This window comes from Eutrema salsugineum, unplaced genomic scaffold (genome assembly GCF_000478725.1).
Source record: "Eutrema salsugineum unplaced genomic scaffold, Eutsalg1_0 scaffold_9, whole genome shotgun sequence".
Lineage (NCBI taxonomy): Eukaryota > Viridiplantae > Streptophyta > Magnoliopsida > Brassicales > Brassicaceae > Eutrema > Eutrema salsugineum.
In genome coordinates this window covers 9,418,456-9,490,544 of record NW_006256342.1, presented here as the reverse complement: position 1 = coordinate 9,490,544, position 72,089 = coordinate 9,418,456, and the positions used below count along the sequence as shown (strand labels likewise).

General features: G+C 38.6%; 3 protein-coding genes and 2 non-coding genes across 5 annotated transcripts; 2 read left to right on the top strand and 3 right to left on the bottom strand.

Moving 5' to 3' along the window:
- The first annotated feature begins 4,906 nt into the window (after nt 1-4,906).
- On the top strand, nt 4,907-5,272 carry LOC18008892 (major pollen allergen Ole e 10). Its single transcript, XM_006391382.1, has one exon. The coding sequence runs from the start codon at nt 4,907-4,909 to the stop codon at nt 5,270-5,272; it is 366 nt and encodes a 121-aa protein (XP_006391444.1).
- A 1,136-nt stretch (nt 5,273-6,408) lies between these two features.
- LOC18008975 (F-box protein At3g57590) lies at nt 6,409-8,011 on the top strand. Its single transcript, XM_024148507.1, is given in 1 exon segment — nt 6,409-8,011. A coding segment is annotated over 1 exon segment (1,272 nt). The 5' UTR covers nt 6,409-6,446; the 3' UTR covers nt 7,719-8,011.
- A 931-nt stretch (nt 8,012-8,942) lies between these two features.
- Nucleotides 8,943-9,455, bottom strand: LOC18008880 (non-specific lipid-transfer protein 2). Its single transcript, XM_006391379.2, has one exon. It carries the CDS (start codon nt 9,376-9,378, stop codon nt 9,082-9,084), a length of 297 nt encoding a protein of 98 aa, XP_006391441.1. The 5' UTR covers nt 9,379-9,455; the 3' UTR covers nt 8,943-9,081.
- Nucleotides 9,456-43,485: 34,030 nt separating this feature from the next.
- LOC112087294 lies at nt 43,486-43,591 on the bottom strand. The gene has a single exon (XR_002900011.1). It is a non-coding gene; the product is annotated as a small nucleolar RNA R71 (small nucleolar RNA).
- Nucleotides 43,592-53,391: 9,800 nt separating this feature from the next.
- LOC112087159 lies at nt 53,392-53,502 on the bottom strand. The gene has a single exon (XR_002899926.1). It is a non-coding gene; the product is annotated as a small nucleolar RNA R71 (small nucleolar RNA).
- Between the last annotated feature and the right edge of the window lie 18,587 nt (nt 53,503-72,089).

The window sequence follows — 72,089 nt, the reverse complement described above, 5'->3', positions numbered from 1 at the left end:
TTGTCATTTAGGTCGTTTTTAGAGAGAACCAATTCATACTTTACAGAAACCCTTTTCCTTTAGCCGTTTTTATGCAATTTTTGTAGAAGATTATTCAAGTCCGAGTTCTTCAATAGAGAAGCTTTCTTCATCTCTTTTTTTTACTGTTTTTCACTACTTTTATTAAAACCAATGATGATGTCGACCTCAGCCATGTCTGAGTAGATCTCGAGTTGGGCTTAGGGTTCCCAAAAGGGGCTCTCATAATCGATTAAGACATTTAGGTTTATAGATCTGGGATTTCGACCTGTTCTCTGTTTATTCTTGTTCTTATTGCATGTATGCTTGATTGATCACCTAGTATCTGATCTAGATAGTAAGTGTTGCGAAAGTTTTCATTAAGTATCAGCCCTAGAATGAAATACGCAATTTTTCCGTAGGAGTGGAAACCTACCTGCGGCGAGATCATGAGTATTGACGAGTCTTGTGCAGCTCTTGCGTTCTCTCCCTTCCAGGGCCAGAGTGGAAACCTACTGGTCAGGGTTGCGAGAAACAGTTGGTTATGATCACGACAGTGACGTAGTCATACCGCCGTACTCTAGCTCTAGAACCACCTATATATTGATATCCGTCAATCCCAATCTATCTACCCTAGTGTCAAAACCGATAATGATCCCTTAGAGTTCCCAAAAGCTCAGCGTTTTTAGCCATAGTTTACAAACCAATCGATTTTTATTTGCTTATTTAGATCTGCATTTCAATTGCCTTAGTTCGATATTTTACTTGCTTTACTTGCTTTCTATTCAATTTTTTCTACTTGCTTTTAGGATAGATTTATTTGCTTTCTTCTGTTTTAGTTTAATTCGTGACAAACAACCAACCTTTAAAACCAATTTAGTCTAGACATAAAGTTAAAAACCGTAGAAGAATACCAGGCACACAAATCTCTGTGGATTCGATCCCTAAATACTACAATTGATTAGCTGTGCACTTGCGGCTTTCATTTGTTTTGTTAAGGGTAAAACTTATTCCCTCACACAGTTGACACGACATCAACTTCCCCACAACACAGTTATCCCAGAGCGGAGCTTCTGAAAGGATTGACTCCGGGACCTGAAAAACCTGCACACCGTCGACCTCTTTTGCTTCTAGGTCAAACTTTTGTAAACCTCTTTTCTCCTTCGCCACTTCAGACCACTTTGGTGTAACCTGTTCCGTAATCGGATCAGATACACCCTTTCCCGTACCCACTGGTTCCTCCCCTGTAGATTGTTCCAGCGAGATTTGAGTCGCAGAGACATCCTCCAAAACATGCACCTCTTCCACACCATTCGAAACTGACCCCTCCACTTGTTGTAGTTTTGCCGGTGATCCCTCTGGCATCGCAGGAGCCGTCGGATCCGACGTCTCCATGTCTCCGCCGCCCTTACTTGGGCAGGAAGTTACTTGGGCAGGAAGAAGAAGAAACCCTAGTCGCCTCTGTGATCGCCAAAATCGCTCTTGCTGACGTGTACTTCGATATACATCTCTTTTCTACGCAATAACGTTTTTCATACACCTATTTTTTGTTTCCTCTGTATTTTTTGATTTTTTATTTTCATTTTAGTTGCTATTTTCTATACAAAATTTAGTTTAATTTGATGTTTTGTGACTAGTTGTATTCTTCTTTTGTAACAATTTCTACTCTACATTAGTTCCTCTAATTGGTTGATTTATTTTTAGTTTGGTACTCGAACATTTTAATGTTTTAAAAAAAAACTAGAGGAACTGAGGAAGTAACCTTCTGCTGATTTACGAATTTTGATAGTTGCTTTAGTTTTTTACATTTTCGATTTTTGTATTTTCTCATAAAATCTGACGTAACATACATACTTCTGTCAAAACATAGGTCACAGAACCAACTTTCACTTTAAACCATTTTAAACCCCAAAGTCTAAGGCATCCTAGTGCTGAGCAAACTGTGGTTAGAGGAGCGAACAAATGTGCAATATTTCCTCATTGGTTACTCGGTTTTTCAGTTTAGATAAGATTACCAATTCTTTTGTATATGATTGGCTATATGTGTAGTCAATTGTTGATACTTACAAACTAAACAGTATTTCCACGGATTGATTAATAAATAATTTTTTAGTATACAGAAACAAAAACATATACATTCAATCAAGCTCTTGGTACGTAGGACCGTAGGAGAATATTTGTGTGAACTATTTTTGAATCGGTCAAGCATCATCAATGAATTTTAAAATACATCTTGCTTCCTGCGCTGAGTCAATTTAATGTTAGAATATATATCTTCCCATTGTGACAAAAAAACAAGAATATGTCTTCCCACATGGTGAATACATGTAAAAATTATAATAACATGATTTCTTGTGATCCGCCTATATAATATAATCTTGTGATCCGAATGCGAAGTATAAATATGACCTTGCTTTCGGAAAGGTGGATAAAAAATTGGAAATTCGTTAAACAATAGATAAGTGCTTCATTTAGGAAATTTTGATTGATTTTATTAAGTTATTATGTACCCAGTCTAACTCAAACCGGTGGTTTCTTTTTTCATGTCATTGTGGAAAGTTCAAATTGATAATGCAAGTAAAATGGTGAAGTTGTTTCACTCAATTATGTAAGTTTTGAACCTTCACCCATTAATCCATCCTGATTTCTGAAATGGACAAGCTATAAAATATTCATAAGAAAATAGTTTCAAAAGCAAATTGTTCTTTACATAAAATTAGATCTTTTCTGTCTAATAATTCATTCCCTAATTTAGAAACTATTTGGGATCGATAAATAATTAATATTAAGAATACGCAACCGAGTAATTGCATAAGCATATGACGAATCAAGCCAGCTTACGTATAAATAGATGGTAACAAGATGCAACGAGCAAACTTCCCGAAGGAGTACAAGAAGATCATTGCACCAACCTACTCAAACGGATGTTTCAGTGGCGTCCTAAGGAACCTTAACACAACAAAAAATCTCTTACACACTCTCTCTCTCTCTCTCTCTCTCTCTCTCTCTCTCTCTCTCTCTCTCTCTCTCTCTCTCTCAGACTACCACATTTTAGTGAGAGAAATACTCACAAACTCGTAGAAACACTCACATGCATATACGTGATATCACTAGCATAATACATTTTGCATTCAATATGTTTTCTAATTCCTCCTTGGGCTGTATGCCTGCATTTAACTTAGATGTTAAAAATCTTCATGAAATATTCGATCCTCTGGTGTTTTCTGAGGCTATGTGTGACATCCCAAACCTTTAAAATCCAAGAGAAAAAAAAATCATAAGTATGAATAAAGGTAAATTTGTTCTTCTCCACCATAGACCTAATGAGCTCGACCCATTCTCTATATAAAGGCCAGCAACTTTCTTTTGAAAGTCACAAAGAGTTAACGCTGTAAAACTCAGTAAAAACCCTGTAGCATCAGTTTAAAATTAATCCGAGTAAGGATTTTGCTAAGTCGTTTGCGAACAACTCAGATCGAGCTAGGTGCCGATTTTTATACCTCTAGAAAGATCTCGATGCAGGGAATCCATAGCAGTTTGCAGATCATAAATCCGAGGTAAGCTCCGTCTGATATGCAAGCTGAAAGTTGAAAAAAATTATTTTTTCTGCAAACCTAGAAAATTTTGTAGATCTGATTTTTTTTTTCCAGTTTCGCAGAGCCAACTTGAAAAAGGTTTTGCTGTCGATCCAGAAAGATTCAGATAGTGATCCACATACCGATCTGTAGATCTCAGATCCTTCTTTCCTGATCAACTTTCAGATCCAGTTGCTGAGGTAAATCGCGAAAGTTGATCTGAAAATAATCTCATCAAATTTCGTGATTTACCTCGGAAACTGGATCTGAAAGTTGATCTGGAAAGAAGGATCTGAGATCTACAGATTGGTATGTGGATCGCTATCTGGATCTTTCTGGATCGACAACAAAACATCTCTTAAGTTGGTTCTGCGAAACTGTGAAAAAAATCAGATCTACTGAACTTTCAAGGTATGCAGAAAAAATAATTTTTCGCTAACTTTCATCAGCTCGCGTATCAGACGGAACTTACTTCGAATTTATGATCTGCAAACTGCTACGAATTTCTTGCAGCGAGATCTTTCCAAAGGTATAAAGATCATCACATAGCTCGATCTGAGTTGTTCGCAAACGACTCAGCAAAACCTTGTTCAGATTAATTTTAAACTGATACCAAGTTTCACTGTTTTAATTCTTTATAGTTCTCAGAAAAAAGTGACTAACCTTTATATAGAGAGGAGATCGAGCTTATTAGATCTAAGGTAGAGAATAAATGACAAATTTATCCTTATTCATACTTTAGAATTATTTTTTATCTCTTGAACTTTAAAGATTTGGGCTTATGATGTCACAATTTGACGGTTTCTTTCTTGGTGCATGCCCACTTTTCCCTATCCATCGAATTATCGATTACCATCAACTCCAAAGATCACATACAAAGTGCAAATACCAAAATTTCATTCTTTGTTATTGGTTTATATATTTTATAGAATCAAGTACATGTGACTAAATTACTCTTTTCTTTTTATTTTATATTTCTTATTCGATCATAATAAGAAATAATCAATTATAGTTATTATTTGATATGAATAGTTGACTACTCTTCTAATTTGACTATTACTATTTTCATAATTATTTACTTAATTTAAATTATCATATATTATATGACAAACATCCATTCTTGACTAAAAATCTATATTAAGGAGTATTTAATTAGAAGATTGAAAGAATAAAATTTTCAATCATGGCTTGCCAATTAAAAGTCATTAATTTACGTACTTTCCATTTTAATGTTTTTCTAGACTTTCTTCTTTGACTTTTTCTATACATAAAAGATACACACAAATGCTTAATTATATCTAGCAATTTAACACTTCGAATATTATTAGGGTATTATGTGTCCGTCGAAAACGCTCGTCTTCCTCATTTTATCTATCGTTGTGATAGACCACCTTCCTGTCTCAAGCTCGACGATAAGAAACCTTAAGGAGACTCAATGGTGTGTGATATCTTTGTCCGCGACGGATGAACAAATGCAAGCTAATATTGATTGGGGGTGTAGCCAAGGAAAAGTTGACTGTAGACCGATCCGACCGGGTGGAGCCTGCTTTGAACCAAACAATCTTAGAAACCATGCATCGTTTGTGATGAATGAGTATTACCAAAGTCACCACCGCACAGAAGAAGCGTGCGACTTCAACGGTACTGGTATATATATTATTACCGATCCAAGTTATGGTGATTGTGTGTATGTTTCTTAAGGAGAAAAAAAAATTAAAACTTGATTTATTATTCGTTGAATGCATGGTAGTATGAATGGTTTCGTGGATTTTGAAGTTGTTCACTTGTTCTTACAAATTATGCCGACTCGCAAGTTATTTTAAAACATTATGTAAGGTTAATGGAAAAAAACGTAATTCGTCATTAAGTTTGTAGTCAAGTAGTTTCATATCAATTAATTATTATAATTGATTATATCTGATTAAGAAATATAGTTAAAATGAATACAAAATTAATAAAAAATTAAGAAAAAAAACTCACATCTCTTTATAACCTTGATGCTCGATCACCATTGAAGAGTTTTCCTAATATAATCAACCAACATCTCATATCTCATTCTTGGATTATTATCATGAATTGTGGTGATGTTATGTAACATGATCTTCACCATATGGTGGTTGTTTCATGCTTAGCTTGTAGGCAAAAGTGTTTCCTTTCTTTCCTTTAAGGTATTTGATTATGTTGAGGTAAGGGGCATCGATCCTCATTATCTTCTTTGCTTCACCAGTTAGTGCAATCCCCTTAACTTTCAAGATTGGAGTTATCAGCCTACCAATGCTCAACTGAGAAATCTTATCTTGAGTTTTCCATGTCCATTGCTTATAGTGGAGCAATTGTTTGACCAGAATGGAGACCAAGGCTGTGTGGTCACAGTCTCCTTCCACGCGCTTCTTCTTCTTCATAGTAATGAGGTGTGGTTTTAAGCGAGGTCCAACAACTCCATTTCTTCCTCAGTTACACACCCAATCTCTCTAAATTGTGTACCACAGATCTCTAAGCTCATCAGCATTGAAGACAAAACGTTTTGCTCTTCTTGTTCTTTCCTCCTTGGATCCCAAAACCTCACTCAACTCATGGAATGTCATTTTGTATGCACTGCATCCAATCTTCAACTCATGGAATGTCATTTTGTATTGACCATAACATGTATCTACATACTGACTTCATTGACACATGATAACAATGGCTTTACGATATGGTTTAATAAATTGCCAATGATTAAGTGGGCTTAACTCATTCATAAAGCCCAAAGGCCCATTTGTTTTTCGTTTCAAATATTTTATTTTTATTCACTAAACGAATGTAAAAAAAACGAACAAATCTCAACCTTGTCAAATCTCCCTAAAACCTATATCCTTCGCCGGCCGGCGGACAATGGTTCAGTCCGGCGGCGATAATTATACTTCAAAGTCAACGAAATGGGGAGAAAACTCAGAGCCCATCCTTACTGATCTCATTATCGAGATATTCTCGAGATTGCCGGCGAAATCGGTGGCTAGATTCCGTACCCTGTCGAAGCAATGGGGGTCAATACTTCGCAGTCCAGATTTCGCCGATTTGTTCCTGAGCAGGTCCTCGAGTCGTCCACGTCTCTTATTCGCGGTGGAACGAGGCGGTGAGTGGCTCTTCTTCTCGTCTCCTCAGCCTAAGAATCCATACGACGAGTCAGTAACCGTCGATTACCACACCAAGTTCTCAGGAGACGAAAGCAGCTACCCTTGTAACTATTCCTCTGGTTTGATCTATTTTCCAGCTATGTGGCTCTCGAGAGATTTTGAGGCATCGCCTGTGATATGTAACCCTATCACCGGAATGTATGAGAGATTACCTAATCCGGTGAGGTACTACAGAGAACGAGGGTTTTTAGGGTTTGATTCCATTGAAAAGAAATTCAAGGTTTTGCGTGAGGCTCGAGATGATGCCCAATTATATCATCACAAAGTTCTGACTTTCGGAACTGGGGAGTTAAGTTAGAGTGGTGTCATCTGTTGTCCTGCATACTATCGTTCTTTGTATGAAGGGATATGCATCGATGGAGCTTTGTATTACTTGGCTATGTCAGCTGAATGGTCTTTTGTGATCATTCGCTTTGATCTTAGATCTGAGGAATTCAAGCATATTGACGCGGGATGCTTTAATGGTCATAGTAATAGATTGGTTTTGATCAACTATAAGGGTAAATTAGGTGGAGTTAACTGGAAGTATGGTCAAGCTGGTTGTGGAAGGCGTACTGTTGAGTTGTCTATGTGGGTTCTCGAGAAACAGGGATGGTTGAAACATGCCTACACTTTGCCTGAGAACGAAGAACTTGGTTCCTGCGAGTTTTCTGTTGCTGGAATGACTGCTAGAGGGGAAATTGTTCTGTGTATGAAGTATACATGTAATTCGTTTTACGTTTTCTATTTCAACCCCGAAAGGAACACTCTCCAGAGCGTTGAAATCCAGGGCTTTGGAGCTAACCTTGAAGCGCCTGAGAATTGTGGTACAGTTCATGCCTTTGTAGACCATTTTGAGGATCTTAGTGTTAACGATGCAGTGCAACTCAAGTCAAGCGTCTCTTTAGTCAAGCATACATGCCGCTGCTGTGATACGGTATTGCATCCTAATTATCATTTCGAGAAAAGGAATGAGAAAGAGACGCAGTAGGGAAGATGAAGACAGAAGAAGACAATCATTGGAGTGATATAATGAGAGGAAGGGATAGGTAAAAGCAATGTTTATGTTCGTTCTTTAGTTGTTAAAAGTTTTGTTTGTAGAAGTTGGAAGGTCTGTTTGGCTTTGGTAATGTAATGAATGCATAACGAAACTTTTGCAGAGAATCGTATGTAGTTCAGATGTTAATTGATGGAGACAGTTCTGGATTTGGATTGTGTAATTCAGATATGTCTGACAGTAGTCACTTGAGAAAAAGAAGTTTCATGTCTAAAAAGTGATGCACTTTTGTCTACACGTATACGATTTGTACATATGCATGCAAAACATAAGTTTGATATATTTCTGATACGTTTTCGGATCCTTGTTCAAAATTTCGGATCCTTGTTCAAAAAATCTCAGGCAAAGTTTCAGTAGCTCAGATGAAACATGAAGAAGTTGCCAAGCATAAGACTTGGATACAAGCTTCACGGACCTCAGTTGCAGATATGACCTGCAAAGATTCAAGAACATTGACAGAGAGATACAAACAATTTTAACCAAATCAAAAGCAGTCTAAAGTACCTTGAAAAAATGAACAATAGCCGGAAGAGCTTTTCGAGCAAAAGTATTCGTGGAAGTCTCCTTGACATCTCTCGCAGATAGTGAGTTGGATGTCGACGTTTTGAGACTGTTTTCCTTGCCATTTTGGTATCTGCGAGAAACAACCTGATCATTTCCTTTACTTCCAAAAAATTGAAAAGACATGCAATATGAAGAAATGTTGCTTGATCTTCTCTAAGTAATAACTGACTCAAGTGTTTCCTCTATTTTACCATCTAGACACTCGTCATTTGTGATCTCCTTAAGCTCGTATTGATAAGAATCTATACTGCACTTGCTTGTCAATGATGTGAATTAGCTATTTGGTTTATCCAAATAATCAATAATGATAAGAACTTTCTTGTGCTTTACCCTTTCTTCCATTGCACCGATCTTCATATTCTTTTTTTTTTTCCAAATTCAGACATGAAATTTTCCATTAGTCAGCTAATCTTATAAATTCGGTTAGAAACTACATTCAACTTTTGTTCAACATCAATTTATTCACATCAATTTATCATCCACATCAATTTATTCACCATATTACACTTTTATTAGTTGAACATTTTAAAATCAAATTGATCTTGTGGAACGTTTCGGCATTTGGTTATGAGTTTACCCTAGAAAGCTATAAAATTTAACTAGAAAATAAAATTTATTGAACCGTATAACCCATTACAATTAACACAGATTAGAGGTTTTTATTATTTCTTTAAAACGTTTAGTAAAGTATTATTTGTTTACTCTTTTATTTATCTATAAATTCTCAAGAGATTTAACAACTTGGAAGAGGAACACCACAAGCAGCGAGGACTTTCTGAGAGTTCGCAGAGTTAATGTATTGAGCAAACGCAGGGTTCTTAGCAAAACCACACAAGCATGGCTGTTGCTCTTTCAGCTTTGCACAACAATCACCTGAAGGTTGTCCTCCTCCTGTAATTGCGGCAAGGCAAGGCTGAAGCTGCTTTGCGTCACATACCACTCCTACATCGGCGGCTGCTGCTTTGATGGGAGCTGGAAATGCTGTCGAAAGTATGACGAAGACGACGAGTATCGATGCCAAGATCTTCATGTCTAATTAATTAATTAGCTTCTTATTGCTCTATGATGAATTGTTTGGATTTTGATTGTGTTTTATGTTTTTTTTTCTTAAGGAACATTTGAGGTCTTTGTTTTGGTATTATATTGGGTACCGGTTCACAGAAAAAGCATGTCTTGCATCGCTATATAACGTGAACGTAACTGTAACTAGCCGTCATGCAAAAAGAACATGTGAACTGTGAAGTGAAGGTCGAAAACAAGTAATAGTGACACACGTATCAGATTAGGGCTTGATTAGTGAGATCAAAATTATTGCAACTGTTTCCCATTCCAGTATAGAAGGGGCTTTGAGATCTCCAAATGAGAGAAACACTTAAGTTTGAATGTGTCGAGGACACAGAAAAATTATTAAATCCTATTGAATATGCTTCGATTAACACCAACGACCACGTAGATTTTATAACTCATCAGTCTCATCATAAGATATTCTCACATCTCTATATGATTGTGCTGAAGCAAGAAATGAATGAGTACTAGAAGATGACTTTTAGTTTCGTGCGAGTGAAAGAATAACATGGGAAAACTCTCATTTTGATACAAGTATTTCGAACTTTGTTTATTAACACGCCGACAGTCGACGAATGTACTAATCAAAATCCAAAAGTGGATCTGGGGGTTTATGTATGGTAGCGGTTAAAGCGTTACTGATTGTATAGAACTATAGATACAAAATAATTGTGTTATTTATGCTGCTATGCTGGTCTACTATATATCTACTGATTCTCTACTAATTCATTTGCTTTTAGTTCTTTTTTTTTTCTCTTTTTGCTAATTTGTTTTTAGTTATTTCAGGTATCTAGTTCATATGTTGCGCAGTTGTGCTGCTAGTGGCATCATAAGCCTCATGTGAATGTCCAAAAACCAAATAATCATATATATACGATCTCTATTTCTAAAAGATAGGGTTTTAAAAGTTTGCACACATATTAAAAAAAAATAATGTTCACTCGTAAATGTATAAACTTATTATACACTAAACAATTTAAATCAGTAGAATGTTTTTATAAGATGTTTGATATATATTACATAATCGTTTATTTTTTTATTTTTTTTATCCATTCATAAAAATCCCAAAAACTTCAACATCTGGGGAAAGGTATACGACAAATGTCGAAGAATTTGTGACCATTTGGCGAGCTAATGTACGATTTAAACACAGGTTTGGTCATGTATCCACACAAACAATGTCTTTGCTCACTTAACCTCATACAACATTGAAACTTCGGCGGTACACCCTCATTGATAAACCACCGGCATACCTCGAGCTGCTTCTCAGCACACCTTGGTTTTGCCATATTGCCGGCACTGGCGACTATGGTCGGACCTGAAAATGGTGCCAAGAATATTAAGAAGGCGATGACCAACAATGGTATGATCTTCCTGTTTATAACAAATTGTTTGTATTACTATTTTTTCTTATGAACATTTTGATTTGTTGTTTGGGTATATATTGGGGTTTTAAAGGGCTTTTAATGCATGGTGTTGCGTAATGTTTGTATGTGTCTTGCCCCGTTAAGCATTAAACAGCGTGAAAGTAATAGGCTCTCATGCAAAAAGAACCCGAGGCTAATATCTTTACATGTATAATAGTGCTGAGAAAATAAATCAACTTCTTTTTTCTATTCTTTTTTACTTTTCCTAATTGATATTTAGAGCTCGGCTTGGCTTGTTTTAATTCTAGATTGTGGAAGTGAGCGTTAGTCGTTATTTATCCAGTTGGTGTTAAGTGTTAACTATTGGAGCAGTACATTTACCGCCACGGGAATCTTTGCAAAGTTGACAACAGATATCGTAATGTTTTGAAGTAAATTATCTAAATAAATATTATTTTATCTAATTGGAAAAATTATTTACATATGTTAAATTATGATTGATTGACTGACATATATCACAATCATGTTAATTTTTAAGTTTAAGCATTCCATTTATATAATACTAGTATTATCACCCGTAACTACGCACGATCAATTTTTTTAATTTTAACTACTTTTACATTAAATAGAACATTACTTAAGGCCAATATTTTGAGATTGTTGACCATAACAAAAAAAAAAAAAACTGAGTCTGATTTCTCCGTGGTCTTCCCCTCATGAGTTACATCTCCAAACTGGAATTCCCTTCACACTGTGAATTTTTTTATTGCCACATTTTCTATTTCTCTTTCAAATCTCTGTTTTTATCTGTTCTTAGAAATCTTTGCGCTAGTAATACTGTAAGCTCTCGATGCTGATGCCATTTGAACTCGCACAAAATCAAATTAAAATTGGATTATGTTTAATTTAGAGGTTATACCTTTCGTGTTAATAAAGCATTCAATCAGAATAAGTGAAAACAAAGATCAAAACTTCAGTATCTATATATATTATGCTTTCCAATTTGTGTTCAAGTTTGTTCCTCATTTTACTTCGCTCCATCTCACGCTAGTTAGAAACAGAGATAGAAGCTTGGCGCGAACACGTGCTTTCTTCTTTTCAGCTTCAAGCAACTCAAGCCGTTGACTCGCTCCTTGTACTTGCTTTCTCTCGCCTTCCTCCTCATCATCAACTGAGATGTTCTCTCTTTCATTGACATTTTATTGCCTTCAGCCTTTTTGGCATGAGACTCCACTTGAGTTTCAAGCTTCACGCGTTCCTTCTCTGAGCGAACTTCCACGCTCGTTCTCGCTGTTTGTCTTGAGTCATCCAATTTCGCTAGAACCATCTGTGCCTTTGAAAGAATCTCCAACCAAAACAATGAGTGAGTGAGAGAGAGAGAGAGACTTTGACATTGTTTACCTTTTTTGTTTAGCGGCATGGAGCCTTGTCTCGATTCGATGCCCAAGGCTTCATCGGACGATTGTGAGGGGCTTCTGATTTCTCACCTTTCTCAAAACGTGGTGATAAAATTGCTGCACTTTATAGATTTTCAAGGAAAAGGACAAAAGCTTTCCCAATTAAATATGAAAAATTAGAGAAATTTTTTCAATATCTTGACCAGAAGGTACTTGCTTTTTCTTCCGCTCGACCTTTCTCTATCGTTTCGATCAAATCAGTGAAGGATCTCGATCTCTGTCAAGAATCTTGTGAATTCAACAAAAAAATAAAAAATAAAAAGGGATTTTCATAGATGAATATCAAAGAAAGAAGATAAAGAGCAGGACCTCAAACAGTTTTTAAAGTAAATTTGATCGATAATATAGTTTATATTGAGTACTGGATAGAGGAAGTTGGATTTGTGAAGAGATTGTGAAGTAGTGGGAGAAAATTTAGGAATTTTTTTTTTGCGGTCATGAATTTTCTAATTTTTTGTTAAAGGATTTTTAAAATTTTAGATATAATTTTTTTAGGTTTTCTACACTAATTTTTTTTTACTTTGCCACATGTCACCATATCATTAGTGAAGTGACTTGTGCTTTAGTATATTAAGGATTATATAGATTCATTACATTATATTATTATTATGAATTAATTAGTTTGTTTGTATTTTTAATAGTTTTAAATTAAAATTGTATTAGTTTATTAGTGTAAAATAAATATGCTAGGAATGAGATTGCACATAAATTATCGTTTAATACTATATAGTAATTTACATATTTTATTAATATATTAAAAAAAAAATTTTCGTTCGATTTAATCGATTTAAATGGTTAATAATCCAATATTTTTTTTATATATATCCTTATATATTATAAAGTATAGTACTATTACAAAAACCAAACTATAGTATTATTCTATCTCGGTTTGATCAGCTTTACCAGATTGAACACCACTTATGCATTAATTTGTTGGACCAAATTTAGTCAAAGCCTAATGATTTATTAATTTGAAAAAGTGTGTAAAGAAATAAGAGATTATACACATTATGGCTCAAACTTGTTTTAAATTACTGGTTCACCAAACAATTTAATTCAATATTAATTCACTAATTGACTCAGAATCAATTTGAATTTGTAACCTCCACATATCTTAATTATTGCCTATATTTATTGGGCAAAACTATGATACTATATAAAAAAAAGGCTCTTGTCTTTCTTATTTTGTTCATGTACTTTCTTTTCTTTACACATAGAAAAACCTCACACTATACAGCAATCTCCCTCTCTCTCTTGCTTTAGTCTTCTTTCAAAATAAGTCTGAGAGTATATCGTAAAACGATCAGTTCGTCGATTTTATAATCGTGTGCTGCGTTTATAGTTTCAAGTTGTTGTATCCTGGGATTTGTTATTTCATAAACTGCCACACTGCAGGAGATATTTCGGATTAAGAAAATAGTCATACTCGCCTTCACTTCTCATATTTTTTCCTTAATCGTATTTTCACAACGTTTTTATTAGAAAATTTTCTCTATTTATTTTTGCAATATTTGTCTCCATATTTTACACCTACAGTCTTAATCCAAAATAATCCGATCTTCACAGGATCCTATACTGCAAAATATTTTCTTTCTTAAATGATTTTCAGAAAAAAAAACTTTTTTCTCCTTCAGAAATGCTTTCCGCGACCGTCAAAATTTTCAAGATTTAAGGAAAATTAAAACGACTCTCACATACAAAGAAACAATTTCCGCGAAGGCCATTGGCAAGTTACGCAAAATGTTCTTTTTCATACAGATCCGGGACAGTGTCTAACAACTTCCCTAAAATGTCTACAACTCGTCTCGGTACGCCTTCGAGCTACATCCGTGAACGATTTTCGAGTTCGAAAACTCAAAGCAATTCTATGAACGCTTTATAACAATATCCAAATGATAACACCTGGTTTTGACCACTTTTGTGGACCACTTTCCATATATTATGCAGGTGTTTTCACTGAGTTTTAATGGTTTTATAAGTGTTTTCCATGTTTTGGAGTTTTAAAAAGCTTTTCAGGAAACTTGGAGATTTATAGTGCATTTTGGAGCAAAAGTACACTTTTGGATAAATTCAGGCTATCAAAAGTTTGGCAACCAATAAAGACCTTTTCACCGTCTGATCATCCCCAAATTTGGAGACATAATAGAGGCGACAACCAGCTTTCCAACACACTTGAAATCAAAGCAATCCAACGGTTAGATCTCCAGATATCATCAATGCACTGAAGGCCGATCAACACAAGTCCAGTCAAGCACAGGAGCTTTCACCCGCGGCCAGACTTGTTCCCACTGCGGCTCAAGAGATTTCACCCCCGGTGGACCTATGTCCGAACCTCAGGAGCCCAAATAAGACCCATGACACTTCCTGCACCCATTTTACAAGCCCTAGACGCCCAAGACTTGGAGAACCACTATAAATACTCAGTTTTAGGTCTTTTGTAAGGCAGCCTCTTTCTTCTCTTTGAGAGAGAACTCATTTGTAGTTTTAGGTGTTATTTTTTATGCATCTGTAGAAGCTCTCCATCGCCACTCTGTCTTCAATAAAAGAATTCTTTCTGCAACTTTTGTTTCTTTACTTTTCTTTTTCTTTCTAGTTCTTAAACCAATGATGATGTCTATCTCAGCCATGTCTGAGTAGTCACCTAGTTGGGTGAAGGGGAAATCCTAAGGGATCCCATGTTCGAATGACATCTAGGTTTTTAGGAAAAAGGATTTCGATTTTTACATAATTCTCCCATTCATCCAAATCTCAAAGCGGTAATTCTGGATTGATCACCCAAAATCCAATCCTATGTTTAATCCGAGACACGAGAGTGTTGTATCTGGGTTGCCTGAACTAGATCTTATGGACGTCTCCGTCGTAGGAGACTAAAGCTACCTATGAAGGATATGTAAGTCGAGATGGATTCCGATCTACAAAGCATGATCTTGTTCTGGCATGAGAGCGAGAGTTAATTGCCATGAATGAGTGATTAGATGATTAGAGTGACGAGAATTGGCTAATCTTACATGTGTCTATCCTAGTTTCAGAGTCATAAATCCTTACCTAAATTCCTTGTGTTTTAGAACATGAACCCTAAAGATGAACCTTGAATCCAGCGCCGTTTTTCTTATTGTTTTTAACCGATTTTTACTTCAAGCCTTTTTAATTCTCTGCTTAATTTGATTTAGTGACAAACCAAAACCCCTTTTTATTAGATTAGGTCTACGATTGTTTTTAGCATCAGTTAGAAGTCCTCAACACACAGATCCCTGTGGATTCGATCCCTAAGTACTACTCTGTTTGCTGTGCACTTGCAACTTGTCTAGGGTAAAACTTGTGTTGCCCACTGCACTCACATCACCGAAGAACGCATTACTTAGCGACTTAATTTTTTTTTAATCACTATTTTATTGATTCTATTCTATGAATCTGATATCTTAGCTATATCTTTTGAACAGATGTTTTACAAGATTGAAAAAATCTTCAAACTTGGACTAATTGTCGAAAGTATTAAATATCCCACGTTTGATATTTGGATTTGAATTTGGGTTTAGATTTGTTAATTGGATATTATGTCTGTTAACTTATCTTTGCAACCTATATTTTTTGTTGATCTTTTGTGCTTGTTTAGAGACAAAAAAAGCAAATCCATATAGAAAGATTGATGCATGCGGGCCTAGGGTTGTGATTTTTTTACAAGCCCATTGGTCCTGAAGAAGTTTTAAATTTATAAAACTCTAGTGTCTGCAAGTGCACAGATGTACGTTGTATGACTTAGGGTGTCGATCTATAGGAAAAATGTCTAATCTGCAATAAACAACAAACTGGGAAAGTAAGCAAAGTCATAAACTCATGGGGTTTTGGGGTTTTGGTTAAGAATCCTAAACTAAACCTAGTCTAATATTTACGAGGAATAAAATGCAATGCAAATGAATTGTTAAAAGAATATCTCAAGGATGTGGACTCAAATTATAGACTTTAAACTCATAGTGGGCGATTTAAACTTCTTCGATTTACTCTAATCGATGTCAAAGCATTTCCAATTAGCCTTCGGGCGATTATCTTCATCTGTTTTTCGGATCTGAATGGAACTAGAATAGACATGTGTATGATTAACCAACTCTCGCCATCTTAATCAACTAATCACTCAAATCTGATAATTAACTCTCGCTCTCATGCCATAAATAAGATCATGCATTAACTATTGAATTTGTCTGCTTATATCTTCTCTACAGGTCACTCTCAACTCCTGTTGCGACTATGTTCTTCTAAAGCTAGGTATGGATGATCTGATACAGCACTCTCGTGGCTCTGATCGATCATAGGCTCAGAGAATAGGTCATGAATTTACACTCATGCAATATGAACAACTTAGAAGAGATGAGATCCAAAATATAGTCTAGAAACTTAGAAATCCTAATCGACATGTATGCCTATCAAAAAATTTTTAAACAACTTGACTCTCTGTGGGACAGATCTAAATGATGCAAGTAATGATAAAAGACATGAAAAAATGCAAAAGATGAAACAGAAAAGTTAATTAGATAGAAAGGAGAAAGAACAATGGATCCAGGGAAGAATCCCCTTCTCCATCGCCTAACCCTAGAAAAAACAAAGTTTGGTGGCTCAAAATCTCATTATAGGAGGACACACCCGTTTAGGGCTGCTAAGAAATGTATATATAGGTCCTAAGGTCTTCCAGATCTCATTTAGGGCTTCTGTGAAGAGTAATGGCGAAGTGGGCTTTGATGTTGGGTCTTGTGGTTCAGCATTAGGTCCACCAGGGGTGAAAGTCTTCCGGAGTAGGCAAAATGTATGTTTGCTGCGGGTGAGAGTCAACCGGGACTGGTGAATTTGGTTAACTTGTTCTCCATGTATCTTTTTATTGCACCGTTAAATATTCATGATGTAAAGTTCTATGGAAAGCTGGTTGTCTCCTCTTGAATGTCTCCAAATTAGCTGAATCAGACGGTGAGAAAGTCTTCATTTGAGGCTGAACTTATGACGGTCTAACTCTGAGCTAAAAATGTGGATTTCTTCCATTTTGCCATCATTTTCCCTAAGTTTCCTGAAAAGAGCCTTGAAACCATAAATACATAGAAATCATAATTGAAACCTTTGAAACCTTTGAAAAAACATTTGAAATCAAAGGTGAAAATGGGTAAAAATACAGTGTTATCAACTCTCCCAGACTTAAACTTTGTTTGTCCTCAAACAAAACAAGATACAATCTGGAAAAATATCATCAACTGAAATCAGAGGGAACTCAAAAATATCAGCAACCATACTTCTAGACCTTAATTATGGACAATGCATCAATCAGATCAAGTCTAGAAAATTTTCACCAAAATACAAACATAACTAGTCCGTAAATCCGTCATGCGAAAATCCACACACTTAGAACTAACTTCCAGTCAACTAGCTCTTAACATTCATTAAAGGTTTCAGTGATTCTCATCATAAGGATATTAAACATGGCATTCCAGGCTAGGTATCAAAAGGGCTTTTTAGTGGTGAGGCTTAATGTTATTAAGGTTACCTTTTTCTGGAGAGACAAGATATTATGCAAAACAACAAGAGAGGATGGAGCTGTTGATATTCATAGTTTCAGTCACATTCTCCTTGCTTCAAGATTTCTGATCTCCTTTCTTCAGGTTCTCCTTATAACTCCCCCAGTTTTAGATTTTTGTCCAGGTTGTGAATCATAACTCCTTAAGTGAATACTTATGGCCTTGGCTCAAATAATTTCGGCTTCTAAGACTCTTTAGGCTCCTGGTTTCCATTCCTTTCTTTCTTTTTCTCTTTTTTCGTTTTTTTTTTGGGAAAGGAGAAACCGCCTTTTGACTTAGAGTCTTACGGAGCACGAAAATTACCTTTAAGAATGAGCTTTTTGAGACATCATGAGGTTTCCTGAGGTTGCATGATACACTTCCTTCCCGGTTTCATTCAGTCCTTCTCTTGAGTGACAGAAAACTATGTTGTTCCTCCCTCTCTGGCGTTTTTGCACATATCTGTCAACATAAACTTAAGAGAGAATGCATGAGGTTTGAACATGAAGGTTTGGGTTAAGGGTGAGGTACCAGCTAAAGATGAACTGGCCATCTAGGACAACAAAGAATGATAACAATAAGGTAAAGATGTCCTAGATGTATATCATGATGCCTTCTTAAAACCATTGATGAGAAAATTAGATGTCAAGATTAAGTCCAAGTAAAATGAGGTAGTATATCCTGTCAGAAAAGATCTCAATGAATAGAAGTCTTCTGGTGGGATTTCGTAGTGCAAGTATTCTAACTACCGCGTAGTCTAGTACTAAATCTTGAAAGAGATTTTATGAGTTGATGGTGTAGAAGCAGACATGTTGGTTATCATCATCGATTTTGTCATTATTCCCTCAAAATGTATTCAACATTTGAAAAAACTTTTGAAAAGTTTAAAGAAAAACCAAAAAAATGAAAATTTTTAAAGAAAATTCAGAATGCAAGGGCTCATTCAAGAAAATGTGGTTAAAAATGGATGAAATCCTCCACCAGACTTAAATCACACTGCCCCCAGTGTGAAATAAATCAGGTAAGGATGAGAAAAAGAGTATGTAATGCCAAGGGTGGCCGAACTGGTGTTGGCCGCGGGCCAAGGTGTTGTGGCCACGATGGAATGCTTGCTGGCCGCAGGCCAAGTCTTCGTGGCCGCGGTAAAACCTCTTCTGGCCATGGCTGAAGGCTTCTCGGCCGCGGTCAGCTCTTTTTCTTTTTTTTTTAGATGCATACTAAGGCTTATAATAGAATAAAAACAAAAATTCAATAGAAAAAGAAAGTTAAACAAAAATAAATAAGTACCTAAATAGGTTGCCTCCCATCAAACGCTTTGATTTATAGTCTTTAACTAGACTTTGCAAAGAAAAAAGCTTAGTTCAAATAAGATCTTGTCCTAAGACAATTTTTTTTCAAAATCCTCCTGTTCTGTCTTGCAGGTTCTTCGTCACTCCAGAGTTCTTCTGGTTCAAATGCCTAGGCTTTATGCTTTCCTCCTTTGCTCTTAAGTGGTGTAGCTTCATAAAAGATGTCCTTGTCGATATTTGCAAAAGAGATTCTCCGGTTGGCCAATCCATGATGGCTCCAACAGTTGCTAAGAAAGGCCATCCAAGGATAACTGGATATGAGTCATCTTTGGTCTTCACTATGTATAGATCGTGAGGTGCTATGCAATCTCCAATCCTTAGAGGAATGTCTTTGGCTATCCCTCTTGGGGTTGCACTTGAATCATCTGCTAAGCTAATCTTTGTCCTGGTACTTGAAATGTGCTTATGCCAAGTCTCAAAGCAGTAGCTTTGGACATCATGTTAATGCAAGCTCCAGAATCACAAAGAATATTGAGGAATCTTTCACCTCTAATGTCACAAGAGATAAGAAATTAACCTTTGTCTTGAACTTTGTGCAGAATTCGAACTGGTCTACCTTCTTGGGCATGTGTGAACAAGTATTTAATCACAGAAAAAGTGGTCGATCATGTAATCTCTACATGCTTTGGCAAATGAAATTCTTTTGGGCAGAGTCTGAACTACTTGATTGAACTCTTCAAGTGATTCTTTGCTGATCATGCTTGTGTAGTCACTAGCTTTTAGGGATCTTTGGATGGATTTTGTAAACAGCTGCATCAGGTGATGATCTAGGAAAAGATAGATACGTGGCTTTTCTGAAATAAGTGTAGATGTTTTCCTTAGTCTCCTTGCTGTATTTGAAGAAAACTTGAAGACAGTCTTGCTTCCAGATGTCATCGAATCCATGATAGAGAGGAATGGACTTCACAAACTTGTTGAATTCGATTAGACTCTCTTTGGATTTGCTCTTGGTTATTGGTTCTGAGTTGTCATCAGAAGAATTATCCCTAGGGTTTAGATCTTCAACAAACAAACCATACTCTTCATCTTCTGAGAATTGCTCTTGAAGCTCATTGTCACAAGTGTAAACCATGTTGCAAGATGCATAAGTGTTAAATTCCTCCTTTTCTTTTGATGCTTGTGCAGTGATTGAGAAGACAGCTTGATCAAACAACCTAGATCTGGTCACAAGTTGTCGGTCTTCTGTTGAACAGGTTTCAGAAAGAGGTTGAAAGGACTCCCAGTCTGAAAAATCAGGCTTGGCCACGGCTGGGATGCTCTGGGCCGCGGTGGAAGTTGTCCTGGCCGCTGGTGAAGCGCTCGGAGCCGCGGTCAGCTTCTCTCAGGTCACCATGCTTGCTTCTTCAATCTCTTCTTCTCCATTGTTGTTCTCTTGCTCCCAGTGGTTGTCAGACACGTCTTGGGTATCCAAATCATTGGTTTCAGTGTTCAGATCATACTCCTTATGATCTTTAGAAAGTTTTTCAATTTTCTCTTCTACTTCATCCAAAGCATAGACCACTTTATCTAAAGTAGCATAAAACTCTTCAGTCTTGTTTTCAACCTTAGCTACGCCTTGCCACAGCTCCAATGTGTAGTCGTAGGTTTGGTTCTTGCTTTCATTCAGCTCCTTATCGAAGTCATTGATTTTGAAGGTTCGGGTTTGCAGCTCCCTTTCACTTTGTCGGATGTTGAACTTGTTCTTCCCTGGCTCTTCTTCGACAGACTCCATTCTCTGATTCAATACTTCATTGCCTTTGGTTATTCGATCCTCCAGTGTTTTCACGTGCTCAGAGAGGTCATCAAACCTCTTGTTAAGGTTGATGGTGATGGCATCTATCCTTGTTTGCAGGACAGCTTCGATGAGGGCTTGGGAGGCAAGGAACTGATTCAGCTTGGCTTCCAATCGATTAAACAGGATGTTCAATAGATTATTCTTATAGTTCTGGTGCAGAATCTGACGAGGTAGAGGGTGAGATGATCGACGGTTCACCAGGTGTGGCAAATAGGGCTCATCTCGGTGGCTTGGAGTTTGCGAGTCTCCATGGTAATGGTTCAGATGATTCGGCCGAACAAGATGATCGGAATCAAGCCTGGATGGTGATTCACATGCACAGGGAGCTTCACACAGGTTGAAAAACATTCGCTCGAGATTAGGATTTCTTCCAGGATGATCCATGCTTAAGGGATTCTGAAACTAGGGCAAGCAGAAGAAAGAATAAGCAGAAAAAGAAAAAGTTAGTGTGTTTATGGGTTTGGTTTAGTTCCAATGATGTTTTGGCAGAAACTCGACATATATATAGTCATCTGCGTCTTCAACCTCCTAGGTTTAGATCTCCAGCGACTAAAACCTTCTCCGGCAATGGCGCCAAAAACTTGATGCATGCGGGCCTAGGGTTGCGTTTTTTTTACAAGCCCATTGGTCCTGAAGAAGTTTTAAATTCATAAAACCCTAGCGTCTTGATAACACCATATTTGTACCCATTTTCACCATTGATTTCAAATGTTTTTTCAAAGGTTTTAATCAGTTTTAGGAACTTTTATTATGATTTCCATGTATTTGTAGTTTCAAGGCTCTTTTCAGGAAACTTAGGGAAAATAATGACAAAATGGAAGAAATCTACTCTTTCTGCTCAGAATCAGACCGTCCGAAGTTGAGCCTCAAATGAAGACTTTCTGACCGTTTGATCCAGCTAAAATTTGTAGAAAATCAAGAAGAGACAACCAGCTTTCCATAGCACTTTACATCATGAAGATCCAACGGTGCAATCAAAAGATACATGGAGAACAAGTTGACCCAATTCACCAGTCTAAGAAGACTCTCACCCGCGGGAAAACCATGTTTTACCTGCCCTGGAAGACTCTCACCCCCGGTGGACCTGAGGACGACCCACAAGGCCCAACATCATAGCCCACTTCGCCATTTCTCTTCAGAGAAACCCTAAATGAGACCTGGAAGACCCTAGGATCTATATATGCATTTCTTAGCAGCCCTAAACGGGTGTGTGCTCCTTTAATGAGATTTTGAGCCACCAAATTTTGTTTTCTAGGGTTAGGCGATGGAGATGGGGATTCTTCCCCATATCCATTGTTCTTTGTCCTTTTTATCTTATTAACTTTTCTGTTTCATTCTTTTGCATTCTTCTATGTCTTTTATCATTCGTTGCATCATGTAGATTAGTCCCAGAGAGTCAAGTTGTTTGAAGATTTCGATAGGCATACATATCGATTAGGATTTCTAAGTCTTTAGACCATATTTTGGATCTCATCTCTTCTAAGTTGTTCATATTGCATGAGAGTAGATTCATGACCTATTCTCTGAACCTAGGATCGATCAGAGCCACGAGAGTGTTGTATCAGATCATCCGTACCTAGCTTCAGAAGAACATAGTCGCTATAGGAGTCGAGAGCTACCTATAGAGAAGATGTGAGCAGACGAATTCATTGTCTAATGCATGATCTTATTTATGGCATGAGAGCGAGAGTTAATTGTCAGATCTGAGTGATTAGTTGATTAAGATGGCGAGAGTTGGTTAATCATACATATGTCTATTTTAGTTCCATGCAGATCCCAGAAATAGATGAAGATAAATCGCCTGGAAGCTAATTGGAACCATCATACATCAATTAGAGTAAACCGGAGAAGTCTTAATCGCCACCTATGAGTTTTAGAATCTATAGTTTGAGTTGATATGCTTGAGATATTCTTTTAGCAATTCATTCTGCATTGCATTTTATTTCTTGTGAATATTAGATTAGGTTTAGTTTAAGATTTTTAACCAAAAACCTCATGAGTTTATGACTTTGCTTACTTTCCCAGTTTGTTGTTTCTCGCAGATTAAACATCTTCCCTGTGGATCGACATCCTAAGTCTTATAACGTACATCTGTGCACTTGCAGACACTAGAATTTTATAAATTTAAAACTTTTGGAGGACCAACAGGCTTGTTAAAAACAAACCCTAGGCCCGCAAGCCCATTAAGTTTTTGGCGCCGTTGCCGGGGAGGTTTTTAGTCTCTGAAGGTCTAAACCTGGGAGGTTGAAGCCGCATAAGATTATATATATGTCGAGTGTCTGCCAAAACAACATAGGAAGTAAACCAAACTCATAAACACCCTAACGTTTTCTTTTTCTACTTATTCTTTCTTCTGCTTGCCGTAGTTTCAGAAATCTTTGAAGCATGAATAATCCAAGAAGAAACTCTCATCCCGAGCGAAGGTTTTGCAACCTGTGTGAAGCTCCCTGCGCATGTGAATTACCATGCAGGCGTGATTCTGATCATCATCTTCGGAACCCTAATCCGAACCACCACCATGGAGACTCGCGAACTCCACACCACCGAGATGAGCCTTATTCGCCACACCTGGTGAATCGTTGACCATCTCCTCCTATTCCTCATCAGATTTTGCACCAGAACTATGAGAACAATCGACTTAACATCCTGTTTAATCGATTGGAAGCCAAGCTGTTTCAGTTCCTTGCCTCCCACGCCCTCATCGATGCTGCCCTGCGAACAAGGATAGTTGACATAACCATCGACCTTAACAAAAGGTTTGATGACCTCTCTGAGCATGTGAAGACACTGGAGGATCAGAGAACCAAAGATAATGACGTGTTGGATCAGAGAATGGAGTCTGTCAGGGAAGAGCAGGACAAAAACAAGTTCAACATTCGACAAAATGAAAGGGAGCTGCAAAACATAACTTTCAAGATCGATGACTTGGATAAGGAGCTGAATGAGAGCAAAAACCAGACCTACGACTACACATTGGAGCTGTGGTAAGGCGTAGCTAAGGTTAAAAACAAGACAGAAGAGCTTGATGCTACTTTAGATAAAGTTGTCTATACTTTAGATGAAGTAGAAGAGAAAGTTGAAATTTTTTCTAAAGATCATAAGGAGTGTGATCTGAACACTGGAATCAATGATCTGGATACCCAAGACATGCCTGACAACCACTGTAAGCAAGAGAACAACAATGGAGAAGAAGTGTGTGAGCCAAAACTTGCACAACCAAAAAATTGTAAGTCTTATTGCTCTCGAATTGGTCAAAGTTACATATCGAATCGAATACATCGGCCATTTATAATAATTCTCTAAACCGCCTAACCGAGAATCTCGGGAGAGATTTTCAGAATATTTCCTTATCACTTCGTGCGGCCACCGACTTAATAGCTCGCCTAGGGTTCTTCATGGGCTTCCTAATACAGCTCGGCTCAACTCAGGTTAATAGGGGGCTCGGCTCATTCCGCTTTACGGCGTGATCCATATCGATTCAGGGCCTGCATCGTTACACGGCTCGGCCCACACCATTTGTACGGTTCAGCCCACATCGCCCCGCAGCTCGGTCCGTGCTGCTTACAGGGATCGGCCCATATCATTTTGGGGGCTCGGCCCATCTTGCTTTCATGGATGGGCTCGGCTTGTTTCCTCACAGAACTCGAGTTCGTCAATACCTTTCGACACTTAGTCGTTTCGAGATGGTTAATTCAGCTAGGGTGGAAACCGACCCCAACAAGAAGAGATTGAAGAAGCAAGCATGGAGAGCCAGAGTCACTTCCACCGCGGCTCCGAGCTCCTCACCCGCGGTGGAGCCTGATTCTTCAGACTGGGAGAACTTCCAACCTCTTTCTGAAACTTGTTCAACTGAAGACTGACCTCATGTGACCAGATCTAGGTTGTTTGATCAAGATGTCTTCTCAATCACTGCACAAGCATCAAATGAAAAGGAGGAATCCAACACGTATGCTTCTTGCAACATGGTTTACACTTGTGACAATGAGCTTCCAAAGCAATTCTCAGAAGATGAAGAGTATGGTTTGTTTGTTGAAGATCCAAACCCTGGGGACAATTCATCTGATGACAACTCAGAACAAATAACCAAGAGCATATCTAGGAGAGACTAATCGAATTCAACAAATTTGTGAAGTCTATTCCTCTTTTCCATGGATTCGATGACATCTAGAAGCAAGGCTGCCTTCAAGTTTTCTTCAGATACAGCAAAGAGACTAAGGAGAACATCTCTACCTATTTCAGAAGAGCCAGATATCTATCTTTTCCTAGATCATCACCTGACGCAGCTGTTTACAGGATCTATCTCAAAGACCCCCAAGAAGCCAGTGACTACACAAACAAGGTCAGCAAAGAAGCACTTGAAGATTTCAATCAAGTAGTTCAGACTCTGCCCAAAGATATTTCATTTGCCAAATCATGTAGAGACTACATGATCGGCCACTTCTTATGTGATAGAAAAGAATCTATCCAAGAGATGAAAGACTTGTTCACACACGCTCAAGAAGGTAGACCAGTTCGAACTCTGCACAAAGTTCAAGACAAAGGTCAATTTCTTATCTCTTGTGACATTAGAGGTGAAAGATTCCTCAATATTCTTTGTGATTCTAGAGCTTGCATTAACATGATGTCTAAAGCTACTGCTTTGAGACTTGGCATTAAGCACATTTCAAGTACCAGGAAAAAGATTAGCTTAGCAGATGATTCAAGTGAAATACCAAGAAGGATAGCCTGAGACATTCCTCTAAAGATTGGAAATTGCATTGCACCTGTCGATCTAGACATAGTAAAGACCAAAGATGACTCATATCTAGTTATCCTTGGATGGCCTTTCTTAGGAACTGCTGGAGCCATCATGGATTGGCCCAACCGGAGAGTTTCTTTTGCAAATATTGACAAGGACATCTTCTATGAAGCTACACCGCTTAAGAGCAGAAGAGGAGAGCATAAAGCCCAGGCATTTGAACAAGAAGAACTCTGGTGTGATGAAGAACCTGCAAGACAGAACAGAAGGATATCGAAAAGGACTTGTCTTAGGACAAGATCCTATTTGAACTAAGTCTTTTTCTTTGCAAAGTCTAGCTAAGGACTATAAACTCCATTTAGGTACTTATTTGTTTTTGTTTAGATTTCTTTTTCTATTAAAGTATTGTATTTCTCATTTTAGACATGCCTTAGTATGCAAAAAAAAGAAGAAAAAGAGCTGACCGCGGCCAAAGGAGGTTCAGCCGCGGCCAGCAAGCATTTTGCCGCGGCCACGAAGCTTTGAACCGCGGCCAGCACATGTCCTACCGCGGCCGAGACATCTTGATCCGCGGCCAGCACCATTCGGCCACCCTTTGTCACTTCCACCTCTACCTTGATTCAAATCAATCCCCATTAGATCAAGCACCACTCAACATCATCCACCATCCACCGTTCAACATCCTACCACCACCACAACCACCTCATAATCCATTACCAACACCATGTAAGTTTTCTTTTCCTTAATCTTTTTAAATTTTTCACATACTCTATTTCTCATCTTTGCCTGATTTATTTCACACTGGGGACAGTGTGATTTAAGTCCGGGGGAGGACTTCATCCCTTTCTAACCACCTTTTCTTGCATGAGCCTTTGCATTCTGGATTTTCTTTAAAATTTTTCATTTATTTTTTGGTTTTTCTTTAACTTTTCAAAAGTCTTTTGAGTTTCAAAAAGTGTTTTCAAAGGTCAAATAACAATTTGAGGGAATAATGACAAAATCGATGATGATAACCAACCTTTTTGCTTCTACACCAATCATTCATAAAAAGCTCTTTCAAGGTTTAATACTAGACTAGGCGGTAGCTAGAGTACTTACACTACAAAATCCCACCAGAGGACTTCTATTCATGGAGATATTTTCTGACAGGATATACTAGCTCATCTTACTTGGACTTATTCTTGACATCTAATTTTCTCATCAATGGTTTTAAGAAGGCATCATGATATACATCTAGGACATCTCACCTTATTCTTACCACTCTTTGTTGTCATAGATTGCCAATTCATCTTTAGCTGGTACCACAGCCTTAACCCAAACCATCATTTCAAACCTCATACACTCTCTTTTAAGTCTATGTTGACAGAAATGTGCAAAAACACCGGAGAGGGAGGAACAACATATTTTTCAGTCACTCAAGAGAATGACTGAATGAAACCAGGAAGGAAGTGTACCAAGCAATCTCAGCAAGCCTCATGATGTCTTAAAAAGCTCATTCTTAAAGGTAATTTTTGTACTCCCTAAGACTCTAAGTCAAAAGGCGGTTTCCCCTTTCAAAAAAAAACGAAAAAAGAGAAAAAAAAAAAGAAAGGAAAGGAAACCAAGAGCTTAAAGAGTCTTAGAAGCCGAAATCATTTGAGCCAAGGCAATAGGTATTGACTTAAGGAGTTATGGATTCACAACCTGGACAAAAATCCAAGTCTAGGGGAGTTATAAGGAGAACTTGAAGAAAGGAGATCAGAAATCTTAAAGCAAGGAGAATGTGACTGAAAACTGTCGGGGCATTTACAGTTCCATCCTCTTGCTGTTTTGCATAATGTCCTGTCTCTCTAGAAAAATGTAACCCTAAACACATCAAGCTTTACCATTAAAAGCCTTTTGATACCTAACCTTGAATGCCTTGTTTAATATACTTTTGATGAGAATCACTGAAACCTTAAATGTAAATGTTAAGAGATAGTTGACTGGAAGTTAGTTCTAAGTGTGTGGATTTTTGCATGACGGATTAACAGACTAGTTATGTTTGTATTTTGGTGAGAATTTTCTTGATTTGATCTGATTTATGCATTGTCCATAATTAAGGTCTGAAAGTATGGTTGCTGATATTTTTGAGTTCTCTCTCATTTCTGTTGAATGATATTTTTCTAGATTGGATCTTGTTTTGTTTGAGGACAAACAAAGTCTTAAGTTTGGGGGAGTTGATAACACCGTATTTGTACCCATTTTCACCATTGATTTCAAATGCTTTTTCAAAGGTTTTAATCAGTTTTAAGAACTTTAATTATGATTTCCATGTATTTGTAGTTTCAAGGCTCTTTTCAGGAAACTTAGGGAAAATGATGGCAAAATAGAAGAAATCCACTTTTTCAGCTCAGAGTCAGACCGTCAGAAGTTAGAAATCCACTTCTGATGGTCTGAATCTGAGGTAAAAATGTAGATTTCTGCGATTTTGCCATCATTTTCCTTAAGTTTCCTGAAAAGAGACTTGAAACCACATATACATGGAAATCATAATAAAAGTTTCTAAAACTATATTAAAACCTTTGAAAAAAGCATTTGAAATCAATGGTGAAAATGAGTACAAATATGGAACACTGAAGATTCATCTGCGAATAAAAAAATGTTAGCACAAGGAGTTTGAAGTTCTGTTCGTGGTAACAAGGGAATCAGGAGTGACGTGGCGTAATCGTTCAGATTAATAAGAATGTGACATGGGCCAGAAGAAAAAGAAGATCTGGAGAATATCTAATTAAAGAAAGAGATCTTTGAAGAATATGCGAGAGCTTTTTAAAAGGAGAGGGTCGTATCATTTTAGGTCAAACCTTAAGAAAAACAAGGTGAATTGGGTGAGTGAAGAGAACTGGCATAAGGTTGTAATCAGAACACTTGAGAGAGAAGTTCGGGTAGTTAAGAATCAGTCAGGGTCGAGTTAGGGTTGACTGCGTATAGTACTGATCAAACAGATCTTGTGAGATTGTTTGAGAGATTCTTAATGAAAGAGTACTTTTCAGAATTGTTCATTCTTAAACAGATTCATATTCACCGGATTTTCATTTGGTAGCAGAGCAGGTTACCTCGGAGATTCATATCTCAGTCACAGGTTGAGATCCTGAGGGTGAATATGGACATGGGAAAGGATCTGATTGCTGTTCACAAACCATTGATGCTTAATCCAACGAATTATGGACACTGGAAGCTGCGGATGATGGCGAGTATTAAGAGCATGGATGAGGATGCCTGAACAGCAGTTCAGACTGGTTGGAAAGAACCGACTATGGGGGATAAGAACAATAAAGAAGTACCAAAACCGAAATCACTTTGGACTGATGATGAGAAGCAGGCTTCGAAGTTCAACTCTAAGGCTCTGTCTGCAATCTTCTGTGGCGTGGATTTAACTCAATTTCAACTTATTTAAGGGTGCACATCGGCAAAGGAAGCTTGGGACACCCTACAGAATATGTATGAGGGAACTTTATCAGTCAAGAGAAAGAGACTGGACACTTTGGCATCTCAGTTTGAAAATTTGAAAATGACAGATGAAGACACTATTGCAGGGTTCAGTGCAAAGATTTCATCCATTGCTAACGAGGCACAAGTTCTCGGGAAAAAATACAAAAATAAAAAGCTGGTGAAGAAGCTCATTCGGTGTCTTCCACCAAAATTCGCTGCTCATAAAGCTATTATGAATGTTGCTCTAAACTCTGACGAGCTGAAGTATGAAGAACTGGTGGGAACATTGCAGGCTGAGGAAATGGATGTGATTGGTGACAATCCAAAAACATCAAGAAGTGTTGCTTTTGTGTCCGGAGATGAGACAGACCGATTCCAAGAGATTAAGGATAGCATGGCACTGATGGCAAAGAACTTTGGAAAGGCTCTAAAGTGAGTAAAAAGGGGTCAAAACAGGGCTGCAAATCGCTTTACACGAAATGAGAGTGAGAGGTCTGGAAATCAAAATTTCAGAAACGATGATGAACGACCTGAAAGGAAACATGAACTTCAATGTTATGAATGCAGTGGCTATGGTCATCTTAAAGCTGAATATCCTCTGACGAAAAGAAAAGAGCTAAAAGGTCAGGAGTGCAGAGGTGTTGGACATACCCAAACAGAATGCCCAAATTTGCAGAAAAACAAAGAGAGATCATCCATCAGTTTCAGTGAGTCTGAGTCAGATGATGATGATGAAGGAGAGGATTTTCTGAATTTTGTAGCATTCATAGGAGAAGGAGGAGATGAGTCGACAGATCCTATCTTGGATACAGAGGATGAAAACGACACTGAAGTGGATCCAAAGATGGAATTCAGAAAATTGTATGATAGCTGGGTGGAATTGAATAACGGAAAACTGCAACTGACTAAGGATAAGTTGATGTTGGAAGCAAAGGTGAACATTCTAGAGATAGAGATTGAACAGGATGCTGGTACAAAGAACTCAGATGACCCAGTGAAGCTTGAGTTGGAGGCTAAAGTGAAACTTCTGCAGGAGAATCTGAGTTAAACTTTAGACAAAAACAAGGCTCTCGAACAGGAAGTTAATGACAACTACAGGAAGGTCAGGATGCTGAGCAAAGGTATAGAGAGTCTCGATCAGATGCTTGCAAGTGGTCGAACTAGAAAGGCTAACTGGGGATTGGGATATCAAGGAACTACTTCAGGTTACAACACAAACAATGAAAATCTGATCAAGTTTGTCAAAGGGAGCACATCGACTGAGGTTATTCCTAGAAAGGAGAAGATTCAACTCTTCGATGATCAACGAGGTTCTCAGCTGAAGGGGATTGGAGCTGGTGTCCATGGTGCTTAGACCATGACAATGAGTCAAAGCAGAAGATGATCTGAATGCTATTTTCTGGCAAACATGGGCACATCAAGAGATTCTGTTACAAACTGCGTGAGAGAATCTATCAAGCTTGGGGGTTGAGAAAGTGTTACATTGAACCGGCATCTTACTCGAAGGTATGGATAGAGAAACAATTTCTGTATGGTCTGTCTGTCGGTAAAGAGCAAATAATTACTGGAGTGTCTACTGCAGTTCAAACGTCAGCATCAGAAGAACTTGAGCTCACTTGTTCGCTTGCCATATGGGGCTCAGTGAAAACTGACGAGACAAGTCTTGTTGCTTTTACGACAACTGAAGTGCTCTCTGGTTTTTCGACAGCGGGTGTTCGAGACACATGACTGGGAAGAGAGAAGTTTTGATGACCTTTGATGAGACACCGGGAGGTAAAGTGACTTTTGGTGATGGTGGCAAAGGTAGATTTCAAGGAAAATGAAGGCTTGATGACATAAACCAACCCAGTCTGATAAATGTCTACTTTGTGGAAGGCCTTAAAGCCAACCTTATCAGTGTAAGCCAGCTTTGTGTTGATGGTTTGACTGTGATGTTCACTAAAACCGAATGCAGAGCAGTAAATGAGAAGGGCAATGTGATCTTACAAGAGATAACCCAGTCTCACACGATTAGTTAGTTCTAGGGTGGTTAGAGGGATTCCCAAGTTAGAAAGTAAGACTCCAACAGTCTGCGGAGCATGTGATAAAGGCAAACAAATTCGAGTTCAACATAAAAAAGTGGTGGACGTAGGAACAAAACGAATACTTGAGCTTGTTCATATGGATCTTATGGGTCCAGTTCAAATGGAGAGTATTGAAGGAAGACGTTACATCTTTGTGTTAGTTGATGATTTTTCGAGGTTTACTTGGGTTCAGTTTTTGAGAGATAAGGCAGAAACTGCAGAGAGTTTCAAGATTCATGCGCTTCAGTTAAAAACTACCAAAGGAGACATAGTAGAGATATGGAGTGATCATGGACGAGAGTTTGAAAATGAAAATCTCGACCAGTTTTTCAGAGCACATGGCATACGGCATCAGTACTCAGCTCCTAGAACTCCTCAACAAAATGGAATTGTTGAGAGAAAAAACAGAACTCTGCAGGAAATGGCAAGAGACATGATGCAAGGCATTAATGTCTCAAATAGATTTTGGGCTGAAGTGATCAATACAGCATGCTATATTATCAACATAGTCTATGTTCGACCAGGAACAACATATGAGATTTGGAAGGTAAAGACACCGAACCTGAGCTATTTCCATGTGTTTGGATGCACATCTTATATACTTGATGAGAAGGGAAATTTCGGAAAATTTGATGCTAGGATTGATAAAGGTGTATTCTTAGGCTACTCCACTCATAGTATGGCTTATCGTGTGTTTAACAAGAGGACTCAAGTGGTTATGGAGTCTATAAATGTTGTGTTTGATGATAGAGGGAGTTCGGTGATCACACAAATTAGCAGAGAAAGTGAGAGGGAAAGTGATGGGAACCAAGTCAAGGACTGCACAAAGGTCAGTCTGGTTAAACAAGATACTACAGAAGATCTGAGACCAGACTCACGAACACTGCAGGTTCACAGAAATCATGCGGCAGAGGATGTCATCGGAGATATTGCAGATGGAATCAAAACTCGAGGAAAGCAGAAAACATTTAGAGAGATGGTAATGTTTGCCTATTTTGTATCAACCATCGAACCAAGTGCAGTTGCAGAAGCTTTAGAAGACGAGTTTTAGGTCACAGCAATGCACGAAGAGCTGGAACAATTCACAAGAAATGAAGTTTGGGATTTAGTACCAAGACCAAAGTTAGTAAATGTGGTTGGTACCAAATAGATTTTTAAGAATATTCGATGATGAAGGGAATATCGTCAGGAACAAAGCCAAACTTGTTGCTCAAGGATACTCACAAGTAGAAGGTATTGATTTTGATGAAACTTTTGCTTCTGTAGCAAGGCTAGAGTCGATCAGACTTCTTCTTGGGATTGCCTGCATTCTAAAGATCAAGCTTCATCAAATAGATGTAAAGAGTGCCTTCTTAAATGGTTTTCTTCAAGAAGAAGTATTTGTGGCACAACCTAAAGGTTTTGAAGATCCAGATTATCCTGTAATGTGTGTAAGATCCAGATTAGGCTGGCTCTATTGATGACAGGAAGAGCACCTCAGGAGGATTATTTTTTCCTTGGGAACAACTTAATAGCTTGGCATAGCAAAAAAACAGAATTGTGTTACTCTGCCCACTGCGGAGGCAGAGTACATAGCTCTCGGTAGCTGCTGCACTCAATTACTGTGGATGAAACAAATGCTGCAAGATTATGGTATGTCTTCTGGTCCATTACTTGTTCAGTGTGATAATATGAGTGCTATAAAGATATCTAAAAATCCAGTAACATTCTCGAACCAAACATATGGATATTAGACACCATTTTGTTCGAGAACTGGTGGAAGAGAAACTTGTGGAGATTACACACGTAGCATCTGAAAAGCAACTGGCTGATATTTTTACAAAACCATTGGATTTGAATACCTTCCTGCGATTGAGAAAATCGTTAGGAGTTTTTGAATGCTAATTCGTTTTCTAAGTAGAGTACACTATGTGGTTGCTCAGGGCAAGAACACTCTCCACGTTATGTTAGTTAGCTTATTTCAGTTTTTGTAGTTCATATACTTAGATTAGCTCATAACCTCGTTCGTGTCACAGTATTGATATCTGGTCCCATAGTCTTTGAGTTTCCTTCGTCCAAAAAGATAGACACTCACTTTGGAGGTGGCGTAAACCTGGCACACTCTGAAGATGATCACTGCTGGATTGGATAGAAGATTCCCTCAAGTAGAGACACAGAGAAACTTGTCCAAAACGATAGACACTCATCTTGGAGTTAGCGTAGACCCGTTAATCTCTGAGCTTGATCATTGTCTGGATTGGAACTCACGGCGATTCATAATATAAAGTGTAACTATAAGATACTACGAGATACTCAAGCTGGATTTGGCGTAAACCCGTTAACATTTGGACTTGCTCTGTCTCTGCATGTCTGTAGTGAATTCAGAGCTCAAAAAGATCAAAAATATTAAAAAAGGGCAGAAGTCCTTGTTAAGATAGTTAAGCCGTGTGATTTAAATGTTCACTCTGTGTCAATTCCTGATAGTCTGATAGTAACTGGGTCATTGGACGTGTGGTGCTCTTAGTGAAATACTGTTGTCATGTGCTGGTTGTGAATTAGTCAAGAGTTTTGTTAATCATATCATATATTTCGTTTTGATGTGGAGTGTCTTGTGAACTGAGTACCTGCTGTGTTTCTTAGAGTTAGAGTCAGGTGAAAGTTCTCTGTTTTATATATATGTATATCTAAAAGCTATTGTCAGTTGTTTTGGATGCTTCGTTTAATCTCCTCATGGGTCCTTCCGATTCAGTCCTGTTCAGAGTGAAAATAATCAAATGTTCAGTCTCTGCAAAAGATAACATCTGTGGTGTTGGGCCGTTTCCCTCAACTAGTTTAATGGGTCCAAGTTTTTTTTTTTCCTTTGGGATTTTATGTTTCACCGTCTTTGAAGGGTTTTGTTTCAGGCTATATAAATGCCGTGCCTCTTAGGGTTTCATATCACAAGCAACTCAAAAAGAAAAAGCCCTAGCCTTCGTTCAGTTATCTCTTGAGAATCTAGTCATGCCTTCTACGCGGGATCATGCCTTGAAGTTTCTTGAAGAACTCCCTCAGATGCGTGCTCTGACTTCCGGCCCTCCTGCATCTGCGACATCATCCCGGCATCCACATCTCGATGCTTCCGCTTCAATCAATGATGATGCCGTAGGAAAAAAGGAGAGTGATGGGTCAGAAGGCAGTTGATAGCACCTGATTTTGACAATTTTTATGGATCACTTTCAATATCTTATGCAGGTGTTTTCACTAAGTTTCAAAGGTTTTATAAGTGTTTTCCATGTTTTGGAGTTTTAAAAGGTTTTTCAGGAAACTTGGAACTTTGGAGTGCATTTTGGAGCAAAAGTAAATTTTTGGATAAATTCAGACCGTCAGAAGTTTGTCAAATTTGGAGACATTATAGAGGAGATAACCAGATTCCCAACACACTTGGAATCAAAGCATTCTAACGGCTAGATCTTCATATATCACCAATGCACTGAAGGCCGATCAACACAAGTCCAGTCAAGCACATGTGCTTTCACCCGCGGCCAGCCTTCTCCATACCGCGGCTCAAGAGGTTTCACCTCCGGTGGACCTATGTCCGAACCTCAGGAGCCCAACTATGGCTCAAGACACTTCCTGCACCCAATTTACAAGCCATAGACGCCCAAGACTTGAAGAAGCACTATAAATACTCATTTTTAGGTCTTTTGTGAGAGAGCCTCTTTCTTCTCTTTGAGAAAGAACTAATTTGTAGTTTTAGGTTTTATCTTTTATGCATCTGTAGAAGCTTTTCATCGCCACTCTGTCTTCAATAAGAAAAGTTTTTCTGTAACTTTTGTTTCTTTACTTTTCTTCTTTCTAGTTCTAAACCGATGATGATGTCTATCTCAGCCATGTCTGAGTAGTCACCTAGTTGGGTGAAAGGGTAATCCAAATGGAGCCCATGTTCGAATGACATCTAGGTTTTTAGGAAAAAGGATATCGATTTTTAACATGATTCTCCCATTCATCCAAATCTCAAAGCGGTAATTCTGGACTGACCACCCAGAATCCAATCCTAGGTTAAATCCGAGTCACAAGAGTGTTGTATCTGGGTTGCCTGAACTGGATCTTATAGACATCACCGTTACCTACGGAGGATACGTAAGCCGAGATGGATTCTGATCTACAAAGCATGATCTTGTTCTGGCATGAGAGCGAGAGTTAATTGCCATGAACAAGTGATTAGATGATTAGGGTGACGAGAGTTGGCTAATCTTACATGTGTCTATTCTAGTTTCAAAGTCATAGAAAATCCTTGCCTAAATTCCTTGTGTTTTAGAACATGAACCCTAAAGATGAACTTTGAACCCAACACCGTTTTTCATATAGTTTTCAACCAATTTTATTTTCAGCTTTTTAGTTCTCTGCATAATTAGATTCAGTGACAAACCTAAACCCTTTTTTTATTAGATTAGGTTTACGATTGTTTTTAGCATCAGTTAGAAGTCTTCAACACACAAATCCCTGTGGATTCGATACCTAAGTACTAATGCGTTTGTTGTGCACTTGCAGCTTATCTAGGGTAAAACTTGTATTGCCCACTGCACCCACATCAAGTTTTTGGCGCCGTTTCCGGGGATTTGTCGCTGTTGACTTGAGATTTCAATCCTAAACCTCAAGATTTTCGAGTTCTGTTGGAGATTTTCTAACTCCTCTTTTTATCTTTGCTTTCTTTTCTCACAGGTGCATGAAAACTAGGAGAAATCCTGACAACATTGTATTGCCCTTAGACGAGATTGACAAACACGAAAGAGCACTTATAAAACTCAGACGAAGAACGCTCAAGATGGAAAATCTAGCTGTAGCTAACAGCAACAACAACCCTGAGTATGACAGATCAAAGAAGAGTATCATTAGTCATGAATCAAGGGAGATTGCTGATCTGTAAAGCATGGTAAGTCAACTTCTTAAGTCTGAAAATAAGAATATACATGCTTTTGATACTGCTGCAGGAAATGAAGAAGATGGAAGATATGAAGAAGATGGCATGTACCAAGAAAAAGAAATCAATTTCATGGGAGTTCAAGCATACCATAACCGATTCAGTCCAGCTTTCAACAAAAACTTCAGGAATCCTGGTGCCAACTTCAACAATCTCTCATATAGAAATCAAAGAGCCGATAATCAGCCCTATCCGCAGCAGCAAAGGAATTTTCAAAACAAGTTACAAAATGGGAAATATGGAGGAGGAAATTTCCAACAAAGACCACCTTTCAACCCTCCACAAGCACAGACCAGCTCATTAGAAGCAACCTTTTCCCAGCTAAGCAACCGGGTAAAATCGCTTGAACAAACTATGATGCAGACATCTCAAGGCAATGAGAAGTCAATCAGGGAAATGGGAGTGAAGATCGATTGTATGTACAATGACTTGAATGGGAAGTTTGAATCTCTTGCAACCCATGTCAAGAAGTTGGAACATCAGATAGGTCAGACTGCAGATTTCAATGAAGAGATAACCAGGAGTCTTACCAGGAAGAGTGGGGGATAATCCAAAGAAGTTCTGCAATGCTATGACAGCAGATTTAGAAGAAGAACCTGTCGCAGACACTAAGGAAAAGTCGACACCTGAACCTCTCATGAAGGACTCTAAAACTGAGCATGAGAGAAGCCAAGTCAGTCCGGTTAAGGTACCAAAACGCTTAACTGACCAAAGACTCAAAAAGTCTAAGGATCCATGGCGTTTTTCTTTCACTTGTTCAATCTTTGGAATCGAATTCTCAGATTGTTTATGTGATTCTGGTGCTAGTGTGAATGTTATGTCAAAATCTGTTGCTGAGAAACTTGGTATAGGTACATTTTTCCCATCTCCTGTAAGCATAATCTTTTGTGATTCATCTCAAAAGAGGACAGAATGAATGATCCAGGACTTGCCACTGGTCATTGGAAACAAAATTATCCCAGCCAATTTCTGGTCTTAGAGATAGACAAAGACAAAGAAAGACCTTTGATATCTGGTCGTCCATTCTTAACTACTGTAGGTGCTATTATTGACCATGCAAATCCCTGTTTAGTTTTCTTAAATGTTGACAGGAAAAGTTCTATAAGACCACACCGGATCAACCTCCAAAACGCAAGGATAAGAGCAAAGAGAAGATGTCGGATGACAAAAAGGAACTAAAAGCACATGCATCCAGGCAATTTGAGAAGATCACGATAGTGGTGTCACAAGGCATCATCAAGGAGAAAGAGAAAAATCTTGAAGAAATTGTTGAGAAGACAAGACATGTTTTCAAAGATGCAAAAATCTTTAAGAAATGAAAGGAGATTGTGATTCAAGATGAAGGAGATCCAAAGTTCAGGCCAAGGAGGATCCCAATGACTCTTACTTCAAGAGATCCTACCTCTTTTTCTCAATCCTAATCCTGCAAAGAGTCTAGCTAAAAGACTTTAAACAAAAGTGCTTAATGGGAAGCAACCCATTTAGTATGATTTTTCTTTTCTTTTTATTTCTTTTCTATTTTCTTTTTTATGCTTTTCAGGCTTTCATAAAATCCAGAAAAACCCAAAACATTAAAAAAACCAGAAAATAAAAAAAGATAGGAGGAGGAAACAGGAAAAAGGAAGAAACCGGGAACCCCCGAGAAGCATTTGCCGCGGCCGCGATCAATTCAGCCGCAGCCAAGCTCTTCTCCGCCGCGGTCCACACACCTCGCCCGCAGCCGGACCATCATTTTCCGTGGGCGTGCACACTTGACCCACGACTGGGCTTGGTTTTTCTCCCAGGTCTGTTTTCCCGATTTCACGTAAACCAGAACTTCAAAATCTCGATTTATTCCGGGATTGAACCGGAAATCCGAAACATAAGTTCCGTGTTAAACACGCCAAGGTAAGTCTTCTAAACTTTAAAAAAATAATTTGTTCTTAGGAAAAACATCTTTTTAAAAGGAAAAGAAGATTTAAAAGATCAAAAAGGTCTTTCTCTTCATCTTCTCCAACAAGTTTGGTGATTTTGCGAAAAAGACCAGATTTCAAACTTGACAAACTAGTTTCAAAATTTCGAACTTGTCTCACTCTTTTTCAAAGGAGATTCCAAATCTATCATCACATAACACTATCATCAAGGTATGGTACCACATTTCTCACATTTTATTAAGAACTCAAATTTAGGGTTTTCTTAGAATGAGTAGAAGTTCACCTTAGGATGATTGGACATTGTCTTTGAACTTAAGGCTAGACTACTGGGTAGTTTAATTGCATGATTAAACACTTAGCCCATAGAGATTTGAAATTTTCGAAAATCTGAGATTTGAGACTTTGAGCAAATCGAAATTTGGAGATCTGTTTGATTTAGCTTTGCAAATCTGGATTGTTTGGTTCTTGTTGATAGAAAACCAGATTATATTACATGTGAGTGAGCATTAACATTGTTTTGATTTAGAAATCTCATGTGTTGGACATCAATATATCAAACTTGACAAGAAATTCCCAGATTTTGCAATGATTGATGCATTTACAGCTTGTTTGTCATGTGAATGTGTTTGTGATAACTCTATAAACACCTTGTTCATAAAAATCGATACCAAAGCAGCTTGATTTATTCTTAATCTCGAGAGTTTCGTTTTGCAGGTCATGGATCTTTCTCAAGTTCGACTGATTCGAACCAAGACGAGTTCTCATGCAAAAAAGCTTCATTCGCATGAGACATATGACGCATTAAACGAGACACAACTAAGTGATGATGAACCTTTATCCACCTTTATTACCGCGCAAAGAAGAATCTTTTCAGGAGAGATTGAAAGAGCCTCCACTCAGATATCTGCACCTCGGAAAGCCAAGTCTTCCTCTAGGCCGAAAGTGAAGTTTGTTGGTAAAGCCATTGACCCGACATCAACTACTTGGAGTAGCTTGAGAAGCTGAAGATCAAGCCAACTCCAGAAATTGACTACTCAACTCTTGAGATGCTTGGAATCAGAGAAGATGTGATATGGTATCTTGATAGGCTTGGAATGAAATCATTCATGGAGCAGAGTATTCCAACCTATGAGAGACACACCAAGGAGTTCCTTGCATCAGCAAATTTATGCTACATGAAGAGAGCTACTCATAGAGCTCTAGATGGCACACTCTCCTTCTCTATTGGAGGTCATCTCTACTCTCTTACCATCTTAGAAATGTGTGATGCTTTGAAGTTGACTTATTGTGATGAAATTGCATTGGAGAAAGATTCAGATGAGGATCTTTGGAAACTGATGGGTTATGGAGTTTATGACAAAGGAAGGTCCAAAGCATCATTACTTTCTGACCCTGCTATTCGCTATGTGCATAAGCTACTAGCACACACTGTGTTTTCGCGACCAACCAAGCGAATGTTCTTAAGCCAGAGTTGGTGACACTACAGCTACCATTCATAGATCACCCGAGGTTTGATATATCTCAGTTCTCTAGAGACAGGGCTATCACCAGGGCCAAGATGGACCTAATTAGATTTGCTTACAAGTTCTTTACTAGTTCCACTGAGTACAGGGCCCTTCTACCATCAGATTCAATGCCCCATCTCCGAGATGGTTCAGACCAGGGATGGAAACCAGAGACTAGGGACTTCCTACCATCTTTGCCACTCTTACCTCTGACCATGAAGCAATTTATGGCTGGAAAAGCCAAGAGAGAGGTAGCTTCAAACAGCAGGAGACTTCAGTCTGCACCATCTTCATCCATAGCCAGTTTTTCTCAGATTAGAGCATCCACTAGGAGTGATGCAGACTTTGCAGCTTTGAAGAAGAAGCTTGACCAGCAAGAGATGATCCACAGGCGCATGAAGAGGCTACTGAAGAAGAACCAAAGGTTTGATGATGACTCATCTGCCACAGAGACAGATGACAGCCATGAGACATAGGTGCCTATCCATCACCACATCATACCCACGGTCCTATCACCATTTTTCTTTTCTTTTATTTTAGACTCTTTTCCTTTTATTTCACCATCTTCTCACCAATTTTTTCACACTGGGGATAGTGTGATTTAAGTCTTGGGGGGGGGGGGGGATGTTTATCCGTACTAATCTATTTTTCTTTGTTTTTTATTTTTTTCTACAATTTTTTAAAATTTTCTATGAGTATTTTTCAGGAATATTTGACACAAAACTATGATGAGTAAGACCCATGTGCTTCTAGACCTTTCATGCTAGTTTTTTTTGTGGTTAGTACTAGACTAGGCGGTAGCTAGCGTACTTGCACTATGAACTCCCACGAGAGGACTTCTATTCATAGAGAGTTTTTCTGCCAGGATAGACTAGCTCATTTCACTTGAACACAATCTTGACATCTAATTTTCTCATCATTGGTTTTAGCAGGCATCATGATACACATCTAGGACATCTTCACCTTATTGTTACCACTCTTTGTTGTCCTAGATGGCCAGTTTATCATAAGCTGTTACCAAACCCTTAACCCAAAAAACCACCATTTCAAACTTCATGCATTCTCTCTTTAGTTCTTTTGGCAGATATGTGCAAAAACGCCGGAGAAGGAGGAACAACATGGTTTTCAGTCACTCAAAAGAAGGACTGAAGAAATTTGGGAAAGTGGAGCATCAAGAATCTATCAAAGCTTAATGGTGCCTCAAAAAGATTGAACTTAAAGGTAAATATCGTGCCTCCTAAGACTCTACATCCAAAGGCATTTTCCCTTTTCTGCAAAAAAAAAAAAAAATCGAAAAAATGAAAGGAAAGGAAAAACAAAAAGCCTAAAAGAGTCTAGGATGACCGAAATTATCTGAAGCAAAGGCTACAAGTATTCAATTGTGAGCATTGGTTTTAAAACCTGGACAAAAATCTAAGTCTGGGGGGAGTTATGAGGAGAACCTGAAGAAAGGAGATCAAGAATCTTAAGGCAAGAAGAATGTGATTGGAAACTGTGGATGTCAACAACTCCACCCTCTTTTGCTATTTTGCATAATGTCTTGTCTCTCAAGAAAAGGTAACCCTAAACACTAAAAACCTCACTTTCTAAACAGCCATTTTGAATACCTAGCCTCGATTGCTTTACTAAAGTCCTTTTGATGAGAACTGATAACACCTGATTTTGACCACTTTTATGGATCACTTTCAGTATCTTATGCATGTGTTTTCACTCAGTTTTAAAGGTTTTATAAGTTTTGTCCATGTTTTGGAATTTTAAAAGGCTTTTCAGGAAACTTGGGATTTTGGAGTGCATTTTGGAGCAAAAGTACATTTTTGGATAAATTCAGACCGTCCGAAGTTTGGCAACCAATGAAGACCTTCTCACCGTCTGATCATCCCCAAATTTGGAGACATTATAGAGGAGACAACCAGCAATCCAACGGTTAGATCTCCAGATATCATCAATGCACTGAAGGCCGATCAACACAAGCCCAGTCAAGCACAAGTGCTCTCACCCGCGGCCAGCCTTCTTCCCACCGCGGCTCAGGAGGTTTCACCCCCGGTGGACCTATGTCCGAACCTCAGGAGCCCAACTAAGGCCCAAGACACTTTCTGCACCCATTTTACAAGACCTAGACGCCCAAGACTTGGAGAAGCACTATAAATACTCATTTTTAGGTCTTTTGTAAGAGAGCCCTTTTCTTCTCTTTGAGAGAGAACTCATTTGCAGTTTTAGGTTTTATTTTTATGCATTTTTAAAATCTCTCCATCACCACTCTGTCTTCAAGAAGAGAAGTTTTTCTGCAACTTTATTTCTTTTACTTTTCTTCCTCTTAGTTCTAAATCGATGATGATGTCTACCTCAGCCATGTCTGAGTAGTCACCTAGTTGGGTGAAATGGTAATCCAAAGGGACCCCATGTTCGAATGACATCTAGGTTTTTAGGAAAGGGATTTTGATTTTTAACATGATTCTCCCATTCATCCAAATCTCAAAGCGGTAATTCTGGATTGATCACCCAAAATCCGATCCTAGGTTTAATCCGAGCCACGAGAGTGTTGTATCTGGGTTGCCTAAACTGGATCTTATATACGTCACCATCGTATGTGACAAAAGCTACCTACGGAGGATACGTAAGCAGAGATGGATTTCGATCTACAAAGCATGATCTTGTTCTGGCATGAGAGCGAGAGTTAATTGCCATGAACAAGTGATTAGATGATTAGGGTGACGAGAGTTGGCTAATCTTACATGTGTCTATCTTAGTTTCAGAATCATAGAAAATCCTTTCCTAAACTCCTTGTGTTTTAGAACATGAACCCTAAAGATAAACCTTGAACCCAGCGCCGTTTTTCATATAGTTTTCAACCGATTTTATTTTCAGATTTTTAATTCTCTGCATAATTAGATTCAGTGACAAAACTAAACAATTTTTTTATTAGATTAGGTTTACGATTATTTTTAGTATCAGTTAGAAGTCCTCAACATACAAATCCCTATGGATTCGATCCCTAAGTACTAATGCGTTTGCTGTGCACTTGCTGCTTGTCTAGGATAAAACTTGTGTTGCCCATTGCACCCACATCAAGTTTTTGGCGCCGTTTCCGGGGATCTGTCGCTGTTGACTTGACTTCTTAATTTAATTTCAATCCTAAACCTCAAGATTTTCGAGTTCTGCTGGAGATTTTCTAACTCCTCTTTTTATCTTTGCTTTCTTTAATCACAGGTGCATGAAAACTAGGAGAAATCCTGACGACATCGTATTGCCCTTAGACGAGATTGACAAACACGAAAGAGCAGTTAGGAAACTCAGACGAAGAACGCTCAAGATGGCCAATCCTAATGTCCATCGTGAAGATCTTTAAAACCGTGATCAGGAGGAACACATTGGAGATGATGACCGTGATTCAGTTCATGGTGATGACCTAGATGCTGCCCATGAAGAAGATGGACAGCCACAACTCGATGAAGAAGGAAACCGAGTCCCTCTAAATCCTGCTCAAGCCACTGATAGTCAAAGGAGACAAGACCAGGCCGATGCTGAAGGAAGAAGGAATGATGAAAATAATGTTCAACCAGTTTTTAGAGAAGCCAATCGACCAATACAACTTGCCAATCCTGCAAGAAGACAGCCTCAGAATAGACTCATCGCCGATTTTGATGCACCTCACCAACACTTTCAAAATCGATCAGCTATTCAAATTCATGTTCCAAGAGAAAATCATGAGATAAAACCTCAGATTGTCTCTTTGGTGAAGCAGAATCAATTCCATGGAATCTCTACTAAGCATCCAATGGACCATATTGATCTTTTTGAAGAAATCTCTGGAATGGTGAGAATAACTCCAGAAACTGTGGATTATGTGAAATGTAAGCTCTTTCCTTTCTCTCTAAGTGATAAAGCTTTTAGATGGTTAAAATCTATGTCATCTGGTTCTATTACTTCATGGAAAGAATGCAAGTCAGCTTTCCTGAACCACTTCTACACGAAGTCAAGATCGAACCAGCTGAGAAACAAGATACAAAGTTTCCAACAAAGTCCAATAGAATCATTCTATGAAGCCTGGGAGCGATTCAAAGAGTATGATAGAGACTGCCCTCATCATGGTTTCTCTAGAGCAAACCTGCTAAGCACCTTCTACAGAGGACTTCAGCAGAAGTATCAACTTTCTCTTGACACTGCCAGCAATGGAGATTTTAGTTCGAAAACCATACCACAAGGGAGAGCACTCATCAAAAATCTAGCTGTAGCCAACAGTAACAACAGCCCTGAGTATGACAGATCAAAGAAGGCTATCACTAGTCATGAATCAAGGGAGATTGCTGAGCTAAAAAACATGGTAAGTCAACTTCTTAAGTCTCAAAATAAGAATATACATGCTTGTGATACTGCTGTAGGAAATGAAGAAGATGGAAGATATGAAGAAGATGGCATGTACCAATAGGAAGAAATCAATGTTATGGGAGCTCAGGCATACCATAACCGATTTAGTCCAGCTTTCAACAACAACTTCAGGAACTCTGGTGCCAATTTCAACAATCTCTCATACAGAAATCAAGGAGCCGAGAATCAGCCTTATCCTCAGCAGCAAAGGAATTTTCAAAACAAGTTCCAAAATGGGAACTATGGAGGAGGAAATTTCCAACACAGACCACCTTTCAACCCTCCACAAGCACAAACCAGCTCATTAGAAGCAACATTTTCCCAGCTAAGCAACCAGGTAAAATCGCTTGAACAAAATATGATGCAGACATCTCAAGGCAATGAGAAGTCAATCAGGGAAATGAGAATGTGGATTGATTGTATGTACAATGACTTGAATGAGAATTTTGAATCTCTTGCGACACATGTCAAGAAGTTGGAACATCAGTTAGGTCAAACTGCAGATTCAATGAAGAGACAGCCAGGAGTCTTACCAGGAAGAGTGGAAGATAATCCAAAGAAGTTCTGCAATGCTATGACAGCTGTTTTGGAAGAAGAACCTGTCGCAGAATCTAAGGAAAAATTGACACCTTAACCTCCGGTTAAGGTACCCAAACGCTTGCCTGAGCAAAGACTCAAAAAGTCTAAGGATTCAGGGCGTTTTTCCTTCACTTGTTCAATCTTTGGAATTGAATTTTCAGATTATTTATGTGATTCTAGTGCTAATGTGAATGTCATGTCAAAATCTGTTGCTGAGAAACTTGGTATAGGTACATTTGTCCCATCTCCAGTAAGATAAATCTTTGGTGATTCATCTCAAAAGAGAACAGAAGGAATGATCCAGGACTTGTCACTGATCATTGGAAACAAAATAATCCCAGCCGATTTTCAAGTTTTGGAGATGGACAAAGACAGACAAAGACAGGCCTTTGATATTTGGTCGCCCATTCTTAGCTACTGTAGGTTCTGTTATTGACCATGCAAATCGCTGTTTAGTTTTCTTAAATGTGAAAGTTCTATAAGACCACACCAGACCAACCTCCATATCGGAAAGACAAGAACATGGAGGAGGTGTTGGATGAAAAAAAGGAACTAAAAACACTTGCATCTTGGCAATTTAAGAAAATCAAGATAGTGGTTCCACCAGATATCAGCAAGGAGAAGGAGAAAAATCTTGAAGGATTTGTTGAGAAGACAAAACATGTCATCAAGGATGTAAAAATCTTTAAGAAAAGAAAAGATATTGTGATTCAAGACGAAGGAAATCCAAAGTTCAGACTAAGAAGGATCCCAAGGACTCTTAATTCAAGGGATTCTGTCTCTTCTTCTCAATCCTAATCCTACCAAGAGTCTAGCTAAAAGACTTTAAACAAAAGTGCTTAATGGGAAGCAACCCATTTGGTATGATTTTCTTTTTATTTTTTTTCTTTTATTTGATCTTTTCTTTTCTTTTTATGCATTTCACGCTTTCATGAAACCCAAAAAACCAAAAACATTCAAAAAACCAGAAAATACAAAAAAATAGGATGATAAAACAGGAAAACGGGAGAAACCGGGAATTCCCGGAGTACAGTTCACCGCGGCCGCGATCAATCCAGCTGCGGCGAAGCCCTTCTCAGCCGCGGTCCACACACCTCGCCTGCGGCTAAGTCCATCGCTGCTGCGGCCACGCGCGCCCCACCCGCGGCCAGCCTTGGATTGTTCACCAGGCGAGTTTTTTTCCCTGTTTTCCGTAAACCAGAATTTCAATTTTCCGTTTTATCCCGGGACTTAACCGGGAAGTTTCCGCAGCATAATTACCATGTTAAACACAATAGGTAAGTCTTCTAAACTTTTTAAAAAAAAAAATTGTTAGGAAAATCACCTTTTTAAAAGAAAAAGAGGATTTAAAAGATCAAAAAGGTCTTTCTCTTCATCTTCCCCAACAAGCTTGGAGATCTTGAGAAAAAGACAGATTTCAAACTTGACAAATTCTTTCCAAATTTTCAAACATATCTCACTCTTTTTCCAAGGAGATTTCAAATCTGTCATCACATAACACTTTCATCACGGTATGAGCTCAAATTTCTCACTTTTTCTTAAGAACTCAGATTTAGGGTTTTCTTAAATGAGTAGAAATTCACCTTAGGATGATTGGAGATTGTCTTTTCACTTAAGACTAGACTACTGGGTAGTTTAATTGCATGATTGAACACTTAGACCATGAAGATTTGAGATTTTCGAATATCTGAGATTTAAGATTATGAGCAAATCGAATTTGGAGATATGTTTGATTCAGCTTTGCAAATCTTGATTGTTTGGTTCTTGTTGATAGAAAACCAGATTAGATTACATGTGAGTGAGCATAAACAACATCATGATTCATAAATCTCATGTGTTGAACATCAATATATCGAATTTGACCAGAAATTCCCATATTTTGTAATGTTTGATGCATTTACAGCTTGTTTGTCATGATAATGTGTTTGTGATATCTCTATAAACACCTTGTTCATAAAAATCGATACCAAAGCAGCTTGATTTATCCTTTGTCTCAAGAATCTCGTTTTTGCAGGTCATGGATCTCTCTTAAGTTTGACTGATTCAAACCAAGACGAGCTCTCATGCGAAAAATCCCCATTCACAGGAGACATATGATGCATTGAACGAGACACAACTGAGTGAGGATGAACCTCTATCCACCTTCAGATGAGATTGAGCGAACCTCTACTCAACTATCTTTCCCTCGAAAAGTAAAGTCTTCCTCTAGGCCAAAAGTGAAGTTTGTTGGTAAAGCCATTGACCCAGACATCAACTACTTGGTGCAGCTTGAGAAGCTAAAGATCAAAGCCAACTCCAGCAATTGACTACTCAACTCTTGAGATGCTTGGAATCAGAGAAGATGTGATATGGTATCTTGATAGGCTTGGAATGAGATCATTCATGGAGCAGAATTTTCAGACCTATGAGAACCACACCAAGGAGTTCCTTGCATCAGCAACTTTGAGCTACAAAAAGAGAGCTACTCCTAGAGCTCTAGATGGCACACTCTCCTTCTCTATTGGAGGTCATCCTTACTCTCTTACCATCTTAGAGATATGTGATGCTTTAAAGTTTCCTTATTGTGATGAGATTGCATTGGAGAAGGATCCAGATGAGGACCTTTGGAAACTGATGGATTATGGAGTTTATGACAAAGGAAGATCCAAGGCATCATTACTTTCTTATCCTGCTGTCCGCTATGTGCGTAAGCTACTAGCACACACTGTGTTTTCACGAGCCAACCAAGCGAATGTCCTTAAGCCAGAGTTGGTGACACTACAGCTACCATTCGCAGATCACCCCAGGTTTCCTTGCTTTGCTTGTATCATTGAAAGGAACCTAGTGAAGGTTAAGCATGAGATGCTTACATCTGATTGTCAGGACTACTCACCAGGTTTTGGGAGCATCATTACTTCGCTTATGATCGCAGCAGGAGTTGATTTTTCAGCTGAGACACCTCTTAGAGAGGATTGGTTTGATATTTCTCAGTTCTCTAGAGACATGACTATCACTAGGGCCAAGATGGACCCAATTGGATTTGCTTACAAGTTCTCCACCAGTTCCACCGAGTACAGAGTCCTTCTACCATCGGATTCAATGCCCCGTCTCCAAGATGGTTCAGACCCAGGATGGAAACTAGAGACCAGCGACTTCCTACCATATTTGCCACTCTTACCTCTGACCATGAAGCAATTTCCGGCTGCAAAAGCTAAGAGAGAGGTAGCTGCAAACAGCAGGAGACTTCAGCCTGCACCATCTTCATCCAGAGCCAGTTCTTCTTAGATCAGAGCATCCACTAGGAGTGATGCAGACTTTGCAGCTTTGAAAAAGAAGCTTGACCAGCAAGAGAAGATAACAGGCGCATGAAGAGGCTACTGAAGAACCGCCGGTTTGATGATGACTCCTCATCCATAGAGACAGATGATAGCCATGAGACATAGGCGCCTATCCATCACCACATCATACCCATGGTCCTATCACCATTTTTCTTTTATTTTATTTTAGACTCTTTTGCATTTATTCCACCATTTTTTCATCAAATCTTTCACACTTGGAACAGTGTGATTTAAGTCTGGGGGAGGATTTTTATCCGTACTAATCTATTTTTCTTTGTTTCTTATCTTTTTCTGCAATTTTTAAAATTTTCTATGCTTATAATAAGACCTTGAGTATTTTTCAGGAATGTTTGACACAAAACTATGATGAGTAAGACCCATATGATTCTAGACTTTACATGCTAGTTTCTTTTGTGGTTAGTACTTGATTAGACGGTAGCTAGAATACTTGCACTACAAACTCCCACCAGAGGATTTCTATTCATGGAGACTTTTTCTGACAGGATAGTCTAGCTCATTTCACTTTAACATAATCTTGACATCTAATTTTCTCATCATTGGTTTTAGCAGGCATCATGATACACATCTAGGACATCTTTACATCATTATTACCACTATTTGTTGTCCTAGATAGCCAGTTCATCTTTAGCTGGTACCACACCCTTTACCCAAAACCATCATTTCAAACTTCATGCATTCTCTCTTTAGCTCTTTTGGCAGATATGTGCAAAAATGCCAGAGAGAGAGGAGAACATGGTTTTCAGTCACTCAAGAAGAAGACTGAAGAAATTTGGGAAAGTGAAGCATCAAGAATCTATCAAAGCAGAATGGTGCCTCAAAAAGCTTGCATTTAAAGGTAAATTTCGTTCTTCCTAAGACTCTAAATCCAAAGGCGTTTTCCCTTTTCAAAAAAAAAAGAAAAAAAGAAAATCGAAAAAATGAAAGGAAAGGAAAAACAAGAAGCCTAAAAAAGTCTAGGTTGGCCGAAATTATCTGAAGCAAGGACTACAAGTATTCATTTGTGAGGATTGGTTTTAAGACCTGGACAAAAATCTAAGTCTGGGGGGAGTTATGAGGAGAACCTGAAGAAGGGAGATCAAGAATCTTAAAGCAAGAAGAATGTGACTGGAAACTGTGGATATCAACAGCTCCACCCTCTCTTGTTGTTTGGCATAATGTCTTGTCTCTCCAGAAAATATAACCCTAAACACTACAATCCTCACCTTCTAAACAGTCATTTTGAAAACCTAGCCTTGATTGCCTTACTAAACTCCTTTTGATGAGAACCACTGGAACCTATAAATGAATGTTAAGAGCTAGTTGACTGGAGGATAGGTTTAACTGTGTAGATTTTCGCATGACGGATCAACGGACTAGTTATGCTTGTGTTTTGGTGAGAATTTTCTAGGTCATCCTTGATTTGAGCATAATGACTAACTCTGGTTTAGAAGCATGGTCTCTGAGATTTTGTTAGTTCCTGCGATTTTCAAACCTTTTTTCCAGGTTCAGATCTTTGGTTTTGTTTGAGGATAAACAAAGGTTTAAGTCTGGGGGAGTTGATAACACCTGATTTTGACCATTTTTATTGATCACTTTCAGTATCTTATGCAGGTTTTTTCACTCAGTTTTAAAGGTTTTATAAGTTTTTTCCATGTTTTAGAGTTTTAAAAGGCTTTTCAAGAAACTTGGAACTTTGGAGTGCATTTTGAAGCAAAAGTACATTTTTGGATAAATTCAGACCGTCAGATGTTTGGAAATTAATGAAGATTTTCTCACCTTCTGATCATCCCCTAATTTGGAGACATTATAGAAGAGACAACCAACTTTCCAGCACAATTGGAATCAAAGCAATCCAAAAGTTAGATCTCCAGATATCGTCAATGCACCGAAGGCCGATCAACACAAGCCCAGTCAAGCACAAGTGCTCTCACTCGCGGCCAGCCTTCACCCCCGGTGGACCTATTTCCAAACCTCAGGAGCCAAACTAAGGCCCAAGACACTTTCTGCACCCATTTTTCAAGCCCTAGACGCCCAAGACTTGGAGAAGCACTATAAATACTCATTTTTAGGTCTTTTGTAAGAGAGCCTCTTTCTTCTCTTTGAGAGAGAACTCATTTGTAGTTTTAGGTTTTATAATTATGCCTTTGTAGAAGCTCTCCATCTCCACTCTGTCTTCAGTAAGAGAAGTTTTTCTGCAACTTTGTTACTTTTACTTTTCTTTTTCTTAGTTCTAAACCGATGATGATGTCTACCTCAGCCATATCTGAGTAGTCACCTACTTGGGTGAAAGGGTAATCCAAAGGGATCCCATGTTCGAATGACATCTAGGTTTTTAGGAAAAAGGATTTTAATTTTTAACATGATTCTCCCATTCATCCAAGTCTCAAAGCGGTAATTCTGGATTGATCACCCATAATCCGATTCTAGGTTTAATCCGAGCCACAAGAGTGTTGTATCTGGGTTGCCTGAACTGGATCTTATGGACGTCACCGTCGTAGGAGACAAAAGCTACCTACGGAGGATACGTAACCAGAGATGGATTCCGATCTACAAAGCATGATCTTGTTCTGGCATGAGAGCGAGAGTTAATTGCCATGAACAAGTGATTAGATGATTAGGGTGACGAGAGTTGGCTAATCTTACATGTGTCTATCCTAGTTTCAGAGTCATAGAATATCCTTTCCTAAATTTCTTGTGTTTTAGAACATGAACCCTAAAGATGAACCTTGAACCCAGCACCGTTTTTCATATAGTTCTCAACCGATTTTTATTTCCAACTTTTTAATTCTATGCATAATTACATTTAGTAACAAACCAAAACCCCTTTTTATTAGATTAGGTTTACGATTGTTTTTAGCATCAGTTAGAAATGCTCAACAAACAGATCTCTGTGGATTCGATCCCTAAGTACTACTGTGTTTGCTGTGCACTTGCATCTTGTCTAGGGTAAAACTTGTGTTGCCCACTGCACTCACATCAAGAACCACTTGAACTTATAAATGAATATTAAGAGCTAGTTGACTGGAAGATACGTGTCTACACTTTCGCATGACGGATCAACGGACTAGTTATGCCTGTACTTTGGTAAGAATTTTCTAGACTATCCTTGATTTGAGCATAATGACGAACTCTGATTTAGAAGCATGGTCTCTGAGATTTTGTTAGTTCCTGCGATTTTCAAACCTCTTCTCCAGGTTCATATCATTGGTTTTGTTTAAGGACAAACAAAGGTTTAAGTCTTGGGGAGTTGATAACACCTGATTTTGACCACTTTTATGGATCACTTTCAATATTTTATACAGGTGTTTTTATTAAGTTTTAAAGGTTTTATAAGTTTTATCCATGTTTTGGAGTTTTAAAAGGCTTTTCAGGAAACTTGGAACTTTGGAGTGCATTTTGGAGCAAATGTACATTATTGGATAAATTCAGACCGTCAGAAGTTTGGCAACTAATGAAGACCTTCTCACCATACAATCATCCCTAAATTTGCAGACATTATAGAGGAGATAATTAGCTTTCCAACACACTTAGAATCAAAGCAATCCATTGGTTAGATCTCCAGATATCATCAATGCAATGAAGGCCGATCAACACATGTCCACTCAAGCACATGTGCTTTCACCCGTGGCCAGCCTTCTCCCTACCGCGGCTCAAGAGGTTTCACCCCCGGTGAACCTATGTCCGAACCTCAGGAGCCCAACTAAGGCCCAAGACACTTCCTGCACCCAATTTACAAGCCCTAGACGCCCAAGACTTGGAGAAGCACTATAAATACTCATTTTTAGGTCTTTTGTAAGAGAGCCTCTTTCTTCTCTTTGAGAGAGAACTCATTTGTAGTTTTAGGTTTAATCTTTTATGCATCTGTAGAAGATTTTCATCGCCACTCTGTCTTCAATAAGAGAACTTTTATGTTTCTTTACCTGTGATGATGTCTATCTCAGCCATGTCTGAGTAGTCACCTAGTTGGGTCAAAGGGTAATCCAAACGGATCCCATGTTCGAATGACATCTAGGTTTTTAGGAAAAAGGATTTTGATTTTTAACATGATTTTTGATAACACCGGATTTTGACCATTTTTATGGATCACTTTAATGTCTTTTACATGTGTTTTTACTCGATTTTCAAGGGTTTTCAAAGGATTTCTATGTTTTCGGATTTTAAAAAACTTTTTAGGTAATTTGGGATAAAGAGGCACAAATTGGAACAAAAAGACTCTTTTGGATAAATGCAGACCGTCAGAACTCTCATGGAGAGACGAAAACCTTCTCACCGTCTGATCACCTACTCACTCCTATATCCCGCGGTCACAAGCTTCCCGACCGTGGCCAACCACCCATTTCCCGCTGTCACGTCACTCCCGACCGCGGCCGGCCAACTCCGATTTAAAGCCAATATTTCTGAAGCCCAAAGTCATTTCTCAGCCTCAATTCCGGAACCCTAGAGACCATGGAGTATTGAAGCCTATAAATACTTCTCATTTTGGTCGTTTTTAGACAGAACCTTCATACTTTTACAGAAACCCTTTTTCTTTAGCCGTTTTATGCGATTTTTAGAGAAGTTTGTTCAACGCTGAGTTCTTCAATAGAGAAGCTTTCGGTCATCTCTTTTCTTTACTGTTTTTGATTACTTTTATTAAAACCAATGATGATGTCGACCTCAGCCATATCTGAGTAGATCCCGAGTTGGGTTTAGGGTTCCCGAAAAGGGCTCTCATAATCGATTAAGACATCTAGGTTTATAGATCTGGGATTTTAACTTTGTTCTCTGTTTATTCTCGTTCTTATTGTATGTATGTTTGATTGATCACCTAGTATCTGATCTAGATAGTTAGTGTTGCGAAAGATTTCATTAAGTATCAGACCTAGAATGACAGGCGATTTTTCCGTAGGAGTGGAAACCTACCTGCGGCAAAATCGTGAGTACTGACGAGTCCTGTGCAGCTCTTACTTTCTCTCCCTTCCAGGGCCAGAGTGGAAACCTACTGGTCAGGGTTGCCAGAAACAGTTGGTTATGATCACGACAGTGACGTAGTCATACCGCCGTACTCTAGCTCTAGAACCCTATATTTTGATATCCGTCAATCCCAATCTATAGAGTTCCCAAAAGCTCAGCGTTTTTTAGCCATAGTTTACAAACCAATCGATTTTTACTTGCTTATTTAGATCTGCATTTTATTTACTTTAGTTCGATATTTTGCTTGCTTCATTTGCTTTCCATTCGATTTTTCTACTTGTTCTTTAGGATAGATTTATTTGCTTTCTTTAGTTTTAGTTTAATCTGTGACAAACAACCAACCCCTAAAACCAATCTAGTCTAGACATAAAGTTAGAAACCGTAGAAGACTACCAGGCACACAAATCTTTGTGGATTCGATCCCTAAATACTACAATTGATTAGCTTTGCACTTGCGGCTTTCCTTTGTTTTTATTAAAGGTAAAACTTGTTCCCTCACGCAGTTGACACGCATCAAGTTTTTGGCCCCGTTGCCAGGGATTTGTTTTGCTTCCTTTGTTATTTTTCTTTTTCTAATTTCTGTTCTAGACACCTGATCTTTTGGGAACTCTACAGGGATCATAATTGGGAAGAATGTAAAGATGCTTTTCTGAACCACTTCTATACTAAGTCAAGGTCAAACTTGTTGAGAACCAAGATCTCAAGTTTTCAGCAAGGACCGACTGAAACTTTCTATGAAGTCTGGGAACGATGTAAGGAGTATAAACCTGATTGCCCTCACCATGGATTTCCTGGATCAAGCCAGCTGAGCACATTTTACCGAGGTTTGCAACCAAAATACAAACTTTCGCTTGATACAGCTAGCAATGGAGATTTTGGACAAAAGACGATAACACAAGGAAGAGCCCTCATAGAGAATTTGGCCCAAGCCAATAGCAATGATTGTCCTGAATATGATCACTCGACAAAGCAAACCAGAGCAGACAACAAGAAGATAACCAAGTTGAAGAACATGATGAGCCAGCTTTAGAAAAGCAACAATCGCTCAATCCATGCTTGCGAGACCAACAATGGCGCAGAAGACGAATGACCTAGTGATATCGATCACATTAATCCAGCCTTTCAAGAAGAAGAAGTGAACTATGTAGGAGCACAAGCACCATATCCAAATCGCTTCAACAATGGCTTCAACAATAACTTCCGGAATGCAAACTACAACAATCTCTCTTACCGCAATCCAAATGTGGAGAATCCTCAAGATCAGTACTACCCACCACAGCAAAAATCCTTCCAAAACAAGTTCCAAGGAGGAAATTTCGGAGGGGGAGGAGCTTATCAACCGCGACAGCCATATAACTATCAAGGTACGGGTTTTAACAATCAATTAGTACAACAGCAAGGAGTTACAACAAACCCGCTAGCTTCGAAAATCGGAAGACTTGAACAATCCATCCAACAGCTTGTTATGACAAACGAGAAAGCATCTAAAGAAATGAACGTGAAGGTTGACTGCATGTACAATGACCTGAACCGGAAGTTTGAAGCTTTATCTTCGCACGTCAAAAAGCTAGACGTACAAGTTGTCCAAACAGCCGACTCTATGAAGAGGCAAAGTGGAGCTCTTCCCGGAAGAGTTGAGGATAACCCCAAGAGATTTTGCAATGCCATAACCACACTGCCCGAAGAAGAAGCCAGAACCGATGGAAAAGATGAAGAAACCCCAATCTTTGTACCACTTTACAAGGATGTCGATGCCAAGCAGCCATCATTCAAGGTATCTCAACGTTCACCGTTTCAAAGGCTTACAAAAGCCGACGATCCAGGACGTTTTATTTTCCAATGTTTCATTTCAGGAATCAAGTTCACAGACTGTCTATGCGATTCCGGAGCCAATGTCAACATCATGTCAAAGACATTTGCAATTTGGCTTAAAAACCTTAAGGACATCGACGGTCAAGGTTATCTTTGGAGATTCATCTCAAAAAGATAATGAAGGGGCGATTCATGATCTACAAGTTCTAGTAGGGGACAAGATTGTTCCAGCAGATTTCCAAGTCATGGAAATGGATCAGGACAAGGAGAGACCACTAATATTTGAAAGACCATTTCTAGCTACTGTAGGAGCAGTAATCGATCATGCTAACCGGCATGCTGTCTTCCTCAATGTAGATTGCAGAAAGTTTTATCCGACTGTCCTAGACGATTTACCAAGCAAAGGAAACCGGCCAAAAGAGAAAGAAAAGGAGAAGCCAAAAGCTTTTGCAAAGATCAAGATCATCATTCCACCAGATGCGACATAGACTAGTGAGGACCAAATCCAGGAGCTGATCGAAAACACAAAAAGAGTTTTAAACAATGTTAAAGTCTGAAAGAAGAGTAAAGGAAAGAAGATGGCTCCTTAGGGAGAAGAAGTTAAACCTCCAGCGACCAGAAATGATAAAGGCACCTCAAGTGAAGTGCCAGCCTGATCTTTCATGCCTACGTCGAGCTAAATGACTTAAAAAAAAGCGCTTAATGGGAGGCAACCCATTTAGGTACTCTTTGTTTTAGATTTCTTTTCCTTTTAACAATTTATGTTTTCTTTTTTTTTTTTTAAGTTTCGGGTATTTTTATTAAACAAAACACAAAAAATCAGAAAATTAGAAAAACCGAGAAAAGATGAGAGGTTTTTAGCTGCTCGGCCCGGCAGAAACCTGAACGTTGGACGAAGGCCGCAGGAAAAAGGGCCGCGGTCGCGACCAACCGACCTGCAGCCAAAGCATCATCGACCGCAGCACTATGAATGTGACCGCGGCCGAGCTTATGATCATCGCGGTCGCGCGTCTCCTGACCGCGGCCGTTGGTCGTTGAGACGGGAACTCGGACTTCTGCCGCTTTTCAAAAGTTCCCGGTGTTACCTGGTGTTTCCTGGTGTTTCCCAGTGTTACCTGGTGTTTCCCGGTGTTTCCCGGTGATACCTGGTGTTTCCCGGTGTTTCCCGGTGATTGCCGGAACATTTTTGGAAAAGCCCGTTAAGATATTCCGTAAGTTTTAAACACCTTGTTGCGTACAAGACAAGGAAGGTAAGTTCCCTTAAGCTTTGAATCCCTGGAAATTTTCTGTTTTTGCTACAAAAACGCTTTTTAAAGAAAAGAAACACACTTTTTGGATCAAAACTCCTTTTTCTCTTCTCTTCCAAAAGACTTTGAGATTTAGGAGATATAACATTTTTTCAATTCTTAAGCTTTTTAAGAGATTCTTGGCCCAAACCTCACTCTTTTTCAAAGCTGATTTCAAATCTATCATCAATTCTCTCTTTCCAGCAAGGTATGAAGCTCAAACTCGCCATTTTTAATTGATTTTGGAATTTAGGGTTTTCTTAAAAAGCCCAAATCTTGGTTTATTAATGGTGGAAATAGCTTAAGAACAATAGATTATCCTTCTAAGTTATCTGAAAATCGATTTTAACACCTAGCTTAAGAGGAACTGAAATTTTTGAAATTTGGATTCTACATGCTGTACAAAAAAAAGAATTTGGAACAGCAAAATTGATGAATTTGATTTAGTCTTGTGTGATTAGTGATTGGTATTAGGTAACCTATAGATTTAACATGGAAATTGCTCACTTAAACCGATTTTTAGAAGATTTCTATGTTGAGAACATCAAAAATCCGAATCTGGTCATGAACTACTCGATTTCTTCGATTCAATGTCAATTATGATTGCTTGTGGTTTAAACTATTCTTTTGATACTAGGATTAGTATAACTGATCGTTAATGTGTTAAAATCAGCATCCATATTCACTCTTTTTCCAAGAATCATCTCGTCTTGTAGAAAAAATGGAACAAACCAGATCCCGAAGAAGCCGTCGCACCGGTGACAGCTCTGAGGACATCCCCGATGATAGTACTCTTGGAGAGTATATGCTGAACCAATCCAGACCGAGAAGAAGAAACTACGTAATGAGGTTGCTCCAGCACTCAAGAGAAACACGAGCAATTCCCGAGAGATGGGTCATCCTGCAGTGAGAGTTGTGCACAAACTCTTAGCACACACGATTTTCTCTAGAGCCAACATGGGATGTGTTTTGAAGACCGAGCTCATTACACTTCTGATGCCATTTATGGACGGCCCACGACTCGTCTGCTTTGCATGGATCATAGCACAGAACATGGTGAAGGTGAAGCATGATCTACATGGTTGCGAGGATGCTACTCCAGCTTACAGGAGCGCTATTACAGCGATACTACAGGCTGTAGGATTCGATTTCTCATCTGATGATCCACTTTCCGAAGTCATGACCTACTCTATCTCTCTCGCGATCACACTATCTCTCGTGCCGTTTTCGATCCAGACAGGTTCGATTACAAGTATTGCACTGGCACCGAGGAGCACCGAGTCTGTTTACCCTCAGCATCAGTACCGAGATTGTGTAACGGAGGACGTCCACGATGGACTCCAGAACCTGATGAGTTTTTACCCTCTGTGCCTCGTCTACCATTCACCATCGGCCAATACATAGTGGCCAAGGCAAAGTGCGATGCAGCTGCAGCCCGTGCTCACTTTCAGCCATCTGTTTCGACCGGCCACACCTCATCATCGACATCGTCACACACACATTCTGATCTGGAGCGCAGAGTTGAGAGACAAGGACGACGCTTTGAGCTCGTTGTCACCTTCCTACAGGAGCAGCACCAGTTCGAAGCAGACACATCGGAGGATGAGTGATTGATCAGCACTTCACTGTCATTTGACAGCCATCACGGTTCTATTATCATTTTCTTTTCTTTTATCTTATTCTATTTTCGCTTTTATCCACCATCTTCTAACCAACTTTTTCACACTGGAGACAGTGTGATTTAAGTCTGGTGGAGGATGTCTATCCGTACTAATCATTTTCTTGCTTTCGCTTTCAAAATTTCAAGTACTTTTTAAATTTTAATATGTAACCTATTCGACCTTAAGTATTTTTCAGGAATGTTTGACACAAAACTGTGATGATTTAGACATGCACGCTTCTACACTACGCATGATAACTCATTTGTGGTTAGCACTAGACTAGGCGGTAGCTAGAGTACTTGCACTACGAACTCCCACCAGAAGACTTCTATTCATGGAGATTCTTTCTGACAGGATATACTAGCTCTTTTTATTTGACCTTAATATTGATATCTAATTGTCTCATCATTGATTTTAGGCAGGCATCGAGATATACATCTAGGACGTCTTTTACCCTCCTTTTTACCACTCTTTGTCGTCCTAGATGGCCAGTTCATCTTTATCGGGTACCATACCCTAAACCCAAAACCCTGGTTTTCAATCCTCATGCATTCTCTCTCTATTTTATATCAGCAAATATGTGCAAAAACGTCGGAGAGAAGAGGAGTGACGCAGTTTTCAATCACTCACGAGGAAGACTGAATGGAATTGGGAAGGAAGAGTATCAGAAGCCTTATTAAGCTTTACAAGACTGATTTTAATTGGTAATTTTTTGCTCTCTATGACTCTATATCTAAAGGTGTTCCCTCTTTCAAAAAAAAAAAAAAGAGAGGAAAGAATGAAAGAGAGGGAAACAAAAATCCTAATGAGTCTTAGATTGTCAAAAATTTTGGAGCAAGAAGCAAACACTATTCGTTTGAAGAGCTATGGTTTTGAAAGATTACAAAAATCTAAGTCTGGGGAAGTTAGGAGAGAACATGAGGAAGAAGACCAGGAATCTATGACAAGAAGAAAGTGACTGAAAACTGGGGATACCAACAGCTTCACTCTCTCTTGCGGTTTTGCATAATATCTTGCATCCTCCAGATCTTCAGGTAACCCGTAAACACTTTAAGCCTACCCCTAGAATAACCCTTTTTCACACCTAGCCTAGATTGCCTTGCTTAACCTTTCTTTGATGAGAACCACCGAAATTTTTAATAAATGTTAAGAGCTAGTTGACTGGAAGTTAGATCTTAGTGCAATAAATTTCCGCATGACGGATTAACGGACTAGTTATGCCCATATTGCTAGTGATAATTTTCTAGGCTATTCCCGATTGATGCATAATGATTGATATTGGTCTAGAAGTTTGGTCTCTGAGTTTTTGTTTAGTTCCTGCGTTTTCAAAACCTCTCACCGAGATTTGGCCTTTGTTTTGTTTGAGGACAAACAAAAGACTAAGTCTGGGGGATTTGATAACACCGGATTTTGACCATTTTTATGGATCACTTTAATGTCTTTTACAGGTGTTTTTACTCTATTTTCAAAGGTTTTCAAAGGATTTCTATGTTTTCGGATTTTAAAAGACTTTTCAGGTAATTTGGGATAAAGAGGCACAAATTGGAACAAAAAAACTCTTTTGGATAAATGCAGACCGTCAGAACTCTCATGGAGAGACGAAGACCTTCTCACCATCTGATCACCCTCAAAATATGACAACTTATAGAAGAATCAACCAGCTTTCAAATGCACTTGGTTTGGAGACATTCCAACGGTTGCATCTCAAGATATTCCATCTGCCCCGGAAACACTCGAAGACTGCCAGCAAGTCACGCGATCGCTGCTACCAGCCTATTTCCCGCGGTCACAAGCTTCCCGACCGCGGCCAACCACCCATTTCCCGCGGTCACGTCACTCCCGACCGCGGCCGCCAACTCTGATTTAAAGCCCATACTTCTGAAGCCCAAAGTCATTTCTCAGCCTCAATTCTGGAACCCTAGAGACCATGGAGTATTGAAGACTATAAATACTTGTCATTTAGGTCGTTTTTAGACAAAACCTTCATACTTTTACAGAAACCCTTTTCCTTTAGCCGTTTCATGCGATTTTTAGAGAAGATTGTTCAACTCTGAGTTCTTCAATAGAGAAGCTTTCTTTCATCTCTTTTCTTTACTGTTTTTGATTACTTTTATTAAAACCAATGATGATGTCGATCACAGCCATGTCTGAGTAGATCCCGAGTTGGGCTTAAGGTTCCTGAAAGAGGCTCTCATAATCGATTAAGACATCTAGGTTTATAGATCTGGGATTTTAACTTTGTTCTCTGTTTATTCTCGTTCTTATTGCATGTATGCTTGATTGATCACCTAGTATCTGATCTAGATAGTTAGTGTTGCGAAAGTTTTTATTAAGTATCAGACCTAGAATGAAACAGGCAATTTTTCAGTAGGAGTGGAAACCTACCTGCGGCGAAATCGTGAGTACTGACGAGTCCTGTGCAGCTCTTGCGTTCTCTCCCTTCCAGGGCCAGAGTGAAAACCTACTGGTCAGAATTGCGAGAAACAGTTGGTTATGATAGTCATACCGCCGTACTCTAGCTCTAGAACCCTATATTTTGATATCCGTCAATCCCAATCTATAATCCCTAATGTTAAAACCGATTATGATCCCTGTAGAGTTCCCAAAGCTCAGCGTTTTTAGCCATAGTTTACAAACCAATCAATTTTTACTTGCTTCATTTGCTTTCCATTCGATTTTTCTACTTGTTCTTTAGGATAAATTTAATTGCTTTCTTTAGTTTTAGTTTAATCTGTGACAAACAACCAACCCCTAAAACCAATCTAGTCTAGATATAAAGTTAGAAACTGTAGAAGAATACCAGACACAAAAATCTCTGTGGATTCGATCCCTAAATACTACAATTGATTAGCTATGCACTTGTGATGGTGTGTTGGACTTGATGTGTGGTGTCGAGGGTTGTCAAGTTTTACCCTAATTGAAATCAATAGCCGCAAGTGCACAGCTGATCAATTGTAGTACTTAGGGATCGAATCCATAGGGAAGGAAGATATTTTCCTGCAAAAGCCTTTGAAATAAGTTAAAGTAAGGAAGTCTAGAACAAAAACGGTTTTGTAGGGGTTTGGTAGTGTGTTTAAATTCTAAAAATGAAATATTAAAAGAGAATACGAGAATTAAATGACGTAATAACTAAACTTAATGAAAATGACTAAAAATGATAAAAACGGATATTCTAATGCTTAAATGAAAATGAACTAAAAAGGAAAGACAATATTGAACTAAAGCTTGAAATAAAATCGGTGTAAATCAATGGAGAAGAAAGCGTTGGGTTCAGGGAAGTTTTCTCAGGGGTACGAACGATTCAAAACATTGCTAGAGAGGAAATAAGACTCGTCCTAATTCACAAATCGCCCATAGGTAGGTTTCCACTCCTATGTTTGTTTTGCTCTCCCAAACTAGATCTGATACCTGATGAACACTTTCGTGTCACCAAGCATCTGGATCAGATTGTAGTTCATGACGCTACTCTCATGCAGTAAAAACGAATTCAGAAGAAAAAGTTCTAAGATTCGGCTCAAAAGCTCATGGAATCCTCATCGAACATATAAATCCCCATCGAAAATCCCTTAATCCCAACAATAAAACTACTCAGACATAATGAAAGAAATCAAAGACATAGTATTATGAAGTAGAATAGAAACCGAAATTGAAAAAGAAAGAACAAGGGTTCAAGAGAACAAATCTCTCTCTCTCTAAAACCTAAAACTTAAAAGTATTCTAAAACAATAAGAAAGATAGAAGATGATCGATTAGGGTTCCTAAGACATGTATTTATAGTGCTCAAGACCTCTCTGGACGTCACTTAGGGTTTCTCCAAATGAGGGAATCATTGTGGGCTTCAGAAATGGGCTTTTGGGCTCGGAGGTTGATGGCCGCTGTCGGGAGTGCTGTGACCGCGGGGAATGTATGGTTTGCCGCGGTCGGGATGCTCCTGACCGCGGGAAATTGCTTGTTGGCCGCGGGTGGAAGTGCTTGTCGGCTGGTTTACGGGACATCTTGCTCTTCGCGTATCTTTTGATTGAACCGTTGGATTGCCATGCTGTAAAGTGCACTGGAAAGCTGATACTTCCATCTTTAAGGTCTCTAAATTTGAGCTGGATCAGACGGTGAGAAGGCCTTCAATCAGGGGTGAACTTCTGACGGTTTGACTCTGAGCTGAAATCTGGTTTTCTATCCATTTTGTTAAGCTTTTCCCTAAGTTTCCTGAAAAGAGTCTTGGAACTACAAATACTAGAAAAACGTAATAAAAGTACTTAAAAGCAATTAAAAACATAGAAAAAGTATTTCAAAACGATCCATAAAAGTGGTCAAAATACGGTGTTATCAACTCCCCCAGACTTAAACCTTTGTTTGTCCTCAAACAAAGCAAAAGCCTAAACTGGTTAAGTGAAAAAAAAAATAGGGAATGCACAAATCTCATAGACATGAACTCCTAAACTAGGACCAAAGATAGTGCATCAATCCACAACTTAGTCTAGAAAATTCTCACCAATGCACAAGAGATACTAGTCCACTTTTTCCGTCATACAAAACTTAAATAATCTAAATCTTGATTCCAGTCAACTAGCTCTCTACATTCATTAAGTTCAATAGTGAGTTTTCATTAAAGACATCATCCAAGGTAGACGGCGTTTGGCATTAAAGGGCTATTTAAGTGGTGGAGTTAAAGTGTTTCGGGTTACCTGAAGATTTGGAAGATGCAAGATAATATGCAAAACCGCAAGAGAGATAAGGACCTGTCGATGACCACAGTTTTCAATCACTTCTTCTTGCCAAATGTTGTTGCATGATCCTTCCTCCTTTGTTGTAAACAGATGTTCCCCCAGACTTAGATTCTTTCCGGGAATCAGAAAACAATCTCCAAAACTCCATAAAATCAAACTCCAGTTGCCTTGGGACTTAAAATTCAACCTCTCTAGACTCTCTAAGGCTTTTATTTCCTTTTTTTTCTTATTTTCGGATTTTTTTTTTTGGAAAGGAAATGCCTTTTAAAGAGAGAGAGACTAGAGGACGAGATTGTACCAAAATTTGAGATTTTCTAAGGCAAACTAAGCTTCCTCTTGTGTTGAATCCTTCCGGGAACTTTTCCGGCAAATTGCAGGTCTCTGTCCTTGGTGACTGAAAACTGCGTCGTTCCTCTTTCTCTCCAACGTTTTTGCACTTATCTGCATATAAGACAATAGAAAACAAGAGTGCATGTGGTTTGAAAGAGGATTGGTTAAGGTGGGGAACTAGCTAAAGATGAACTAGCCATTCAGGATCAACAGAGAATGGTAAAAGGATAAAGGAGTCCTGAATGTATGATTCGTTTCCCTGTTCTAACGCTTCAATGAGAAAATTAAGTCCAAATTAAGTCCAAAATAAAACAGAGCTAGTGTATCCCTTCATCTAAATCGAAATCATTCAAATTCCTCTGGGGTACTTCGTTTCAAATGTGCTTAGCTACCGCCTAGTCTAGTCCTAAATCATGAATGAGCATGTAACTAGGAACATCTAAAAGCACACAGTCAACTATCATTGATTCATGTTCACCATTCCCTTTAAAACGTATTTTGTTTTGAAAACCAATTTTGAAAAACTTTAAGGAAAATGCAAAAAGTGTAGATAATGCAAGACTCATGAAAGAAAGGTGGTTAGAAAGGGATGAAATCCTCCCCCAGACTTAAATCACACTGTCCTCAGTGTGAAACAAGTCGAGATTGGATGAGAAAAATGCATAAATAATCGAATTGGTAAGGACAAAGAGAACTTACCTGGATCCGGGATGCTGGTGGAGATGAACCGGATTCAATCGAAGGGGTTTGGGAAGGTGGTTGGTGGTGATGAAGGTGGTGGAAGGTGATGAATGGGGGTGGAGGGTGATTGGTGAGGTGGAATGAGGTGAAAGGGGTGGTTTGGGGTCGGATTTGATGTAACGACCAAGTGCCGCGGTCAGGGGCTGCACGACCGCGGCAAACAAGCACTTGGCCGCGGTCGATGATAGGTTTCCCACGGTCCGAACACCTACGACCGCGGGGGCTTATATCGCGGCCTCTTCCTGCTTCTCCTTGGTTCCTGCTGGGCCGAGCAGTCAGGTACCATCCTTCTTTTTGGTTTTTTTTTTCTGGTTTTTTTTGTTTTTGTTTGTTTTTTTGGCTTTTTTGTTTTATAAGAAACACCTGAAACTAAGAAAAAGAAAAAGATCAAAAGAAAAAGAAAGAAAAATCCTAAAGAAAACAATACCTAAATGGGTTGCCTCCCATTAAGCGCTTTTGTTTTAAGTCGTTTAGCTCGACTTTTGGTGTTGGACGTGACTTATTCCAATGAAGAAGACCTTGTCCTGAGACAAGTATTTTTCGACATCTCCTTGCTTTGCTTAGCAGGTTCTTCGTCACTCCAAAGCTCTTCAAACTTTTCTGTTGCAGAACGTTTTCTTGCTTTGCTGTTGTATGGGACAGCTTCTGTGAAGACATCTTTGTCGATATTAGCAAATGAAATCCTCCGGTTTGGCCAGTCCATTATAGCTCCAGAAGTTGCTAGAAAAGACCATCCGAGAATCACTGGATATGTTGCGTCTCTCGTCTCGACAATGTAGAAGTCAACAGGCACTATGCAATCTCCTATTCTCAAAGGAATTTCATGAGCTATTCCTTGAGGTGTTGCATTTGAATCATCAGCTAGGCTAATCTTTGCTCTAGTCCTGTGCAGGTGTCTAATAACAAGTTTCAAAGCAATTGCCTTGGACATCATGTTAAGACAAGCTCCAGAATCACATAGCACGTTTTTAAACATTTCTCCTCTAATAGAACAAGAGATAAGAAACTGACCTATACCTTCTATTTTATGAAGTGTTCGAACAGGTTTACCTCTTCTGGCATGATTGAACAAGTCTTCTATCTCAGGGATTGATTCTTTGCTCTCACAGAAGTAGTGGCCTATCATGAAGTCCTTGCAAGCTTTGGCAAACGTGATTTCTTCAGGTAAATTTCGAACCACATCATTGAATTCGTCGAGCTTTTCCTTGCTGATTTTGTTGGTGTAGTGGCTGCACTCTTCCGGTCTTTGGAGGTGGATTGAATAAACAGTAGCATCAGGTGATGTCCTGGGAAAAGTCAGACGTCTGGCCCTCCCAAAATAGGTTCTGATATCCTCCTTTGTCTCCTTGCTGTACCTAAAGAAAATTTGCAAACAACAAAGATGCCATATATCATCAAAACCTGTGTAAAGAGGGATTGATTTACAAACTTTTTGAATTCAACGAGCCTTTCTCTGGAGATTGGTGCTCCTAATTCCGCCATTTTGTCTGGATTCCCTCCTTTTATGAACAGATGATACTCTTCATCTTCGAGGTAGTGCCCTTCATATTCATCCTCATATGCTAAGACTATGTTGCAAGGGAGTACCTCATTTTCTTCTTGAGATGTTTTGGAGTTGATAGCATACACCGTTTGCTCCTGAAGAGGGGTTTTGACCATCCCAGCAGATGTATCAAATGAGCATTGACCTGTAGGAGTGGAAAAGGGCTGAAAGGCATCTGAAGGAGTGCTGGCCGCGGGTAGAAGCTTCACGACCGCGGGTGAAGAGGGCTTTGCCGCGGTCAGGATGCTCACGACCGCGGCTGGAAGCTTGTTGGCCGCGGTCACGTGAGTTCCGACCGCGGGAATGAGGCTCCGAGTTGTTTCCTCAGTTTCGTCTGCTCCTTTGCCATCTGAACTGATTTCTGCACCTTCTAACTCCGTCTCCTCCTCTTTTAGGCTAAGATCTTCGATGAGAAGAGTCGAACCATTCGTTTCACGTCCCTGCATAAGCTTTTCGACCTTCTTTTTGATTTCATCGAGGGTATAGACTACTTTGTCCACAGTTGAGTCTATTGCCTCTGCTTTCTCTTGAAACTGGTGTACTCCATCCCATATCTCTTCCACGTAGGAATAGGTTTGGTTGTTATGGTAGTTAATAGTCTCTTCTGCTTCACCAAGTTTGATCTCTAAGGTGCGGATGCTCCAACCGGCTTTGCGAATGCGAACTTCGTGTGTTCCAACTCGCTCTTCGATTGCTTTCATCCTCTCCTGGACGGTTTCAGCACCTTCGTTTAGCTGGCTTTCGACGGTCTTGACTTGAGCTGAAAGATCTTCAAGCTTTCTGTTAAAGCGTATTGACAAGTCGTCAATTCTCTCGTCAATTGTGGATCTTGCTTGAACGTCGAGTAAGTGCGAGACCGCCAATTCTAGTAGCTCCAATCGGTGAATGGGTTTGACGTTTTCATTCTTGTCAGGCAAACGACGAGCAGGTTTTTCAGGGTTGGCCATTTGAGGTGCGCAGGGTTCCTTCTGGGATGTTCTGTTGTCTTCGCTTTGAGTTTTTTCGTAGAGATCGCGTAGATGCTTCTCTCTGCGTCTGGTGGCTTGAGGAGTGTTATGGAAACCTTCCTCATAGTGTATATTTCGATTTATAGGATCCATATCTTCTGAAATGGAAACAAAATAACCGAAAAATGGAAAGTTGCAGAAAAGGGGGTTCTAGAGTCGATTTACTAACCTTTCACGGGGTTTTGCAGAAAAGAAAATGCGTGCCTTCCCCGGCAACGGCGCCAAAAATTTGATGGTGTGTTGGACTTGATGTGTGGTGTCGAGGGTTGTCAAGTTTTACCCTAATTGAAATCAATAGCCGCAAGTGCACAGCTAATCAATTATAGTACTTAGGGATCGAATCCACTGGGAAGGAGGATATTTTCCTGCAAAAAGCCTTTGAAATAAGTTAAAGTAAGGAAGTCTAGAACAAAAACGGTTTTGTAGGGGTTTGGTAGTGTGTTTAAAATCTAAAAACGAAATATTAAAAGAGAATACGAGAATTAAATGACGTAATAACTAAACTTAATGAAAATGACTAAAAATGATAAAAACGGATATTCTAATGCTTAAATGAAAATGAACTAAAAAGGAAAGACAATATTGAACTAAAGCTTGAAAGAAAATCGGTGTAAATCAATGGAGAAGAAAGCGTTGGGTTCAGGGAAGTTTTCTCAGGGGTACGAACGATTCAAAACATTGCTAGAGAGGAAATTTGATAAGATCTTAGCTTAAACTTTTCGAAATGGAGTCACGGACATATGAATACACCACTGTCGTGATCATAGACAACTATCTCTCTCAACCCTGATCAGTAGGTTTCCACTCTGGCCCTGGAAGAGAAGATATGCATTATGTTTAAGACTCGTCCTAATTCACAAATCGCCCATAGGTAGGTTTCCACTCCTATGTTTGTTTTGCTCTCCCAAACTAGATCTGATACCTGATGAACACTTTCGTGTCACCAAGCATCTTGATCAGATTGTAGTTCATGACGCTACTCTCATGCAGTAAAACGAATTCAGAAGAAAAAGTTCTAAGATTCGGCTCAAAAGCTCATGGAATCCTCATCGAACATATAAATCCCCATCGAAAATCCCTTAATCCCAACAATAAAACTACTCAGACATAATGAACGAAATCAAAGACATAGTATTATGAAGTAGAATAGAAACCGAAATTGAAAAAGAAAGAACAAGGGTTCAAGAGAACAAATCTCTCTCTCTCTAAAACCTAAAACTTAAAAGTATTCTAAAACAATAAGAAAGATAGAAGATGATCGATTAGGGTTCCTAAGACATGTATTTATAGTGCTCAAGACCTCTCTGGACGTCACTTAGGGTTTCTCCAAATGAGGGAATCATTGTGGGCTTCAGAAATGGGCTTTTGGGCTCGGAGGTTGATGGCCGCGGTCGGGAGTGCTGTGACCGCAGGGAATGTATGGTTTGCCGCGGTCGGGATGCTCCTGACCGCGGGAAATTGCTTGTTGGCCGCGGGTGGAAGTGCTTGCCGGCTGGTTTACGGGACATCTTGCTCTTCGTGTATCTTTTGATTGAACCATTGGATTGCCAAGCTGTAAAGTGCACTGGAAAGCTGATACTTCCATCTTTAAGGTCTCCAAATTTGAGCTGGATCAGACGGTGAGAAGGCCTTCAATCAGGGGTGAACTTCTGACGGTTTAACTCTGAGCTGAAATCTGGTTTTCTATCCATTTTGTTAAGCTTTTCCCTAAGTTTCCTGAAAAGAGTCTTGGAACTACAAATACTAGAAAAACGTAATAAAAGTACTTAAAAGCAATTAAAAACATAGAAAAAGTATTTCAAAACGATCCATAAAAGTGGTCAAAATACGGTGTTATCAACTTGCGGCTTTCGTTTGTTTTTATTAAGGGTAAAACTTGTTCCCTCATGCAGTTGACACACATCAATCCTCCCATTCATCCAAATCTCAAAGCGGTCATTCTGGAATGATCACCCAGAATCCGATTCTAGGTTAAATCCGAGCCACGAGGGTGTTCTATCTGGGTTGCATAAACTGGATCTTATGGACGTCACCATCGTAGGAGATGAAAGCTACCTACGGAGGATACGTAAGCCGAGATGGATTCCGATCTACAAAGCATGATTTTGTTCTGGCATGAGAGTGAGAGTTAATTGCCATGAACAAGTGATTAGATGATTAAGGTGACGAGAGTTGGCTAATCTTACATGTGTCTATCCTAGTTTCAGTGTCATAGAAAATCCTTGCCTAAATTTTTTGTGTTTTAGAACATGAACCCTAAAGATGAACTATGAACCCAGCGCCGTTTTTCATATAGTTTTCAACCGATTTTATTTCCAGCTTTTTATTTCTCTGCATAATTAGATTTAGTGACAAACGTAAACCCTTTTTTATTAGATTAGGTTTAGCATCAGTTAGAAGTCCTCAACACACAAATCCCTATGGATTCGATCCCTAAGTACTACTGCGTTTGCTGTGCACTTGCAGCTTGTCTAGGGTAAAACTTGTGTTGCCCACTGCACCCACATCAGCAGCTCTGATGGTGAAGAAGTGTTTCCATACATTGATTTCTCTGCTCGTTACGAGATCCATCGCCAGCTGCAGCTGCTCATCAAAGATTACAACTATCCTCACTTGATGTTGCCGCCGTATCGCCCCCTCAATCATCACTTTTACACTGTGGAAGGACAGCAAAGACATGCTCAGGGGCATCTCAGTTCAAGGAAATTGAAGATTTTTTTCGGCGAGCTGGTCTGATCTACTCAGTGATTGATGTCCAACCATACATCATTTATATCGTCCGTGAATTCCACGCCAACTTGGGTGATATGGTATGCCGTGAGGGAGTCAACTATGTTTATGTCCGGGGTCAAATGTTCGAGTTCTCGCCCTATGTGATCAACAACCTGTTGGAGAATCCTTCTCGGGAGTCACCTCGATACTCTGAAGTCCTGGACAATTATTCGTTGGATGCTGCTGCGGCTCTTCTGTCTAGTAGAAAAGTTGATTGCTGGAATGACCTGGAACTGCCCGCATTCACTCCTCTGATGAAGTTGGTGTACAGACAGTGTTGTGCTAACTGGATTCCCACCAAAAACCGTGTGAACCTGTCTCCTCACAGAGTCAACTTTGTGGCTGCACTAGTGACGGGCCGGCGCTTCAATCTTGGAGCAATGATACATTACCAAATTTGTGGTGTTGCTCGTTATCCTAGTTCAATTCACAAGCTTCTTCCATTCCCAAATCTGATCTGTCAGGTCCTGAAATTTCAACTTCCAGTGTTTGGTTTTGATAATGATGAGGAATCTCGTTACCCAACCATACTGAATCAGCTTGTGCACAAGTCCAGAATCTGCAGTACACAGAAGCTGTTAGCTGGTTTGGATCATCTTGGGAAACTCATCAATGTCATCAAACTCAGAGTTGAAGGTAAGTGAACCTCCTTTTGCCTGACTTGTTAATATAAGAATTTTTTTTATATGAACGTATTCTCTCAAGCAGGGGGAGATTATGAACCTGATGAGGATGCTGCCAACTAACAGCAACAGATCAAGGACTTAGGGGGAGTTTTCCATTATTGTTTGGAATTTTGAAGTTTTTGCGATCTTTATCATCTAATAGTGTTTGAGTTTCAGGAGTTTTATTTCAGTTTTATTTTACTTATTTGTGGTTTTTGTAACAGACCTTATTATCCCCTAAGGCATATTTTATCTATCTATATTGAGTTACTGTTTTTGGTTGTATGAGTGTGTTATGCCTTGCTGCATATTGCTATGTCTTGTGGTTTTAGTGTGGTTGAGTAACAGGTATTGAAGGGGAGGCTTGAGAGAGTACATTCAGATAAAAAGGGGGAGATTGTTAGCACAAGGAGTTTGAAGTTCTGTTCGTGTAACAAGGGAATCAGGAGTGACGTGGCATAATCGTTCATATTAATAAGAATGTGACGTGGACCAGAAGAAAAAGAAAGAGATCTTTAAAGAAGATCTGGAGAATATCTAACTAAGGAAAGAGATCTTTGAAGAATATGCGAGAGATTTTTTAAAGGAGCGGGTCGTATAACTTTAGATCAAGCCTTAAGAAAAAAAAAAAGGTGAATTGGGTGAGTGAGGAGAACTGGCATAAGGTTGTAATCAGAACACTTGAGAGAGAAATTCGGGTAGTTAAGAATCAGTTAGGGTCGAGTCAGGGTTGACTACGTGTAATATTGATCAAACAGATCTTGTGAGATTGTTTGACTACATGTAGTATTTTTCAGAATTGTTCATTCTTAACCATATTCATATTCACCAGATTTTCAAAAATGATCGAGGGAACAAAGAAGAAAGTAAAAAAAAAAGTAAATGTAAGTCCATTTGAAATCCATCGACGAATATAAAAACCGAAGCGAGTGAAATTGGGAGAGGGAGAGACTTAATGACCTTAGTTCATGGAAGATGGTAGAGCAAGCAAGTCACGATTCGAACCAGTAATTTTGTCATTTTCAAGCTAGCTACCAGTGGTGCACCACCGCCTCCTCCGACTAACAAATCCTCTTTATCCTCCATTATTGATTATGTCTTCTCTTTCCACTGCAGGCGCGTTAGCGATGCAGACTCGGTGGGATCTCATGGGCCGGGATCAGGTTCAAATTCCTTTACAATACCCAATATATTTGTAGCTAACTAAAACCTACATTTATTTCTCATAATAGGCTAATATCAGATTAAGTGTTCATAGTCAACAAATTTTCATTGCCAAACAAACTCACAAAATAAATCGACTAATTTTCTAACGGTCAGTAATCTTATATTATTAATTGACAAGTCTTATATTATTAATTGATAAGGACGCTTACAAAAAAACTTTTGCCCCATGTATTATTTACATGAATGTCATGCTGAGTTGTCAATCTCAGGAAGCTTCTTAGAGATTTTTTGAAAGTATGTTCAACTTATTAGATTAATTACATCATATGCCATTAACATCAATTTGTTAGAGATTAGTTTATATCAATTATATATTTAACACTCAAACATTTAATCTGTAAACATATTCTCTCTCTTTCTATTTCTTATCAAAATATTTATAAAAATTTAATACATATAATATTACTTATGTTACTAAACATTATATTCTTGATCTCATCTTTCTGTGATCTTAATTTTGTTAAAAAAAATAATCACATTATCTATTTGATAATAAGAAAATCTAAAAATTTTCATACATATTATAATTTAAATTTTTTTATATCAAAAATAAAGTATCTTAGTTTGTTGGACCGGTTAGATAGAACATATTAATCCAATTTAATATATTTAATATGTAATTTCATTCATATAAATAATACTATTAAAATCAATTATAAAACAAATATCTAGTATTTATGCAATTGTATAACAAAATAAATATAACTTTAATCATTATTTATAATTGCATAATCAGCACATATATTTGTAATTAAAAATATCAGCGAACATTTTTATAGTTTTATTTATATACATTATATTTGCATTTCCGAATAAAAAAAATTAAGGTTAATATTTTCTCCACATATAGTGCGGATATTCACCTAATACTTTCCTAAAGTAATAGATTGCTTTGTTTAATAATTTTGAATTTTGGATTTAAAACCAAAACCCATTAATAATTTCAGTCAAACAGTTTATGGTGTAAACATTGAAATTATTTTCTTTATGGTAAATTTTTTTCTGGTCAACACTTTTGAAAAATTATTTTAGAAAACTAATATTGTTACTATACGAACAGGCGATACAAACCATAAAACATTTACAAGTTCAACGGTTAGCTCAAACTGGCATACTAATTAATCACACATATTGTAAACTTTACTGATTTTCCTTTTCCTATTTGTTTTGTAAACAAATTAAAGTATAAAAATATCACTTTTTGTCTTAAAAAAATTATATAGTGTTATTATCTATAAAATTCTGAAAGCATTTATTTAAGAATCTGAATTCTCATAAATTATTAGTTTTTTTTTTATAAAGACCAAAAGATATCCCATCTCTCTTTTCATATGAATACTGAGAAGTATAAATACATAACTACATAAAACTGTAAATGTATTATGCCTCTAATATCATTTTGATTTCACAAAATTAAATCTAAGATTGATTCTCAAACAACATTAAAGAAAGGGATCAAGAACTTACGTCTCGAACATGTCAGGCCCCTCAAATCTTCGCTCTCAATCCAAACCACGTTGATCTGTGGTAGATCCCAAACTTTGCTATGTGATGCAAAAATATCTCATAGTTAATTCCCATTTTTTGTTTATATATATTGTTAATTGG

Excerpts from the sequence above, each read along its gene's own strand:
- LOC18008892 (XM_006391382.1), top strand. The coding sequence starts at position 4,907 with ATGTGTCCGTCGAAAACGCTCGTCTTCCTCATTTTATCTATCGTTGTG.
- LOC18008880 (XM_006391379.2), bottom strand. The coding sequence starts at position 9,378 with ATGAAGATCTTGGCATCGATACTCGTCGTCTTCGTCATACTTTCGACA.